Source organism: Schistocerca americana, chromosome 7 (genome assembly GCF_021461395.2).
Source record: "Schistocerca americana isolate TAMUIC-IGC-003095 chromosome 7, iqSchAmer2.1, whole genome shotgun sequence".
NCBI lineage: Eukaryota > Metazoa > Arthropoda > Insecta > Orthoptera > Acrididae > Schistocerca > Schistocerca americana.
The window spans coordinates 124159702-124231790 of NC_060125.1; the positions used below are offsets into that span (position 1 = coordinate 124159702).

General features: G+C 40.7%; 1 protein-coding gene across 1 annotated transcript; it reads right to left on the reverse strand.

The window, feature by feature from the left end:
* Positions 1-3998: 3998 nt before the first annotated feature.
* LOC124622778 (protein ANTAGONIST OF LIKE HETEROCHROMATIN PROTEIN 1-like) lies at positions 3999-29895 on the reverse strand. The gene is made up of 3 exons (XM_047148570.1): positions 29774-29895; positions 28287-28790; positions 3999-4056 (listed from the first exon to the last, which is right to left on the reverse strand). Exons 1-3 carry the CDS (start codon positions 29887-29889, stop codon positions 3999-4001), a joined length of 678 nt encoding a protein of 225 aa, XP_047004526.1. The 5' UTR covers positions 29890-29895.
* Positions 29896-72089: the final 42194 nt, after the last annotated feature.

Below are 72089 nucleotides of genomic sequence, written 5' to 3' on the forward strand. Positions count from 1 at the left end.
AGTAGGAGCTGTTCCAAGATTTTCTTGAAGCAAGATCTAAATTCATTCACATGTGAGCACACTCCTTTTAAGGCCTCACAAACACAATGAATGGTGTTCTTGGTGCAACGTCGTGCATTTTGGGTTACAGAACATAGACCTGAGTTCCAAAAATGCAAGCAACATCTAAGAAGCTTGATCTCTAACCACTAACCGTACTTGATATTTTACTTCATATGTTCACAACACAAAGATGTGCATTGTTGAGACTTTGTGTTGTGGTAATGTTTTCTTTTTTACTGAAGAAATCAAGTTAATAATTGCATGGGTTTCACTTGTTGTCCATTCAGTGGTCCCACTAAAACATTCAATAGATATCTGTCCCTTTTATCAATAGTTAAATGTCGAATAAAATATACTGGATATCCAGTTACTGTTCATGTGATTTGTGACAGTTTTTCTTCATACAGGGGCTGAATATACAGGGTGAATCGCCTAAAATTTGCACTATAAAATATTTCATAAATGGAAAGTGCTATTGACATGCAGTTTTCACAGAATGGATTGATGGTCAGGAGCTCGTTTTGTTAGCGAATAGAGAGTGTAATAATACCTAGAAAGTGTATTTTCTGTGCAAACATACACTTGTTTCAATGGAAAAATGTCTATTGCCATTAACAAACTAAAAGTACATAAATTAAAATGTCATTGGTGGGTTTTGTAGGATTATAGTGAGTTGTTTATGAAATATTGTATTTGGAATATTTCCATGTCAGTACTTGTTTGTGCCATTCTATCTGCCTAGTTGCTAGGAATGATGTTATGTTCACTTGCAGTGTACTTGTGTGTTCCTTGAGTGCATTGTGACTTGCTAGTCAATTAGTGTGGAACAGTCCAAGTCATACGTCGTGAGTGGATGATAGGATTTACGACTGCAGAAAAAGTTGGTATGCTCATGGTGTGTGGCAAGTATAAGAAGAATGCAGTTCGTTCTTGTATGCTGTATGTGGCAAGATTTCTCAATAGATCTCAACCATCTTGGTAATTATTTATCAACCTCTTCAGCCAGTTATGTGAAAGTGGTTGTGTAACACACAGACGGTGTAACAGAGGTAGGGAGGTGATGACAGAAGAGGGGGAAATTAATGTTTTTGCTGCTGTTGCAATTGATCCGCACGTTAGCACCCGCACAATCTCTTGAGGAAATGGCATGAGTCAGGCAAGTGTCCAATGCATTCTCCATTGACTATGGTTAAATCTCTCTCTCATCTCTCTCCATCAACAGCTGCATGCAAACGATCATGAGAATCGTGTTAACTTCTGTACATGAGCATTAAAGGCAGGATACTCCAGATGTATCGTGTATCTTGTTTAGAGATGAAGCAACATTTACCAATCATGGCCAGGTAAACTGCCAAAACATGCGCCATTGTTCTGTTGACTATCTCCCTTGGCTTAGTCAAGTGGAATGTCAGTGTCCTTGGAGTCTGTGGGGTAGTGGACCATCACCTCGTAGATCTGTGTTTCACAGGTGGAACACTGAAAGTGCACAAATATCGCAGCCTCCTAACACACCACCTCTCAAGGATGCTAGAAGACAGTCCTCTGCAGACTGGGAAGAACCTGTGGTACCAACATGATGGCTGTCCAGCCCACGGTGCATCAAGTACCACAGCATATCTTCACAAATTGTTTCCAAATTGTTGAATTGGATGCAGAGGACGTGTACCTTGGCTGGCCAGTTTCCTGGATTTGATGCTTGTAGATCTTTTTCTATGGGTAAAGATGAAAGACACTCTATAAGTGGGCATAGCAACTAAACCCAATGACATACATCAATGTATTAGTGCAGCTTGCTCAGACATCTCCCCTGAAATGCTAGCATGTGTGCAGCAGTCATTTCATACCAGACTGGAAGTGTGTATTTCCACTGGTGGCGGTCATTTTGAACATAAGCTGTGATGGTCAGTTATCTAGTTACTGGTCAGAATTCACATAACTAGTGTATGCACTTGAATTGTTCTTTAGTGTGTGCTAACACAGGTATTGTACAAGCGTCAGTGTGGGAACTTTTCAAAATATATGTTGTGAATGACTTGTACTAGAATCCTACAACAAATACTACTGACATTCTACTGTACCCTGCTTGTAGTTTTTTTTATATCAATAGACTTTTTTACATTTAAAAAGTGTGTGTTTACAAAAAAAAGTACTTTTCTCAGCATTATTACAGTCTGTTGATTGGCTACCAGTATGAGCCCCTGACTACCAATCCAGTCAACGAAAGCAGTAACACGATAGCACTTTCCATTTCTGCAATATTTGTGGGGCAAGTTTTAGGTGAGTCACACTGTATGTGTTTTTTCAAGTACTCTCATTGAGAACAGACTTTAGTGTTTACGTCTCCAGACATAATTTCATAATAGAATTGTAGAGCTTGGAAAGGGAAATACCACATATTATAAAAGCTGCCTCTGTATCAAAAATTAATTTCTACTACTTGAACTTGGAGATGCTAGTGTCTCGCCAGTAAACTTCTGTCTCACCCTAATGTTGTCATGCTGTAGTTAATTATTCTTCACATTCTTTGCAATTTCCATATATGGCTGAATATGACTTCATCGTTGCTTGTTATAAATTGCCAAAATTATGTAATTGGATAGATAAAAAATCTACTCACCAAGCGGCGGCAGAACACACATATAAAAGACTGTTGTAATTGGCAAGCTTTTGGAACCAGTGGCCCTTCCTTCAGGTAGAAGGGTGAAGGAAAAGGACTGGAGAGGTCTAGGAAAAGGGTAAGTCTCCTCTGACCTGGGGTCTGGCTGACTTTCCCAAAATCTATCCTTTTCCCCGTACTCCTTTTCCTAGATCTATCCTCCCAAAATCTACCCCTTTCCCTGTACCCCTTTTCCTAGACTTGTCCAGTCATTTTCCTTCACCCTTCTTCCTTCCCCTTCAACCCTTCAGCCTGAAGGAGGAGCCACTGGCTACCAAAGCATGCCAATTACAACAGTCTTTTACATGTGCATTCTGCCGGCACTTGGTGAGTAGATTTTTTTATCTATCCAATTAAACAATTTTTTTTATAAATTGTGATTGAGATGTTACAAACATGCACTTTACAACAGATTGATTCCCTTGAAGACTGTACTACTAAACTGTTAAACAGTGTCATTCATTTTCCCAGTGTCCATTTTGGATTTTGGTATCTTGTAGGCAAATTACAAAAATCATACAGACAGAAGAGCACTAAAAGTCACACAAGCTATATTCACTACTTCACTGCTGTGTTTAATGTACTGAGCCCCATATTGCTTCTGCTCAGGAGTGGTCACGAGACAGGCACTCTGCAAAATAATCAGCATAGCAACTATTTGTAGAACTGATGTACTTAAATAGTCTGCCTTGCCAGGTATGTTCATAATTTTTAAAACTGATTCATATTAATAATATATGTGGGCATTCATTCATTGTTGCTTCATAGAAGAAGAAGAAGAAGAAGAAGAAGAAGAGTTAGAATTCGTCCATTTTCTCTTGCATACCTTATTCAATCTTTTGCTTTCCCCCCACGCCCCCACAGATTTGTTCTTCATTATGATGTGACATTATAGTGTCTTGTATTACCAAATTCTATTTCTTTCTTCAGCATATGTGTAGAGTAAAAAATATTCCTGCAAAATATTCTTGAATACATTTTTCTCTTTCTGGAAATGAGCATGAGTTAGGAAGAGAGTGAAAAGGAGACGTCAGATAAGTTTCTAGCCTTATCTTTAGTAAGGTGCATAATTTGTAATATTTCAGTGAGAATTTATAAGAAGCAGTAACAAAATTGTGCTCAGCAGCATGTGAAAAGCATGCCAAGAATAAGGAAGTACAACATGGCAACTGTATCGTGAGGCAGGAGTTTATTGGTGAGGCACTTCAATCTCCAAGTTTGAAGAGTAGAAATAAATTTTTTATGACACAGAGGTGGTATTTGCAGCATGGTATTTCCCTTTCCAAGCTATACTGTTTCACTATGAAATTGTATTTGAAGAAGTGGGTTCGAAAGTCTCTTCTTGATGAGTCTTCAGCCTGTATATGAAGAAAAAAGTCACAAATCACCTGAATAGTACATGCAGATGCAGTGTATTTTATCCTAGACAATAGCATTGATGCACAGAACAGATATGTACTCAATGTTTTAGTGGGACCCCTGAGCAGAGGATGGGTGAAAACCACACAATTGTTACCATGATTTCTTGAGAAAACCATGTTACCATGATGCAAAGTTTCAACAATACATGTTTCGTGATGGGCTAAACAGGGGATCTAATAAGGCTGAAGTTTCCTGATAGGGATGTATGAACACTTCAGATGAACAGGCTAAAAAGGAGACCAAATCTCAATAGTGTGAAAAATTTATGCGAAGTTATAATCTAGAAGAAAGGTATTCAGCTGGAAAGCAACTCACAGTGGGTGAGGGAAAAGGGGGGGAGGGGGGCGGGCAAAGTTTGCACTTTACAGTATTCTTCCAAAAAAAGAAAAAAAAAGTAAATGATGTATGGAAATCTGTCAATGAAATGTTAGTGGTATTTGCTTACCATTAACAATGACCAAAAACTAATTATTCTGAATAAAATAATGCAAATTTTCAGAATAACTCCTCCTGAGGTCCAGTGGAATGTATCTGTTTTTTACTACTTTTCAAAAATGAAAATAATGCATCATCTTTTGAGTACATGCGTAGGAAGAGCAGCTATTTTAAGCTCAGCAGTTGATTTCAGAAACAGAGTAAACAAAATCTCTCATATGAGTTGAAGGTGCAGAAAAAGAAAAATTGCAGCAAAGCTTGCTTACACTGAAAAAAAGATGCAACAAAATCACGTTAGGTGCATTTATTTAATGTATTTTTTGCAAAGTGTCATTTACAGCCATTCAAGTAACAAAACATTTAATATGTAGCACTTAAAATTCCTAGATCTAATTATTTTTGGTCAATACCACACAATGTTGCCACTATGTAGGCTTCCCCACCATAATAACCAATGATATTCATCTCAGGTCTGCAGCTGGATCGTGAAGTCATCTTGACACGATATTTCAAACAATGGAAAAACCAGGATGGACTGTAACAATATTTTGAAAAGGATAATTGCTACTCACCATATAATGGAGATGCTGAGTTGCAGATAGGCACAACAAAAAGACTGTCACAAAATGAGCTTTTGGCCAATATGGTCTTTGTCAAAAATACACAAACACACACAAATCCAACTTACACACACGTGACCACAGTCTCTGGCAGCTGAAGCCACACTATGAGCAGCAGCAGCAGCATTGCATGGTGGGAGAGCAACTGAGTGTGGGGAAGGAGGAGGTTGGGATGGGGACGGGGAGGGATAGCAGGGTAGGAGTGAGGGAAGCTGATGTGCTGCTGGAGAGCATGAAAGGACGAGGTTGGGAGAGGGTAAGGCACCTAGGTGCAGTCAGGAGGTTAGACGGAGGGCAGAGGAGAGGTTGAGGGTAGCAGGAAAGGAGAGAAGTGAAAAGACTGGGTGCATTGGTAGAATAGAGGGCTGTGTAGTGCTGAAATGGAAACAGGGAAGGGGCTAGATGGGTGAGGACAATGACGAACAAAGGCCTTGTTGGCCAAAAGCTTATTTTGTGACAGTCTTTTTGTTGTGCATAACTGCAACTCAGAATCTCCGCTATATGGTGAGTAGCAACTATCCTTTTCATAAAAGTGACACAATATTTCTGTGGTCCACCTGGCTGTCATCTTCAGGTGATTACGCTGTTGCATGAACTTCATGGAACTGAATTTAAGTGCAGCAGCTCCTTTATGTACTGTGGGAGGCCAACAGCACATGCACAAGAAATCATTGTAACTGACCTTTAGCACAAATGAACAAAAGTGCTCCAGTTGTCAAACTGCCAAAATCAATTAATAAAAATTTATTCTGATGGTTGAACAAAGGACCATTGTTTCTTATTGACTGATAAAATAGGGTTACAGATATTACTTAAAGGGTAATCCTTGTCTTTATATAAAATTGTCAGATAGTCAAATTTCAATGGGGGATAGCAGAAATATTATCTTTGTTAGTCATTGTCCTCACCCATCCAGCCCTTTCCCTGTTCCCATTCCAGCACTACACAGCTGTCATTCCACCATTGTACCCAGTTGTTTACTCCTCCTTTTCCGCTACCTCTCCCCTCTGTTGTTTAGTTGGACTTCAGTTGCCAGATACTGCAGTGTGTGTGTGTGTGTGTGTGTGTGTGTGTGTGTGTGTGTGTGTGTGTGAGTGTGAGAGAGAGAGAGAGAGAGAGAGAGAGAGAGAGAGAGAGAGATTGTTAGTTTTGACGAAGGCCTTAATGGCCAAAAGCTATATTTGTGACAGCCTTTTCTTGTGCCTATCTGCGACTCAGCATCTCTGCTATATGGCGAGTAGCTACTTTCCTTTTCATAATATTGTTACATTCCACCCTGGATTTTCCATTGTTTGAACATGAACAACTGTTAACATGGAGTTTGTCCACACAAGAAAATAGTGCCACTATTGGACAGATGCACTGCAAGATTACCAATGCATCCTACCAATAGGAAGTTTTCACAGGATCTGGATTTGATCACAAGAATTTCTCACAGTGGCTATGAATGCTGAATGCCAACAAGGCAGTGGTCAGTGATGAGCGATGGCTGCACCTGGTGATGGCTGGGTGGCTTGAAGACTTATGGCAGGTAGTATCCAGCAAAGCCGTGGTCAGTAACAAATGGCGGCTGCACACAGCTGTGGCGTAGTAACTTGTGGAGCATACGGCAGAGAACTGGAATCCAATGAGGCTGTGGCTGGTGGTAATCGGTGATGGCACAAGGCAGGGGTGAGGCAGCTCGAGGAGCATGCTGATGGCAGAGTCCTATGAGACTGTGGTTGGCAGTGCTGTGGCTGCAGCCAATGACAGTTTGACAGCTTGAAGAGATGGCCAATGTCCAGGACTGTAGCTCAGCTGGCACAGGCCATCTATGCCTTGGATGGCTGGTTATATACATGAGATTATCTGATCAGTTTTCAGGTGGCATGTGATAAATGTAGGAAAATAATTCTGAGTTTTCTGTGCGTTGAAGTCGTTTAGTAAATTTTGTGCTTTAGTTTTCAGCTGATGTTTCTTATTGTTTCAAGTGAAATATTTCAGTAAAATTTTCATTCAGTGTTTTAACTTTGTTGAGTGTTCCAGTGGCTGTTTGAATTTTTGGTTTTAGATAATAATTTTGTGAAGTTTTGTTGGTATTGGTACTAGCTGTGTTGCAGTAGTATTAATATAAGTAGTTGCTTTCTTAGAAGACAGAGAATTTCGACACCACTATTGTTAATTCTATAAATAGTTCTACTGGTATAACAGAACTTCGGTAACGTAGACATACAGTTTTTTCGCAAACTGTAAAATTTTACCATGAGTGAGAAGTGTGTGCTCTGTCATGGTGTGAGATTTGTTCAAAGTATTTTAATTGGGGGGGGGGGGGGGGGGGAAATGCACTGGGGAAGCCAGTGGGCATTCTAGCGAATTCCTCTCCTGGGAATCCAGAATCTGTAGTAGAAATAAGTTGTTAGAGGAACAGGAGCATAAGATCTGTGCCCTTCAGGCGCAGTTACAACGCGCAAAGAAGGAACTAGATATGTTGAGGAGGGTGAAGGGTGGTTGGGAATGGGAAATGGCAGTTGGCAAGAAGGCAACTAGGAGGACGAGGTATTCAGACAGTTGTACTTCATGTATATGCAATAGATTTGACCAACTGTCAGAGTTGAATGGAGAGGAGCCTCTTGTAACTGTAGATGTGGGGAACATGCAGCAGTCCTCAGCAGTTAGGAGGCCTAGGTCAGTTGCAAAGTCTAACAGAAAGAAGAAGGTTCTGCTGCTAGGTAGTTCACATGGTAGAGGTGTGGGCTAGCAGTTGCAGGAAGTGTTGGGAAGTGAGTACCAGGTCACCAGCATAGCATAACCTAGTGCAGGGTTGGTTCAGGTGGCTGACAGCATAGGGGAGTTATGTAGGAATTTTATGGAGGAGGATCAGGTAGTGATAGTGGGTGGAGCAGGGAACAGTCTTGATAGGAGCAGTGAATATGATGTAAAGATAGCTACTCAAACTCGTGGCGCTAATGCGCATTTCATGCAACTTTTTCAGCGTCATGATCGGCCTCATCTTAATGCAGCTGTCAGGTGCATTAACATGGGGTTGGGGAGAGTTCTGACGGCAGAGGGCATGGGTCACATCTCAGTGGTGCCAGTAGATCGGGATTCACTAGGTATGGCCTGCACCTCAATAGGTATGGGAAGGGGAGGCTGGCAAAGTTTATAGGTGACAGTGTAATGGGTGGTGGGGGTGGGATTACTAATGGAAAAATTCCTGTAGCAGTTGGTGTTGGAGCTGCACCTTTTTTAGACTGAAGTCAGCTGATAAGTGTATCTGCTTAAAGGAAGTCCCTCTAACTAAGGGCTCACCTTCTGAGGATGTAATGTTTCCAATTATAGAAGGAATTAGCATATTTCATCAAAATATAAGAGGTATTAAAGTTACTGAACTGCTTATGTATGTTGACTCTGAAATTAATGGTATATCAGAACAACACTTAAATAATTTGACAATTCCGAGGCTTCCTTTACCAGGATACAGATTAGCTGGCTGTTTTTCAAGGGGGAGTGGCTCTGTACATAAAAAACATATTCCATTTGAGTCCATAGAGATATCACAGCACTGCAATGAAAAGATATTTGAATGTTGTGCAGGGCAATTGAATTTAGTAAAACTAAACTTCTAATTGTTGTTGTTTATAGGTCCCCTAACTCTAACTTCAGAGCATTTCTGCTCAAGCTAGAGAGGGTTCTTGGTTCACTTTGTAGGATGTACCAGAAATTAGTTATATGTTGCGACTTCAATATAAATTTTGTATATGATGATGCAAGTAAAAGGATGTTGGTAGATCTCATAAATTCATACGATTTGATACAGATGGTGTTTTTTCCAACTAGGGTGTAGGGGAACAGTAGCACAGCAATAGACAATATTTTCATTCATTCTTCGTTACTAAATGGGCATTCTGTTAGTAAAAGGGTGAATGACAAGTGCACAAATTTTAACACTAAAAGGCTTTAGTATTCAAACAAATGTCACATTTAATTACAAACTATGTAGGAAAGTTAATCCAACAGCAATAGAGAGTTTTTTTAAACCTTGTCAAGGAACGAGTGGCATGATGTTTATAGTGCTGATAACATAGATGATAAATATAATGCTTTCATTAACACATTTCTCATGCTCTTTGAGAGTTGCTTTCCATTACAAAGTTCTAAATGAGGTACTAGCAGTAATAGGCAGCCCAGATGGCTGACTAGTGGGATAAGGATATCTTGTAGAACAAAGTGGGAATTATATCAAAATGTTGGAAATAGTCACAATCAAGCTACAGTTGCCCATTACAAACAGTATAATTAAGGTGCTTAAAAGGTTACTAGGTCAGTTCACAGTAAAAATATTTCTGTTACTGATAAAATGTATGTACAATATTTAACAATCATTTTCTGAGCATTGTTGGTGAATTAAATAAAAATTTAGTTTCTACAGGGAATCACATAACTTTTTTGGCAAATGCCTTTCCAAGACTAATGTCTGAAATATCCATCTGGGATACAGACAAGAGAGAGATTAAGTCAATAATTAAATCACAGAAGACTAAGGACTCTCACGGCTATGATGGAGTGCCTAGCAGAATAATAAAGTACTGTGCTGCACATGTTAGCCCTGTATTTAGCCATATTTGTAATTTTTCCTTTAGGAATGGTCAGTTTTCTGAACGATTGAAGTACTCGGGAGTAAAGCTGCTTTATAAAAAGGGAGAAAGGGATATGCAATCAGTGCTTGCTAAAGTTATTGAAAAGGCTGTGTATGTAAGGATAATTGATAATTTTATATCATACGATTTGCTATCAAATGTACAGTCCGGCTTTAGAAGTCATTGAACAACTGAAAATGCTATATCCTCTTTTTTTCTGTGAGGTACTCGATGGGTTAAACAAAAGGTTTCGAGCTCTAGGCATATTTTTTGATGTAGCTAACGTGTTTGATTGTATTGATCACAAAATATTGCTCCAGAAGTTGGACCATTACGGAATACATTGAGTAGCTCACAATTGGTTCACCTCTTTAGCAACAGACAGCAAAAGGTTATTTGTTCACAATGTTGATAATGGTTGTGATGTGGGGTCTGAATGGGGCACGGTCACGTGGGGAAGGGGGGGGGGGGGTGCCCCAGGGATCAGTGTTGGGGCCATTCCTATTCATTATTTATATTAATGATATACCCTCTAGTATTACGGGTAACTCTAAAATATTTCTGTTTGCTGATGACACTAGCTTGGTAGTAAAGGATGTTGTGTGCAACATTGGCTCAGTTTCAATTAGAGCAGTTTGTGACCTAAGTTCATGGCTTGTAGAAAATAAACTAATGCTAAATCACAGTAAGACTCAGTTTTTACAGTTTCTAACAGACAATTCAACAAAACCTGACGGTTTAATTTCACAGAATGGGCATATGATTACTGAAACTGAACAGTTCAAATTTGTAGGTGTTCAGATAGATAGTGAGCTGTCATGTAAAGCCCACATTCAGGATCTTGTTCAGGGCCTTAATGCTGCCATTTTTACTATTTGAACAGTATCTGAAGTGAGTGATCATTCGACACGAAAATTAGTCTACTAAGCTTATTTTCATTCGCTTACGTCATATAGTATTATATTTTGGGGTAACTCTTCCCATTCTAAAAGGATGTATTTGCCTAAGAAACAGGTGGTTCAGGCAACATTCCATGTGGGAAAAATATATCTGAAAACAAAGATGATGTGACTTACCAAATGAAAGCACTGGCATGTCGATAGACACACAATCAAATACAAACATACACACAAAACTCAAGCTTTCGCAACCAACGGTTGCTTCGTCAGGAAAGAGGGAAGGAGAGGGAAAGACGAAAGGATGTGGGGTTTAAGGGAGAGGGTAAGGAGTCATTCCAATCCCGGGAGCGGAAAGACTTACCTTAGGGGGAAAAAAGGACAGGTATACACTCTCTCGCTCGCGCGCGCACACACACACACACACACACACACACACACACACACACACACACACACATCTGCACATACACAGACACATCTGCACATACACAGACACAAGCAGACATTTGTAAAGGCAAAGAGTTTGGGCAGAGATGTCAGTCGAGGCGGAAGTACAGAGGCAAAGATGTTGTTGAATGACAGGTGAGGTATGAGTGGCGGCAGCTTGAAATTAGCAGAGGTGGAGGCCTGGTGGGTAACGAGAAGAGAGGATATACTGAAGGGCAAGTTCCCATCTCCGGAGTTCTGACAGGTTGGTGTTAGTGGGAAGTATCCAGATAACCCGGACGGTGTAACACTGTGCCAAGATGTGCTGGCCGTGCACCAAGGCATGTTTAGCCACAGGGTGATCCTCATTACCAACAAACACTGTCTGCCTGTGTCCATTCATGCGAATGGACAGTTTGTTGCTGGTCATTCCCACATAGAAAGCTTCACAGTGTAGGAGGTCAGTTGGTAAATCACGTGGGAGCTTTCACACGTGGCTCTGCCTTTGATCGTGTACACCCTCCGGGTTACAGGACTGGAGTAGGTGGTGGTGGGAGGGTACATGGGACAGGTTTTACACCGGGGGCAGTTACCAGGGTAGGAGCCAGAGGGTAGGGAAGGTGGTTTGGGGATTTCATCCGGATGAACCAAGAGGTTACGAAGGTTAGGTGCACAGCGGAAAGACACTCTTTGTGGAGTGGGGAGGATTTCATGTAGGATGGATCTCATTTCAGGGCAGGATTTGAGGAAGTCGTATCCCTGCTGGAGAGCCACATTCAGAGTCTGATCCAGTCCCGGAAAGTATCCTGTCACAAGTGGGGCACTTTTGGGGTTCTTCTGTGGGAGGTTCCGGGTTTGAGGGGATGAGGAAGTGCCTCTGGTAATTTGCTTTTGTACCAGGTCGGGAGGGTAGTTGCGGGATGCGAAAGCTGTTTTCAGGTTGTTGGTGTAATGGCTCAGGGATTCCGGAATGGAGCAGATTCGTTTGCCACAAAGACATAGGCTGTAGGGAAGGGACCGTTTGATGTGGAATGGGTGGCAGCTGTCATAATGAAGGTACTGTTGCTTGGTTGGTGGGTTTGATTTGGACGGACGTGTGAAGCTGGCCATTGGACAGATGGAGGTCAACGTCAAGGAAAGTGGCATGGGATTTGGAGTAGAACCAGGTGAATCTGATGGAACCAAAGGAGTTGAGGTTGGAGAGGAAATTCTGGAGGTCTTCTTCACTGTGAGTCCAGATCATGAAGATGTCATCAATAAATCTGTACCAAACTTTGGGTTGGCAGGCCTGGGTAACCAAGAAGGCTTCCTCTAAGCGACCCATAAATAGGTTGGCGTGCAAGGGGGCCATCCTGGTACCGATGGCTTTTCCCTTTAATTGTTGGTATGTCTGGCCTTCGAAAATGAAGAAGTTGTGAGGCAGGATGAAGCTGGCTAAGGTAATGAGGAAAGAGGTTTTAGGTAGGGTGGCAGGTGATCGGCGTGAAAGGAAGTGCTCCATCGCAGCGAGGCCCTGGACGTGAGGAATATTTGTGTATAAGGAAGTGGCATCAATGGTTACAAGGATGGTTTCTGGGGGTAACAGATTGGGTAAGGATTCCAGGCATTCGAGAAAGTGGTTGGTGTCTTTGATGAAGGATGGGAGACTGGATGTAATGGGTTGAAGGTGTTGATCTACGTAGGTAGAGATACATTCTGTGGGGGCTTGGTAACCAGCTACAATGGGGTGGCCGGGATGATTGGGTTTGTTAATTTTAGGAAGAAGGTAGAAGGTAGGGGTGCAGGGTGTCGGTGGGGTCAGGAGGTTGATGGAGGCAGGTGAAAGGTTTTGTAGGGGGCCTAAGGTTCTGAGGATTCCTTGAAGCTCCGCCTGGACATCAAGAATGGGGTTACCGTGGCAAACTTTGTATGTAGTGTTGTCGGAATCAAAGGTCTGGGCAGTGGAGAACCCTCGTAACTTCCACAAAACACCATTGCATGATCAGAAGGTTGGGGTCCGGTGTGCAGTGTCTGCATGCTGTGTTATTGGTCCCATCTTCTTTCCTCAGAGCTGATTTTGGTGTGTTGCATTGCCAACATTTTGAAACCATTTGTGGCAGCATTACCAGAGGAGGAAAAGACCTACAGTTACTTCCAACGGGATGGAGCAACTGCCCATGCAGCTGGCCAAACCGTGGAGCACATTTACACAATCTTCATGCTTGACAGAGTTGTTAGCAGAGGTCAGTCTATCAATGTGAGATTACTTTGTGTGGAGAGCCCTGAAGTCTAATGTGTATCGCAGTAATCCTCTGAGTCTTCAAGAACTGCATTTTGGACGAGAGTGCAGTAATTCCAGCAGTCCAGCTTTGATCCGCCTTCACCAGCTTGCTGAACAGAGCCCAAAAGTGCGAAGAGATGAATGATCACTTTCAACACCTGCTATAGTTAAGTTAGTACTGTATTTCCTTTTCTGCTGGGTTTCTTTGTACCCTGGAAGTCTGTTCTCTGGACCACTTTTATTTACCCCAACCCGTATTTATTGTCAGTGACCACGGAGGCTTCTGCTTGTCCAGTGTTTATTACCGATGGTCAAGTTATGGTGAGAAGGATATCAGCAGTCGGATTGTATATTAATATCTCTGAGTTTCTAGGGTGTACTATGAGGGTTGGAATTTAAATAATGGCAACTATTTATTCACAACCAATACAAAAGAGTTACATGTTTGACCTGTTACTGTCCTTCAAAGTAGTCATCAGCGTTGTGTAGAACCCGTTGCCAGCAATGTGGAAGGTGTCTGTTAGCAGAGACTGTTCTCTTGATGGTGCGAATGGAGTGGTCTACTGCCTGTCGAATCTCTGGAACAGTTCTGAAGCGAATGTCACGAAGTGGTTTCTACACCTTCGGAAGCATATCAAAGTCACCATCACCTGTGACCAGCTTTGCGAAAGAAGTGGCAACACTTTCTGCGCAACCCACCCATCATTTTGCACGACAGTGCATGGTCGCAAACAGTGCAAGCTGTGGCTGCTCTGTTCGGTTGATGGGACTGGGAAGTACTGTACCATCCACCATACTCCCTGGCCTTAAGTCCTTGTGACTTTGATTTGATTATTTACGTTCCAACCCTAGTATATATGGATACAGTACTATATCTTAATATTATGTAATCTGTTTGAAACCTTCTGGCATCCACAGGACTCTTCTACATGCATAACCTTTTCACAATTTTTAAACCAAATCTTAACAACTATTAAATTGTCTTCAGTGCAAAATTCTACCAAGTGGGTTCCCCTTTCATATCTCTCTCCCAGTCCATGTTATTTTATTGTTCCTTCCCATTCTTTTCCTACTATTGAATTCCAGTCCTTCATCACAATTAAAGTTGTGCTTCTTTTAACTGTTCAAATAATTTTTATCTCATCGTGCATTCTTTCAATCTCTTCACCATTTGTTGAGCTAGTAGGTATATAAGTTTGTATTCATATGGTTGGTGTTGGCTTTGCATGTAACGTGGCATCAACCTGCTGTTCATAGCAGGTTACCTACATTCCTGTTTTCTTATTTATTATTATGACCACGCCTGCATTACTTTTATTTGATTTTGTGTTGACAATCCTATACTGACATGACCAGAAGTCCTATTCCTCCTGCTGTGCCTCTTCACCAATCTCTTTCCATGTCCCATTTCAAATTCTCTGACCTACCTACCCAGTTAAGGGATCCAAAATTCCACATTCTGACCCACAGAATGTAACTTGTGTTTCTTCTCGTGACATCCTCCTCCTTAGTATTCCATACCAGGGGGATCTGAATGGGGGACTATATTACCTGTGGAATATATTACCCAGGAGGATATTATCACCATTAAGCCATAAAGTAGAGCTGCACATCCTCAGGAAATATAACAGCTGTAGTTTCCCCTTTGCTTTCAGATTTCTACATTACCAACATAACAAGGCTATATTGACTGATGTACTGATGCTACAAGCTTGCCCCAGCCAACCATCCAGCTGGTGCTCCTGTAACTACTATAAAGGTTTTTGTCCCTCCACAGACACCCTTCCAATGTAGTTGCACTTATGGTATGGCTATCTGTATCATAGGGACACACAAGTCACTCCACCTTGGCAAGGTCTGTGGCTTCTGAGGGTAGTATCTTAATCAGGAAGCTTGTGAAAGAACTTGCTTTGTTCCTTCTCCAGATTTGAATCGTGATGATGTAACTTGACAAATCCTGTATCTCCTATTTGGAAACCTGGGTTGGAAGTGTCAAGGTTGCACTGCTTAACTCTTTTTGCTACATTTTAATTTAATCCATTGTTCACATAGCACCCTCATCCTATCTATGCCTCCAGGCATATAAACATTTTCTACAACTTTCTGTGTAAGATCTTAACTTGTGCAAGGCCTATACTTTAGTGAGGTAATATTCTGGTAATAAATGTGCCTATCATGTGTGTCTGTTAGCGTAGTCTGTAGGATCAAAGGAGACCACTCATTGAAAAGCAGGAGCACTTAGTTGTAATTAAGCTCATACTAAAGAAGGAAAACTGTCTCCACACGCACGCCTATCTATGCTCCTACATGATACGGGCTGGACTGACAGTTCCAATATTATTTTGCAGCAGGTGAACTGGTTGTGGTGGGGGTAGTGTCACATGCAGTGGGTAGAGGGAGAGGGAGATGAAAGGCAGGGAGAGGGATTAGGGGGTGGGTGGCTAGCGGCTTGGAGGGAGGTGGCCAGTTTGCCAGCTAGGAATGTCAGAGGGAGAGATGGGAAGTATATGGGCTGGCACAATTGTCATGGCTGGTTGGAAGCAGTACATGCTGAAGGCAAAGTAAGGACATAAATTGGGATGGGGTGATAGTACAGAAGAAGGGGAAGCTGTTGGATGGAGGATGCAGAGACCTGAGATTGAGGTCAGGATGATTATGGGAGCGAAGGATGTGTTGTAAGGATAACTCCCATTGTGTAATTCAGAGAAGCTGGTGATGGAGGGAAGGATCCAGATGGCTTGGGTTGGGAGGCAGTCATTGAAATTGAGCATGTTGTGCTCAGCTGCATTTTGTACCATTGTTCTGATATCAGTTAGGCAGTGGCTATTCAACCTGGTGGACAGCTAGTTGGTAGTCATCCCAATATAAAAGGCTGTGCAGTGTTTGCAGCAGAGTTGGCACATGACATGACTGCTTTCACAGGTGGCATTGCCTCTGATGTGGTAGGATAAGGATAAGGTTGTGACAGGGCTGGAATAGGAAGTGCTAGGTGAAGGGATTGGGCAGGTCTTGCAATCATGGTCTGTCACAGGGATATGATACCTTTGGCAAAAGGCTGCATAGGATACCCCTCATTTCAGGGCAGGATGGGAGAGAATCAAAGTGCTGGCAAAAGATATGGTTCAGTTGTTCCAATCTGGGGTGATATTGGGTGACGAAAGGGGTGCTCCGTTGTAGCTAACACTTGGGGATGGTGGGAGGATTGGGCCTGTGTGAAGATAAGCTATGGGAAATATATTTGTGGACTATGTTTGGGGGTATTGTCTGTCTGTGAAGGCCCTTGTGAGGCCTTCACCATACTGGGCAAATGGGTTCTTGTACATGAGTGGCCAGCTGTATGTTCATGACTACTTGAGCTATGAGAGAACAAAGTCCTTTGTGACAACACTGATATGCAAAACATTCTCAGTTTTCTTGCTGTGCCAATTCAAGATAAGTAACATTAAATCTCTAACAGTGCTTCACCAAAACATTCAGAGTATAAAAAGCAAAGTGCAACAGCTAGAAGTTGAGTTACAATCCTTAGACAGTCCAGTTATCTGCATCACAGAGCACTGGTGCAAAGTCAATGAAATTCAATACATAAATTTGCCCTCATATGTACTAGCTTGTTCTTATTGCAGAAACTCAATGAAAGGTGGAGGATCATGTATTTTTGTTAAGAGTGGTATTTCATTTAAAGTCAGGAATGATATTATCCTACTAAGTGTAGACAAGCATTTTGAAGTGTCAGCAGTAGAGATACCAGCTGTAGATATGCCCAAAAAACTAATTGTACTATGTGTATACCGTTCTCCCAGTGGTGATTTAGAAACATTGTTTTCAAAACTTATGCAAAGCCTAGAACAAGTGTCATCCCTGAAAAGTAATATACTCTTGTGTGGTGACTTAAACATTAACACAGCTAAGGCAGATGAAACCAGTAACACTTTTCTGAATATTCTGAATAGTTTTGGCATGTCCTCTTTAGTTAATTGTGCAACAAGAATAACCAAACACTCAACATCTACCATTGATCATGTAGCTACAGATATAGGTGGGGAAAACTGTGTCATAACTGTCAAAAATCTTGGACTGTCAGATCATTTATGCCAAATCATAAAAGTAAAAGCTTCTGTAGAAAAACCAGTAAACCTCCACATGTTTAAAAGAGTCTACTCAGATGCAGCAATACAAAAATTTTGCTTACAATTAAGACATGAAAGATGGGAAGAAGTATATTCAGAAAATAATGTGAATCAGAAATTCTCCAAATTCATGTCGGAGTTTAAGATAATATTCGAAGAAGCCTTCCCCAAAGCACTAAGTTCTACTGGAACATCCACCAAAAATAAGTGGATTACCACAGGAATTAGAAAATCTGCCCAAACTTTTAAATACCTAAACTCTATAAAAAACAACAACAGTGATCCAGATTTTCTTCATTACTACAGAAACTACAAAAAAATCTATAGGAAGGTGCTCAATGTTCCAAAAAAAAAAGGCCAATGATAGACTAATAAATCTAGCTAAAAATAAAAGTAAAGCTACATGGACTATAGTGAAACAAGAGACAGGAACAGCAACACAAAGGCAAATAAACACCCAAATCAGGAACAAAGAAAACCTAACAAGTACCCCAAAAGAACTAGCAAACTTTGTTAATTCTTACTTTAGTAGTATAGCTACAAAGTTACAGGAAAATTTTTCAAAATCTCATAATCCACGAACACGGGAATATACATCAAATTCAATGGTATTGCTACCCACTACTGAGGAAGAAGTATGTAATGTGGTAAGGAAATTAAAGAGCAAAAATTCAGCAGGTTTAGATGAAATTCCAATGTCTGTGCTGAAAAAATGCATAAATAGTATCAAAGCCCCCCTAACCAATATCATAAATGAATCTTTCAAAGCCGGTTGTTTCCCTGATTATCTGAAACATGCAAAAATTTTACCTCTACACAAAAAAGATGATGTAGAAAACATTGAGAACTACAGGCCAATTGCCCTACTGTCATCATTTTCCAAAATAATAGAGTCCATAATGAAGAACAGACTTATGAGCTATCTAAACAAATACAACCTTCTTTCAAATGACCAATTTGGTTTCAGACCAGGCAGAGATACAGAAATGGCAATAGCACATTTCACTAAAGTGGTTCTAGAAGCACTGGATGAAGGCAACTATGTATCTGGCATATTCCTTGACCTGTCAAAGGCCTTTGATACAGTTGACCACCAGAATCTATTACTTAAGTTAGAAGCACTAGGAGTAAGAGGGGTAATCAACAAATGGTTCCATTCATACCTTAAAAATAGAGTACAGTGGGTAGAGATCTCGCATGTCTCCAGTAGATCAAAGTTCATAGAAAAACACCTGTCAGATCCACAGCATATTAATATTGGGGTCCCTCAGGGAAGTGTGCTGGGTCCGGTGTTGTTCTTGATTTATATAAATGACTTTCCACAATATATCCGACATGGAGAGAAGATATTGTTTGCCGATGACAGCAATATTATAATCACCAGTGAGACATCAGCACAAATGTTGGAAAATTGTAATGAATCACTGAAAGATGTCTACAAATGGTCTACAGAGAATAAAGTGACCTTAAATATTAAGAAAACAAATAGCATACGCTTTAGAATAAACAGAAAAAACAGTCCCCTAAAGTTAAAGCTACATAACACCTCTGTAGACGAAGTGCCCACCACAAAATTCCTAGGGTTGCATATTGACAGCCAGCTTAGGTGGAGTGAACATGTTAAAAAACTCACAAAAAAGATATCTACAACGTGTTACGCACTTAGAGTTCTCTCCTCAGTATGCAGCGATGAATGTCTAAGAACTGTATATTTTAGCTATGTACATTCAGTCATAAGCTATGGGATAATTTTCTGGGGAAATAATGTACTCAACTTACAAACAGTTTTTAAAGTGCAGAAGAGAGCAGTGAGAATTATAACTAAAAGCAGTAAGTGGGCTCACTGCAGAGAACTATTCAAAATACTTGGTATTCTAACTGTTCCCTGTTTATTTATGTTCCACACTATAGTATATATAAAGAAAAATATAGTGAATTATAGTACAAACAGCATTTTACACAGCTATAGCACAAGAACAAGCCACTGCCTTCATCTAGATAGGAGAAACAAGCATAAGACCCAAAAAAGTTTCTTGTATCAGGGTGTAAAATTGTATAACAAGCTGCCACAGGAAATCAAAGAAATTAACAGCATGTACTGTTTCAGAAAAACTCTTAAACTATATTTTCAGGAACACTGTTTTTACACAGTAAGTGAATATTTAAATGTTTGAATGTAATTTAAGTGACATAATGACATTGTATTGTATATTCTGTAAATGTATAACAAGCTGCACAGGACATCAAAGAAATTAACAACATGTACTGTTACAGAAAACCCTTAAACTATATTTTCAGGAACACTGTTTCTAAACAATAAGTGAATATTTAATTGTTTGAATGTAATTTAAGTGATAAATGTCATTGTATTTGTATACTCTGTAAATGCATATAAAAGAGTCAATGTATCTGCAAAAATCACTGTATCCAAACTGACAACATCCATACATTGCAAAATGTCTACGGATGGCTAATCAAATAAATAAATAAATAAATAAATTATTGTCATTGTCAGGAGCAACTGATTGTCTTCACTGCTGCTGTGGTGGCCTTATATAGCCTGTGGGTGGCTTGCGGATGGCCGGGCCATGGTTGGCCGGCGATTACGTACTGCTGTCGCAGACGGTGTCAATGTCTGTGCTGGTGGTGCCACCACTTACATGGGTACATAAACGCTGCAAGGAATGTCTCTGCTGCTTCTCTGCATTGAGTGCTCGTTTCTGTGCACCACTCAGATAATAACTGTTATCATGGTTAAAGTTCTTCTCTCTCATTCTTATTTCAACAGCCTCCTTAATAACAGTATCCTAGTATGTGGAGTCATGATACAAACTTTTTGTTTCATCAGATAGTATTTTATGTTTGTTGGTGAGGCTGTGCTCTGCAATTGCTGGCTTCTCTAGTTCTCTGTTGGTGTCCTGCACAGAAATGGTATGAATGGTCAGACCTATGTTTCTACACTCAAAGGGGATATTACAAATTCCAGTGACCCTGAAGCCGAGACTATCCTTAATTTTCTTAGGATGATGAAAAATTGGTCTGATATCTCGTCTACCCAGGACTCCCTGTTTTACTGGATACAGCGCCACAAGAAGGAAGAGCTGTACGTGGAGGACATTGCATGACAGGTTCGTAAACAGGAGTTGCATGTCAAATATGCGCAGTTGCGGAGTAATTTGGCATTTCTGCAATGCTGTCAAGGTAAGGAGATTGTGTCTATGTCTGCTGTGGTTAAACACCATATCAGGTCTGTTGTAATGAAGAATATATTATGGAAGACCAGCCGAGTGATGGTCAAAGAATGGTTACGACACACAAGGTACGAACTGGATTTTAATGCACGCAGTTTATATAGTTGCCATCTTTTGCTACCTACAGTTCTCTCACCTTTTGACTGGGAGTCGGTTGATATGACGATGGCTGCTCATCAAAGAGCTCTTCTTAGCAATACATCAGCTAAACAGGTAAAGAAATTTGAGTGTCTTGGTGCTACACAGAGACCGGAGTCATCGTATGAAACAGCATGCACTGCCATCAACCTGTCGGACAAGAACCTGGACAAGGAGCCATCTCGGGCCTCATTAAAGGTTTGAATTTTGCTCCTGTACCACATACTACACGCATCATGGATCTTATCAGTGGAGGAGAACAGGTGGTGTGGCATCTTGCACAGGAAAATCCCAATGAAGTGAGACTTATTGCCAGTCGCTTTTTGGCCTCGGCTGCATCTCCCAGATCCAATATCAGTAGAGGGGGGGGGGGGGGGGGGGGGGAGAGAGAGAGAGAGAGAGAGAGAGAGAGAGAGAGAGAGAGAGAGAGAGAGAGGGGGGGGGGGGCTTCATTTACTTTGAAGGGATGTAGACCTTGTCGTATCACCAGCTGACAAAAGAAATGTAGCCATCATTCTTAATACTACCAAATATCATAGCAAAATTACGTCACTATTGGAGGACAGTATGTACAAATATATTAAATGGGACCCAACTTTGACATACAGCAGAAAAACTGTGGAGCTACTGAAGAATTCCAGTTTAGCAGGTGACGTTACAAAAAATTTCAGAGTTGAGCTCCTAGACCTCCCAGGTTGTATGGACTACTGAAGATCCACAAGGATAATGTTCCCTTCAGACCTATCGTCAGTGCAATTGGTTCTCCTACCTACAAAGTTGGTGACCCCTATAGCTGGCCGTTGTGAACATCACATCAAAAACTCCCAGATGTTCACTGAGAAAATCAGAAGATTAGAGTTGCTCCAAATAACATTTTAGTCAGTCTGGATGTGGTATCACTGTTCACAAATGTTCCTGTGGAGGACACTTTGAAAATGCTGGTGGATATTTTTCCTCTTGAAACTATAAAGTTGTTCAGGCATGTGATGACAACTACCTACTTCTTGTATAGTAGTAAATTTTATGAAATGACAGACGGTATGGGGATGGGCTCTCCATTGTCTCAATCATTGGCTAACTTTTTTGTGGAGAATTTTTAGGAACATGCATTAAATTTAGCTCCCCTCCACCCATTCTTATTTTATCGTTATGTTGACGATACATTTATGGCCTGGCCACATGGCGCAGAATCTCTCAAACAATTCTTGGAACACATGAAAGGCATGCATCTGAACATCCGGTTCTCTGTCGAGATGGAGAAGGACGAAGGTTGCCATTCTTAGATGTTTTAGTACAACGACAGGTAGATGGGCATCTTGGCCACTCTGTGTAATGCAAGCCAGCACATACCAATTTGTATGTAAATGTACAGAGTTTCCACCACCCTGTTCAGAAGAATGCTGTTTTGGACACATTAGTATATAGGGGGGAAACTATTTCTGACAAGGACCCTCAAAGTCCGAGATTAACCATCTGAAGTCCGTGTTCAGAAAGAATCACTATGGTGCATGAGATATAAAGGCAGCATTCTCCAAGGAAAGGAAACGTGAAAATGCTGCACATACAGGATGAACCACTGATTGCGGTTCATCCTTTTTGTGGCGCTACATCTAGTAAAATAGGAAGAGCCCTGGGTCTGCAGAAGATAAGACTGATTTTTCATCCTCCTAAGAAAATTAAGGAGATGATGCACCCTGTTACGGACAATCTTGGCCTCAGGGTCCCTGGAATTTATAATATCCCCTGTGAGTGTGAAAGGGCAGACCAGTTTTACCATTTCCGACTGCTATGCAGAACACTAATGGCATATTAAAAATAGAGAACTAGAGAAATCAGCAATTGTAGAGCACAGCTTCACTAACAAAACTGTTTAATGAAACAAAAATTTTGTCCCATGTCTCCACATACTGGGATTATATTATTAAGGAGGCTGTTGAAATAAGAATGAGTGAGAAGAGCTTTAACCTTGATAACGGATGTTATCTGAGCAGTGCATGGAAATGAGCACTCGATGCAGAGCAGCAGCAGAGACACTCCTTGCAGTGTTTGCATTCCCATGGAAGTGGTGACGCCACCAGCGCAGACATTAACACTGTCTGTGACAGCAGTACGTAATCACTGACCAATTACAAGCCAACCAATCAGAAGCCATCCAAGGGCTATATAAGGCCACCACGTCAGCAGTGAAGACAGTCAGTTGCTCTTGATGATGATGATGATGATGATGATGAAGATGGAGGTTATTGTTGAAAGCTCAAGATTTTATCCTGAATTGATGCGACAAAAAACTGAGAAAGTTTTACATACTCCTCGAGCTGGATTTGATTCTCAGTGGTATGCTTATGTTTGCCTCATATCCAAGGAGAGCCATGCTTGTAGGTGCATCAACAGATGAATATGCATTGTAGAAGCACATGCACTCCACCAAGTATTTGAGACTCCTACTTTGCTGCCGAATTGGCTGGTGTGTTTGGTACGCTTTGAGACAAAACTGAAACTGTAGAAAGATGTGCAAGTGCTGGGTTAATAAAAACATTTTTTGTCATAATACGTGAATTTACCACATCAGTAGGATACAGCATCACATACTTGGACCAACAGCCTGTGACCCCAAAAATTGAAAAACTCCTCCCCTATTTTTGATCAAGGTCCAACAGGCCATTTATCCCTTTACATATTATTGGGTACAGTTTGTGATGGGGAATTATTTCTGTCTTTTATCTGTTCATACAATTCTTAGGTTCACAACATTTTTTTAAATTTTCTGCTTAGATTTTGGAAATAGTAAAATTTTGTAGGATGACACATTCAGATGCAAAACTGACTGCTCTCTTTATATAAATATCATGAGAAATCAGTGATAGCAACAGTTGGTTTGCAAAACCATCAATTTTTTCTGTTTCATTCAGAAGGAAGGAAGGAAGGAAGATTGGATTTAACATCCCCCCATCATTGAGGTCAGTAGAGATGGAGCACAGGCTTGGATTGGGTCAAGGATGGGGAAGGAAATTGGCCATGCCTTTTCAAGGCATCATCCCAGCATTTACCTGGAGTGATTTAGGAAAATCATAGAAAATCTAAATCTGGATGGCTGAATGCAGATTTGAACAGTCACCCTCCCAAATGCGAATCCAGTGTGCTGGCCACTGTGCCACGTTGCTCAGTTGTTTTCATCCAGTTCTCCACAATATAAGATTATAGTTTTTACCTGAGGGATGTTGTTCCATTTTCCCATGCTATAATTATAGCCTGAGAGCCATCTTAATTGTTCTGATACACATTCTTCATTGACACGATAATTGTCTTATGTGGCATACAAACTGTACCTCATGCCTGAAAATCTTATTCTGAGTCATGCCTGTATATTAACTGACAACAGAAACAGAATAGCTGCCCTACAAGAAAACCTGCATGGTCTTGGTATACGCAAAGTAAAAACTCCAACTGATGCAACCATCCTCACGAAAGAAGTGAACTAGTACCTCATATTACCTACAGCCACAGCTGGATCACATATTAAACAGAGACTCATTGATTAAATCATGGGAGTAAACAACTATAGCCATGAAAAATGTTATTAACAGCATGTTATGTGCAATACTGTCAAAAAAGCCGTCACACATACCAGATCAGCATCTACTGGACACAATGACATCACAGTCCAAATCATGAACCATATTATTGACCTCCTATTGTCCACTACAACAGATATTTGCAACCACTCTTTAACCACAAGTGTTTTTTTCTGAGGCCTGGAAACAGGGTCTAGTTAAGCTACTGCCTAAAAATGACATTGCCACAGCACCCTCTGATTACCAACATATTTACATTCTTCCTGCATTATCCAAGGCATTAGAATATATTGTCCACAACTAGATAACCAACTACCCAACCACAACCAGTGTACTAGACAAATACAAATCAGGCTTCTGTAAACATTGCAACACAATATTTGCCTTAATAAAGGTAACTGAAGACCTAAAACTTGCCAAAGATGCGTAACATGTGACTATCATGTGCTTCTTACAGTTTAGTCTTTGACCCTGTCGACTTTGACATTTTATGTGTCAAACTTAGAAGCCTAAAATTCTCGCCAGTTGTAGTGCAATGGATTTGCTTATATTGGATGTCTTGCGAGCAATGCATTACGTCCACCAGTGTGTATTAAAATGATCTGAGAGTCTGGACTGGCAGTATGAGTAAATAATACTGACTATAAGCCAATAAAGTTAATGCTGACAGTATTTACTACTGCACGTGCTGCCACTAATATTGATAATAACAGCAGCAGCAGCAGTAGTAGTAGTAGTAGTAGTAGTAGTGATGACGATGATAGTGGCAGATAAAAAAAAAAAAAAAATTATCGGCCTACAACATTTCTGAAAAGGATAGAGTGCTACTCACCGTAACAATACCATGTCTAGTTGAAGACAAGTGCAATGAAAAGACTCTCATACACTTAGCTCTTGGCCAAAGCCTTCTTCAAAAAAGAAAGAAAAACACATATTCAGACAGGCAGGCACAGCTCGCACACCCATGGCCACTATCTCTGGTGACTTTAGGTTGACTGCAACTGTTGTCTTGAATGAAAGCAGCAATTGGGAATGGGGCAGGGAAGTGGCAGGGATAGCATAATAGGGATGAAGAGAAAAAACACTGTCTGGTGGACATGAATAACGTTGGGGTGACAGTACGGAAGAAGAGGAAACTGTTGGGTAGAGGTTGCAGGGATCTGAGATTCAGGCACGGGTGACTATGAGAACAAAGGATAAGTTGTATGGATAACTCCTATCTCTGAAGTTCAGAGAAGCTGGTGATCGAGGGGAAGATTCAGATGGTCCAGGTTGTGAAGCAGCCATTAAAATCAAGCGAGCTTTGTTCAAGTGCATATTGTGCTGTAGAGTGGTCCATTTTGCTCTTGGCCACAGTTTGGTGGTGGCCATTATAACATTATGTGATTGCCTTATCATTTTAAATCATTCACTAATCGAGCAGTCGCTCGGCAACAGCTACAGTTAGCAAATAATGTTGCGAGAATGCAAAAGGTGAACGACCTGTGACGTAACTTGTTTATTGTCGAAGCGCCGTCAGAGATGCAGTGAGGTATTGACTTTGAAAACCGCGGCGCGAAAAACGGACAGAAGAAGAACACTTTTACACATTTTTTTTTTTTTTTTTTTTTTTTTTTTTTTTTTTTTTTTTTTTTTTTTTTTTTTTAGGTACGAGATATTCTCGATGAACAGTTATTCATTCTTCTCTTGTCTCCTGTAACTTGTGTCGGACGCGCATGACTTGCCGCCGTATTATTATCGTTAAAAATAATATTGTTTTAGTGTAAAGTAAATGTGTAATACTAAAAGTGCCTAGCAGTAGATTTATTGTGCGACGTGTATGTGAAAACGTCAAAGGAATTGTTTTCATTACGAGAAGTGCCAGTCAGAACGGCATCCATGTTAAATCCTTCATTGCAGTGTCAGTTCGTCTATTAATTGCCATAAATTCAGATTTAAATGGAACTGGTGTATGGGCTATTTATTTAATATAGAATCTATGTCTCACTCCTTCATGAAGTTATTTAATTTTCTTTATGTTTCTGCCAAATAGAGAGTTCACAGTCACGAATTCTTTCGTCGAAATCGGACGGAAGTTGTATGTGGCGAAATATTTTCTCCGCGCCATATTCTATTGGTAAATGCATGATAAACTACGGTCCCTTAGGAAATTCATGTTGAGCTATCCAAAAATAATTATATTTTGAATAGGCATTTACTCTCTTCCGCAATGCAACTTCCGACTGATCAGACGATCCAACAAGAAACAGCCGCACACGGTCGGCGTTCGCAAATATGTTTCCACCGCTGATTATAGCTATATGTTACAGCACAAAAGTAAACATATTGTTATAATTAGCGGCTACGAACGGGGACATTTATAACTGTATGTTTATGTATACACATTACGTAAACATATCGTTATAATTGGCGCCCGAACAGGGACCCGAATTAAAAAAAAAAAAAAAACTTAAAGGAATAAAAATTTATGTAAGATAGGCATTGTGGAAATATTCATAAATAATTGTAGCTAATCTTGTGCTTTTTATTTGGTACATGACATCAAACGCCATCCAATAAAATTTACATTGAGCGAAAGAAACGAGATATTCAGAGAAAATTACGGAAGAGAGATTTTTTTTAACCGAATTTGTTCGAAAATCTAGTTGGAACGCCCAAGGCAGTCATCAGTAACGTAAGTTAAAATTTCGTTAGCCGTAGCCAAGCTTCCTTAATTTCAGCCGACATTAATCAATTTGTGACGATCTTTAGTAGTTGCAGTAAAATTTGCTTTGAATTCAGTAGACTGCATTTAGTAGATTGGTAATTTCTTCAAGTATTGTTTAAATTACATTGTTGTGTATTGCATATCAATTGTTTTTAAATGTCCGCTGCCTGTTCACGGAGCTGACCAGCCTTAGGCTAGGCGCGCACTGGCGATTTTCCGTCGCGCGATTTATTTGTCGCAAGAATGAAACACAGTGGCTCGAATAGGAGCGCGCGCACGTGCGACAAAAAAGTAGCGGCGATTTAAAAGACGCAACCGTCCCTATTTCACGCGCGACGCGATTGTCGCAGGTGTGGAATGATTCACAGGCACTGGAATGGGCCCGCGCGCACTAGCGACGCGATTTCTGTGAGTCGCTCTCGCTCTGTGTTGCATACACACAAGTTCAGTGCGCCAGCAGCATGTCTGATAACGGGAGTTGCGCTACGGATGACATTGTAGGTTGTGTTGTCGATTCAGAAAGACTAATTGCAGAAGTAGAAAAGCGACCAGCTCTCTACAACAAGAAATTAAAAGAATACAGTGATCGAAATTTGAAAGAGAAACTATGGGGAGAAGTATGCTGCAGCCTAATTCGGAACTGGACTGAACTGCCTGGACCAGAAAAGACTAACAAAGGTATTTCATGGTTCACTTATTTTATTCATTCATGTAGACATCACAGTTACAACAATTTAAATTTTTTCATATTGCCAAGATACTGATCCTTGTGGAGTCACAAAGTAGTTTGCAAAATAATCCCGTATCTGCATACCACACGAATCAGCTCTTATTCCTACAGGCTCACAGGCTTTCAGAAGGCATTCGTACGACTCGTCCTCAGTTCGTACACCGTCATTTCGTCTTACGAAATTATGCAGAATACAACATGCTTTTATGATTATGTCTGAAAAACCAACATCCACATCCATAGGTCGATGAAATATTCTCCATTTGTTAGCCAAAATCCCCAAAGTACATTCCACCATTCTACGAGCACGACAATGTCTATAATTAAAAACACGCTGTTTCATTGTCAGGTTTTTCCCGAGTACGGCCGCAGAACATGTCTAGACAGTGCAAATGCTTCATCTCCTACAAAATTAAAAGGTTGAGGCTCTCCTTCCTCGTCTTGTGGTAATTTTTGAGGATTTGGAATGTTTAACTGATTAGATTTCAGTTTTTGATAGAAGTTGGATTTCTTGAACACATTAGAATCCCCATTGGCTCCGTACGAGCCCACGTCTATCACAGTGAAACAATAGTCAGCGTCCACTACGGCCAAAAGTATTGTCGAAAAATAATTTTTGTAATTATAAAACTCTGAGCCACTGTCAGCAGGCTTCTTCAGTCTCACATGTTTCCCATCCACAGCACCAATGCAATTTGGAAAGTCAGTTCTGTCTAAAAACTGTTTGGCAATAATCTTCCAATCATCTTCAGTTTTTTCTGCCATATGAATAGGCTTTAGACATTGCCACAACTGCTCGCATGTATCCTTCACAATTTCTCTGATTGTAGTGGCCCCCAGTAGATATTCGTAGTGTAATGAGCGAAAGCTATTTCCAGTCGCAAGGTATCTGGAAGAAATAATATTCAGTAACAGCATTAATATTTACTCATAGAAGTATTAAGGTAAATACTTACAATAAATTATATACAGTGATAATTTCATTTATGACAGGTAAAGAAATTCAAAGGAAGTGGAAAAATCTGAAGGACTGCTTCGCGAGAGAACTGGCATCACAGAAAAAATCGTCGTCTGGCGAGGCTGCAAGAAAACGGAGGAAATATCTATACTTCGATGCAATGTTATTTCTGCTCCCTCAGATGGAAGACAGACCGACCACCAGCAACATCGAAATCATGCCCAGTAGCACAGGAAACAAGGAAGTAGTTTCTCCCCCCAGTTTGTCTTCACAAAACAGCAACGATACTGCACAGAGCAAAAAAGTACGACATCCTACGAAAAGAGGGGCCAAGAAGGTTACGTCCTACGAGGAATCTCTATTAAATATATTACAAGACAGACAAAAAGAAGAAGTTAACGAGGATAAGAATTTTGCATTAATGCTTGTCCCCATGCTGGCGAAGTTAAACGAAGAACAGAAACATTACGCGAAAATAGAAATACTGAATGTGATGAGGAATGCCAGATATTATCAGCTTTCACCGATTTTTCCACAGCATCCGAACATGTGCTATAACACAACTCAAGCGACTTATAACACCACTCAAGCAACTTACTCTCCAGCATCTTCATTCGTTCAACCGTATTCTTCAAATGTCCTAAATGAAACGGAACCTCCACAAAATTTGTTCGTGTGCCCCTCTCCAGACAACCGCAACAAGACCACAGAAACCTCTATGCGCAACATGGTTTTGCAGTTCTCTAATGAAACAAGATCGCCAGTTTCGACTTGCAGTAGTGATTTTCTTGATGTATCTGATCAGTAATGTAAAATGGCAACAACAATTGTTGAATGAAACGATTCTCTTGATGTATCTAATCAATAATGTAAAAGGGCAATAAAAACTGTTGAATGAAATAATGTGTGCTCACCTCAAAGTCACTGATAAGCGCTCCTCAGGTGGTATACACTTCCTCCATGTCGTATCTTGTTTTGTTATATTCGGTCCTACTGTCTGAAGCAGTGTATCAAAACTATTCTTACTCATTCGATAGTATTGAAAGAATTTATTTTGGTGATTTTGTAACTCTTCGTGTAATTTGTAAAACTGCCCTTTCACCAGTCTTTGACTTACAATCGGATGTACCCAGTAACGACATTTGCGCTGTTTTCTCGCTCTTTTTCGTAGTAAAAGCGCCACCAAACAAGCTGTTTCGATGAAATCCATGCTGGTACTGAGAGTAGTTGCGATTTTCCTGCCGCTGTGTGCGCACCACAATGTACTTCCGCGACAGCGATTGTTCAGTCGCGCCGACTGAAAAATCGCCTGTGCGCGCCTAGCCTTAGTTTTCATTTATTTTGACCAGTGTGTAGCCATACTTTCTTTACGGTCCAGAATAGTCTCTTGTTCTCGTGACGTACAACTCCCGACATTCCGAACTTGGACGTAGCAGTGACAACCGACTCGCAACCGATAAATTACATCTCTGTCGACAGCTGACGGCCGTAGCTCAAACGAACTTCATTGACTTACTGTTTATAAATAAGTGAGCTATGGCAGACGATAAAATGTCATCACTAGATTCAAATGAACAGAATGAAATGAGTGAAGTGTCGCGTCGCTTACGGTCCCGCACGATAATTAGTAGGGCTGAGACACCAATTGAAACAATTGTAGAAAGTGAAGTGGGAAATCTTACGGACTTTGGTGCCTCACACCATAATGTTACTGGTACTGAACTAGACAATGCCAGCATAGTTTCTGCCACTAGTAGTCGTAGCCATATACCGGTTACAAGGGAGGCAGGTGAAAGCAATTCAGGGGTAGTGACAGACGATGTATTCAAACAGCTACTGAGTCAAATAAGTCAAATGATGCAGGACGGAAATCGCCAAATGTTAGCCTCGCTTGAAGATAAACTGTCTACAGTAAGCGAAGAAATAAAAACTGTTAGAGAAAACGTAGCCAAAGAAGTAGCAAAGCAAGTCAAGGATGCTGTTTCTCAAATGCAAAGTGGAATAATTATCGAACTGAATGACACTTTAGCTACCATGCAAAGCGAGACAGCTGACATCCGAAACGCAACCAAGAATCTTGATTCCACCGTAACCACGGTTAATCACAGATTAGACAGAGTAACTACGCAGGTAGAAAAATTAACCGAGGGAATGTCAAACTTGACTCTGGAAACGGAAACGAAAGTAAAGGAGAGGCTAGATAGTCATGAGAGAGAATTTAGAGAAAAGTATGAGAACTGGATTGCTGGAAAGGACAAATTTGTCGAAGATAAAATTAACAAAGACCTAGTAGAGACTGTGAAAGCAACCACTCTTGGTATCTTGTCAGCTCCTGGAAGCTCCGGTGATACCGTAATGTCTGAACTCGGTAGCATTAGGCGTACCCTTCAGCAAGAATTACCAAATTGGAAGCAAGAGGTAACGGAACAGCTAGATAATCTGAAGGCACAAGTGAATAGTAGTTCCCGAATACAGAGACCGAATTTTCCCAACTCTTTAGCCTCAGAGGAAGAAGATGAATTATTTCGTCAATTCCGAATACCTGTTGTATCTAATGAACACACTTCGCCACCACATATTCCAGTTAGTCACCGAAACCAAGATTCTGACTCAGTAGTAAAAATGATGAAGGAAGAAAGCATGATAAAGCATCGAGTTTTTCAAACCTTTAACCCGGAAAAACGAAATATCCACCCAATTGTTTTTCTTCGTGGATTCTACGGCATTTTCCAAATTCGTGGACTGATAGACAGCGTATCCAATTTGTTACCGGATATATAGGTGGCGTATCGGCAATATGGGGAACAGAAATGGTTGATAAGTGTCGAACATATGAGGAGTTTGAGCACTGTTTCCTCAGCAAATTTTGGAGCGAAGGTGTTCAGAAGCGCCTTCGTAAAGAAGTCTATAATGCAGAACAATGTGACCCCAGAAATAGTAGCCTGAGAAAGTACTTCGAAAAATATCTTGGCAAAATTAGGTATTGGGATAACCCTATCAATAGTAAAGATGTAATTATGATTCTCAAGTCTAAATTACCCATTTCGATTCGTGAAAAGCTGATAGCCATACCAGATGATGATCCAGATACCTTTCTGTCGATATTAGATTCCCTAGACCTGATCTATGAGGATATGAGAGCTAACAAACCGCGGAATACTCCGCACAATTCTTGGCCACAACATTACGACAGTAACGGCTATGAAAAGCCAGGGAACGATTCAAAAAATAGTAACGATTGGCAAAACGGAAATAAAGGCAGTGGGTATCCGCACAAAAGGAATAGACATAATCAACACAACCGATTCAATCCCGTGTATAACACGTCTGGTAACCAGTACGGCAATCAATCGTACAAGCAGAAGTTTGGAAACGGTTTCAGTCAAAAAGGTTGGCAACAGCAGAGCGGATCGCAATGGAATGCAACGTACTCGCGCAGCCAACACTCAGATTACGGGCAGCAACAAACAGCTGATAACGCCCACTCATACCAATACAACTCCGCGCCTAGTAAAAATCAAGCGCAGGGAATGTACAGAAACACACAGTTTAACGGCAAACCACAGTGTGAAGGTGGATTTCACAGTAACAATTCCCGAAATCATAATAGTAATAAAAATCATCAGACCCCGCGAAGGCATTACAATCCCCCTGTATTTTTCGCAAACGCGGAAGACAGTAACACGTATTGGACACCAGAACAAACGCAGCAACATTTTGACACGAGGTTTGTGCATAACAGTAATTTTGTTCCTCAGTGTTCTCACAATGTCAGATTGGTCGAACTTTCTAATGATGAAGGCCAATCAAAACCACACAAGCAGGAAAACTAAGTTCAGCATCTGAAAGCTCCTTAAGTGATGCTGTGAGACAGAATGGGGGCGACCACTTCGACGGAGAGACTAACCATGACGTACTTGTACTGAGATACAATGACGGGATTGACATGAGACAAGAATTATTACAAGAGAAAGAGACGACTGACGGTGATGAACCGATAGATGACCAAGTGCAAGCTATGACAAAACTTCCTATAGCCGGAATTTTGACGACTGTAATCCTAGATACCGGTGCCAATATTAATGCTATGTCCTTATGTTTCTATAAGCAAATTAGTACATTAATTAAAATTCCAACATTACCCGTCCAAGGATGTTCAAGGTCAATTCAATTCCTAAGTGTAACAACACAAGTGCTAGTTTAGACGCCAGAATAAGACAAGCTCTAACAACGTTGACCACCCAAGCCAATTTACGCAAGAAGGCGTATGACAAACATATTAATAAGGTGTTAACTTATAAAGTAGGCGAAAAGGTCTTGCTAAAAACACACTTTAAACCATCGTTGCTCTTACACAAAAATGGAAAATGGCAAAGTCTTTTTGAGGGACCTTACGAGATCCTTCGTATACCGCATACAGGTTGTTATCTGATTTCTGATCCCGCAAATGGAAATATAAAAGGGTTATACCATCACTCTGATCTTAAAAAATATCATGCTACAGAATAAATCAAAGGAAAGCTTTATGATGACAAGAGAAGGTTAGCCGCTAGTGACTAAGTGACAACTGATTTGACTTCGTTAAAAAAATGCTTAGAATATATTACACGACAGTGAGTCTATCTTGCTATACAGCAGACAATTTAAAATATGTTATCTTGAGCCATAATTTAAGTACAGACAAGCTGATAAATGAAAAAAATTTCTTGTTTAACAAAGAAAGTGATCAACTCCAAGAACTCTAGTTTTAAGATTTAGTTTTAAGGAGATAATATTTAAGAGAGAAAAATGAAATATAAAGCGAAGGATGTGCCTAACAAGCCGGCTTCTGCGATATGAAATGCTAAAGAAGTGAAAATAAAACATAGTATGTAAGAATTTTTTTTTTTTTTTTAAGTTCAAGGAGCAATGATCCAGAAACGAAATTTATTTTCGTCAAGGACAAGGATCGCTTGACAATTATTGGTTCCTGATCCCACTAAAAAGGAAAACAAGTAACTAGTTTCTAAGTCAGCTATGTCTAGATTAAGTTCCAATGTACATAGAAATCTGGAACAGGTTCATCTGTGCATTAAAATAACGTAATGTTTACGAAGCATGTGAGTTACTTGTAAGTACCAACATGACCACGAAAGCGCTATCCTTCAGCTAGATAAACAAAGTAGCATTCATTGTAATTGCAATACGCAGGACAGATACATTCAAAGCCATAAGTGAAATAAATACCAAGTATAAGAGCGTAAGTGGCAAGGACAAAGCAATGATGACTTAAGGTCATATATAGAGATCAATGCAGTGTAGCGCAAGCAGGCGTAAAGGCGAGAATAAAATGACAATGAAACAGCCGGCAAAACAACGCAACTAGTTCTTAATTGGAGCGCGTACGCAGACGTACGGCGCAAAGGGAAATTAATTTCTAAGTCATAAGGAACAAGGAGTTGTTTGCTAGATTTGTTCTTCTATGTATTATTATACCTATGTCTTTCTTCTGAATTTGTTTAAATACCCTAACCCGCCTAAACCCGTCCCGTAGACTTGACGTCACAGATTGAGAAATGCGGTTGACGTGGAAGGCTGGTTTGGCATACGATTTTCAAAAGGAAACGCGTGAACGAAATCGGGAAAAGCTAGTTTCGAAATGTCTTTATTTTTCCTTTTAAAGTCAATCCGAGACGGAAACCGAGATCGCGATAAGGAATTTGAATATTTTCTTGAATGGTGTTCTGTTCTCATGTGTGAGGGCGATCAAATGTGACTGATTGATCCTCACATCTAGTAAAAAGAGAATTTTTGTTGAAATGACAGTGATAGCTTTAATGAATTTAATAAATAGAAAGAACGGTGGAAATGAATTAAAATAATAATAATTGCTAACAGATCGGAGAAACTAATGTATTGTGACTGTGAACTAAAAGCATAATTAGTCTTAGAGAAAGATGATGAACAATGTAAAGCGAAATCTTAAAGATAGTTACCAACAAAGTAACAGAAATTGAAATGGACATGATAATCGAAGCTCTCAATTAGCAAGCTTCAAAGTGAGACAAACTATTTGATTATAAACTGTAAAAAAATTGTGTACATAGTAGTGTATAAGTGAAGGCTTAAAATGGTGTGGAAGTCTGCCACAGACACGATGAAGATAAAAAGTGTTAAACGTGCAGATAGGCCGACGGACAGTGATAGTCCGGTTGTGTAACCGAAGGCGGTGATGTGATTACGTGCAGTGCATCGGAAACCAAATATGTTAGCTGCTTTGCAAAGTGCGAGCGCTAGCCTACCTTAAAATCTTCAAAATCGGCTGGACAATGTGGAGACAGGGATGGTTTCGATGGAGTCTCTGTCCCTGGTAATCCTCGTCCCTCCGCACCAGCTCAGCAAACCACAACACCATCGACGCAACGTGTTCACTGAACCGTGCGCGGAAAAGCTGAAGTACCGCGTGGAGGCTGGTGAGCGCCTCGAGTAGCGATTCAGCTCTAACAATCAGCCTGTGTCAACGTCCATCGACGCAACAAACGCGTTAAATTTAAAGTGATGTACTTGCACAGCACTCCCGCTGCAGTTCGACGAAACGGACTTTCCATGAAAGCCGCTCCCAAAATAAAAGACTCTTATATGAGTTCACAACATATCACATACTATGCTAATGTTATAGCCCGTGGATGAAATGCGAACAGCCAAACCACACGCGAATAGTGACAAAGTCAAATTCCTATGAATCCCAAGTCCTAAAATTAGATTTAAGCTTAGTTCTTAGACTAATGGGTATTTATATTTTTTGTTACATGTAACGTGTGTACGTAACGTGCGAGTGAGACTCGCCCGCCAGAGCTGATGAAAAGTTTTCTACTCGGAGACCGCAAAGTAGCGATCCAACTTCTCAAGGAAGCTTCACCTGGAGAAGAATCAAATTTTAACTTTCCTGTCAATACACAAACAATGAAAGCGTAAAAATTATAACAACTAGTGAGCAATGGAAAATGGACACGTGTGAGAAATTTCATGTGTGAGAAGTATATGTGTATAAAAATGGACACGTGTGAGAAATTCCATGTGTGAGAATTATGTGTGTATAAAAAGATGAATCCTATGTGTTTTCTTTCAGGAGCAAAGAGCCTATGAGCTCTGGACAATAACTTGAGGCCACAAAGATGGTCGGTATGAACTCTGTAAAAAAAAAAAGGACTGTAATGAGTATAATGTATAATGTCCATTGTAAACTTGTCTATGAATGAGAGATCACCATATTTGTGTAATACTAATAATCAAATGACAGGAATACTGTGTTTGATCAATGTAAATCTGTAAAGTACTCAATCCCATAATGTTAACGGCGACATGTGAATCTTGGTAATCTCCTTGATTTCCAAGATTCCCATGGAAGGCAATGTAACATTATGTGATTGCCTTATCATTTTAAATCATTCACTAATCGAGCAGTCGCTCGGCAACAGCTACAGGTAGCAAATAATGTTGCGAGAATGCAAAAGGTGAACGACCTGTGACGTAACTTGTTTATTGTCGAAGCGCCGTCAGAGATGCAGTGAGGTATTGACTTTGAAAACCGCGGCGCGAAAAACGGACAGAAGAAGAACACTTTTACACATTTTTTTTTTTTTTTTGTTTTTTTTTTGTTTTTTTGAGGTACGAGATATTCTCGATGAACAGTTATTCATTCTTCTCTTGTCTCCTGTAACTTGTGTCGGACGCGCATGACTTGCCGCCGTATTATTATCGTTAAAAATAATATTGTTTTAGTGTAAAGTAAATGTGTAATACTAAAAGTGCCTAGCAGTAGATTTATTGTGCGACGTGTATGTGAAAACGTCAAAGGAATTGTTTTCATTACGAGAAGTGCCAGTCAGAACGGCATCCATGTTAAATCCTTCATTGCAGTGTCAGTTCGTCTATTAATTGCCATAAATTCAGATTTAAATGGAACTGGTGTATGGACTATTTATTTAATATAGAATCTATGTCTCACTCCTTCATGAAGTTATTTAATTTTCTTTATGTTTCTGCCAAATAGAGAGTTCACAGTCACGAATTCTTTCGTCGAAATCGGACGGAAGTTGTATGCGGCGAAATATTTTCTCCGCGCCATATTCTATTGGTAAATGCATGATAAACTACGGTCCCTTAGGAAATTCATGTTGAGCTATCCAAAAATAATTATATTTTGAATAGGCATTTACTCTCTTCCGCAATGCAACTTCCGACTGATCAGACGATCCAACAAGAAACAGCCGCACACGGTCGGCGTTCGCAAATATGTTTCCACCGCTGATTATAGCTATATGTTACAGCACAAAAGTAAACATATTGTTATAATTAGCGGCTACGAACGGGGACATTTATAACTGTATGTTTATGTATACACATTACGTAAACATATCGTTATACCATTTATCCTGATAAACAGCTGGTTGGTAGTCATACCAATATATAAGCTGTGCAATGATTGCAGCAGAGCTGATATATGACATGACTGCATTCGTAGGTAGCCCGGCCTACAATTGGGCAGGACAAGACTGTGTCGGGACTGGAATAGGAAGTGCTGGGCGGGTGGCTTGGGCAGGTCTTATACATGGGTCTTCCACAGTTACATTATCCCTGTGGCAAGGGGCAGAGATTGGAAGTGGCATAGGGGTGTACTAGGATGTTGTGGAGGTTAGCTGGGTGATGGAACACCATCTTAGGAGGGGTGGGAGGAATCTTCGATGGGATGTCCCTCATTTCAGGGCATGATGGTAATCAAAGTCCTGATGAAGGATGTGTTTCAGTTCTTCTTGTCCAGGTTGGTTCTGGATGATGACTGTGGCACTCGTTTTTGACTTATTCTTAGGGGTGGTAGGAGGATTGGGAGTATGTTGGGATGTGGCATGAGAAACCCATTTGCTGACTAGGTCTGGCGGATAGTGCCTGTCTGTGAAGGTTGTTGAGATGACCCACCTAGAGGAAACTTCCTAGCCTCCCAACACCCCAAACCCATTGTCTGGTTCTGGTTCATTTATGATATTTTCATGATCTGGTCTCAGGGCCAAGGGATCCTATTCTCATTGCTTCACAGCCCCAGTACTTTCTCTCCCATCTGCTTCACTTATTCTCCTCAACCCAACATGCCATCTTCTTGGGTGTGACCATGTCCTCTCTGATGGCTCCATTGACACCTCTGTCCGCATTAAACTCACCAACCACCAAGAGTATCTGTATTTCAAGAGCTGTCATTCATTCCACATAAAAAAATTACATTATCTTAATGTTATGTACAGCACAATGAATTAGGTTTGACAAAAGATGCAGAAAAAAAAGCATTAATAGTATTACCTTATTTTCTCCTTTTGTACTTCACATTTGACCTAGCTGACTTTAAAACTGCACTGTCTAACTATTACGGAATGGAACTCTCCACAAGACATGTTCATGTTTAAAGTAATTGGCAGTTGACTTTTAATCGGAGCTACTGAACACCTGTTTTTATTGTCTGACCCCTTACTGGACATTAAGTTAAAAATGTGTTCAAGACATGCATTTGATCCAGGAACACTCATTATAAAAGAAACAAGTTCTCTGATTCTATTAGTTTCTGTTGTTCTTTATGACTAATAATGACAACTACTTGTTTGAGGCATCTATTGTACCCTCCAAAATACTGACAGGAATGTTCCTAACAAGACAAAACCCTTCTTGTAGGTAGAAATGCTAAAAACTTCTATTCAGTTTGATTCTTTCTGAAGAAGATACAGCTTCTATGGCATTTTTAACTCCGATTCTGAAAAACTGTTGTTCTTTCCTTTGTTCCAGTTTTCTCTTCAGTAAGCATATTTTGTCATAACTTCAACCACAGAAATAGTGTATTTTTCTAAGATCTTCATACACTGAATATATTTTTCCTGCGTGGAATGTTTTCCTCTATTATATTGAAATCAAATATGCATTTATATATTTAAAAACAAAGATGATGTGACTTACCAAATGAAAGTGCTGGCAGGTCGACAGACACACAAACAAACACAAACATACACACAAAATTCAAGCTTTCGCAACAAACTGTTGCCTCATCAGGAAAGAGGGAAGGAGAGGGAAAGATGAAAGGATGTGGGTTTTAAGGGAGAGGGTAAGGAGTCATTCCAATCCCGGGAGCGGAAAGACTTACCTTAGGGGGAAAAAAGGACAGGTATACACTCGCACACACACACATATCCATCCGCACATACACAGACACAAGCAAACATTTTCAAATATGTATTTAAATATATTTAGAGAAAAAAACAGACACACACTTATTTTTATGGGACAACAGTACATAATACAAGATGTCTTATACAATACAGGATAGGTGGCAGTCCTACACAGAGGCCTTCACAGACAGGCAGTGTCCTCCAACCTTGTCCACAAACAATTTCCCATGCTATATCTCCATATACCCCCAATCCTCCCACCATTACCAAGAATCAGCTACCATCATCCAAAACCACCTTGGACTGAAACAACTGGACCACATCCTTTGTCAGAGCTTTGGTTATCTATCATGATGTCCTGAAATGAGGGACATCCTTCTCAGTTTTCCTTCCCAACCCTCCTGAGACGGAGTTCTGTTGCCCACCCAATCTGTACAATACCCTAGTTTATCCCTATGTCTCTCCCAGTCTGAATCCCTTGTTACAGGGATCATGTCCAGGTGCAAGACCTGCCCATTCACCCACCCAGCACTTCCTATTTCAGTACCACCACAGCTGTGTCATACTCCATCAGAGGTCAGGCCACTTATGAAAGTAGCCATGTCATATACCAGCTCTGCTGCAATCATTGCACAGCTTTTTGTATTGGTATGACTATCAACCAAGTGTCTGCCAAGATGAGCAGCCACTGCCAAGCTGTGGTCCAGAGCGAGGTGGAACACCCTGTGGCACAACATGTAGCCAAACATAACATGCTCAATTTCAGTGGCTGCTTCGCAAACAGAGTGGTGTACAAATTTGCAGTCAGGCTACATGGGATAACCACGAGTGTGCTCCTGCTGTCACAGCTGGCCGCCTCCTAACCAACACACAGCCATCACTGAAACCGAGGCAGAACCAGCTTTCATCAGAAAACACAACAGACCTCCACTCTGCCCTCCAGTGAGCTCTCACTTGACACCATTGAAGTCACAAATGGCAGTGGAAAGCATGCTACAGGGCAACTGTCTCAGAGATGTCCTTGAAGTAACTGATTTGTAACAGTTCATTGCGTCACTGTGGTGCCAACTCCTCAAATTGATGCTCCAGATGCAGTACGATGTGTCAAAACTATATGCCAAACACAATGGTTTTCCTCTCAATAGTGCCACATGGCCATCTGGATCCCCACCTTCTTGCAACCATAATTTCTCATGACCACCACTGCCAGCAACCGTGTGCATTGGTTACACTCCTGCCAAGTCTTCCTGCATTATCTCAGAAGAAACAATGAGCTTCTCATAGCCCTATTAATGACCTCGTCGTTCAGACTCATTGAGGTGTTGATAATGGCATCTTTGTCTCTTTAAAGGCATTCCTGGCTAGCATCAACTCATCGCTCCAATCTCAAACTTAACTAATGCACCTGACCATTACAGTGTGTATTTAAAGCAAACCTGATTTGTATCCTCATAGTGGTGTTAGTAACGCTACTCTCAAGCTACTGGTGGAAAATTGTAATACACATCATCTTTCAGATGTAGAAACACTCTACTAACTTTCATTCATGTCACACAACTCCTTTGTGTGTTGAAATTTTTTCCAGCAGTGTATATAAGCTACAGACTTATACGACTATGCATCAGCCACGTTATGCAAACTTTGCAGCACACATGGCACAACAGTATGATGCTTGCCCAGCTGCTTTTTACCCACCCCAGCAGTTTTCCACAGACTCCTTTGAAACAAATCACTCAACTCTCCCCACCATCCCACCCACCCTCCCACCCACAATGTTGGCGGATAGGACTACACATAACATACCTTTTGGCCCACTCCAGAAATCTAAAACCAAGCTGATAATTTGTCAGTTCTGAGAATTTGAAAAAAACTTCTTACTTCATTAATACATACAATACTTCAGTTGTCATACAATTCAGAAAAACTTCAATGATATCAGATTCTATTATTCTGATTGACATGTATGTATCTATCACAGATAACTTGTTACAGTTCTGATAAAATGATCCATTTTTTCACTACAAAGAAGTTTGTTTTGCACCAACATGAGTCACAGCAATCCTCTCTATCAATGTTATATGCTTCCTCATGTTGGTGTCCACCAACGGAAAGAATGGTTACATTATTGCACACAGTTCATCAAATAAAGTTAATGGCATGTAGTAGAGAAGGAAAAAATTCTCAGTATCTGCTCAAAGTGTCCTGTGAAGCAATCAAAGCTCGTAAGCTTAATCGAGAACTAGTTTTTGGGTGGCAGCACAATTCTTTTTAGGTTCTACGTGACAACTGCAGTGGACGAGAGATTGGCTCCAGCCCTGAGAGCCGAAGACAGAGGAGCAGGAAGCGTCTCACTGCATCCAGGTGCACAGCCTCCTGTCTGAAGCAGGCCATAGTGATGGGAACAACCGAATGAAAACGATCAATTCAGTCAGTTGTTGGAAAACAATTGCCTTATTCAGTTGTAGCTTTACTTATTGGTTAAATTATTTATTCATTTTCTTGAATGAAACAAGACTATGGGAGCAACCAAATGGAAACTGTTGGTCATAGTTTTATGTATTGGTAGAATTATTATTCCTTCATTTCTTTTGCGTGAAACCAGTCTCTGGGAGAAACCGAACGAAAACGGTACGCAAAATACCACCAGACTGTGATGACTGACTGAGTTATTCATTCTTTCTTTTCAAGTGAAAGCAGTCTTCAGTTTTTCCGTAGGCTGAAGAATTCATTCATTCTATTGAAACCTCTGTTTATTGGTTTAGTTGAGTTATCCTGTTATAATTCTGACTGAAACCAGTCTTTAGTACTTTCATTAGATGAAGTAAAGCAGTGGTTCACAATACAAATTGAGGTACCCATAACACCTAGATGTACATCTACATCGATGCTCTGCAGATCACACTCAAGTGCCTGGCAGAGGGTTCATCGAACCACCTTCACAATAATTCTCTATTATTTCACTCTCGAAAGGTGCACGGAAAAAACGAACACCTATATCTTTCTATGTGAGCTCCAGTTTCCCTTATTTTATTATGATGACTGTTTCTCCCTACGTATGCTGGCATCAAGAAAATATTTTTGCCTTCAGAGGAGAAAATTGGTGATTGAAATTTCATGAGAAGATCCCACTGAACAAGAAATATTTTTGTTTTAATTATGTCCACCCCAAATCCTGTATCATGTCAGTGATACTATCTCCTCTATTTCTCGATAATACAAAACATGCTGCTGCTCTTTGAACTTTCTTGATGTACTCCATTAAACCTATTTGGTAAAGATATCACACTGCGCAGCAGTACTCCAAAAGGGGATGGACTACCATAGTGTAGGCAATCTCTTTAGTAGATCTGTTGCGTCTTCTAAATGTTCTGCCAACAAAACACAGTCTTTTGTTTGCCTTCCTCACAACATTCTCTGTGTGTTCTTTCCAATTTAATTTTTTCGCAATTGTAATTCCTAGGTATTTAGTTGAATTTATGGCCTTTAGATTTGACACATTTATTGAGTAACTGAAGTTTAACGGATTCCTTTTAGCACACTTATGGATGACATCAGACTTTTCATTATTTAGGGTCAACTGCCAGTTTTTGCACCATAAAGATATCTTTTCTATATTGTTTTGCAATTTGTTTTGATCTTTACTAGACGATAATGACAGCACCATCTGCAAACAACTTAAGATGGCTGCTCAGGTTGTCTGTGACACTACCTTGGGGAACACAAGAAATCACTTCTGTTTTACTAAATGACTTTCCATCAGTTACTACGGACTATGATCTCTTTGACAGGGAATTACAAATCCAGTTGCATAACTGGGACGATATTCCATAAGCACTCAATTATATTAAAAACCCCCGGTGAGGTACCGTGTCAAAAGCCTTCTAGAAATTTAGAAATACGGAATCAATTTGAAATCCCTCATCAATATCATTCAGCACTTCGTGTTTCACAAGAAGGATGTTTTCTAAATCCATGTTGGCTGTGTGTCAATAGAATTAATTCATTTTAAGTTTAGAGGCAACATCCGTTGCAGATCATGGGCACTTACAGTGTTATTGCCAACACACACACAACGGTTGTCTTTAAACAAACTGGAATTTCTGACATGTCTTCCACTGATATCATATAGAAACATACTGAACCATTAATTACAGCGTGGCACCATGTCACTTCACACAGTTCTAACTACATTTTCACACAATTCTGTAAAACTTTTATTAACATCTTCTGCAAGCCACTCTTCCTTTCTCTTACAAGGATCTTTCTCTTGTTTTCGTCTTCTGTCATCTGGATCATTCTAGAGTGAGAGTTAGGTGGTTTGCTTAAATAGTGCATTAGATTGGCAAATACTTTTGGCATTCTGCAGTCTCTTAATTTTGGTCAAGCTTTTGGGTCTTCCTTCTCATTTCCTTGCATATCTTTAAATGTATCAAAGTTTATTATGGGAGAGTGGGGGAGGGGCCCATGGGAAATAATATTTAATTGAAAAGATGCCGAACAAAGGTCTTAATTTTGTCATGTGCTATCAAGAACTTCCAAGCATTCAAACAAGCAGTTAAGAATTACTAAATTCATCTGAAATAGTTATTTGCTCCCTGCTGGAGACAGCTGCTGGCACTTGTAAGACCTAGTGTCATGTGTTGTGACGTACACACCACAGCCTGTCTTTTGCGTGGGCCTCGGCAGTGGGTAAAATAACGCATATCAATATGTCTTTAATTGTGAGAACTTGTCTCATTTGAGAGGTGTTGCCATCTGATGCTTAGTTGTATAAATAAGCATGCGGAATGTAGGAACTGTTACTTGCCAGTTGTCGGTGCAAGAAAGAAAAGTGTGTTTTACCTTTGTTTCTTCTAATTTTTGACCTCTAGCTTCTAAGAGGCAAGCCATTTAGTGTTACATTAAAACACAAATTTTAATGAAATACCTATCTATGCACATTAATGGCTCACAATTATACAAGTATTATTTTTCTTAAGCAAAGTGTGAGTGTTTAGAGTAAGTCAAAATAACATAGTTCATCATTTTTATATGAATGGGTGCCTCCATTCAGATGCTGAGGACATACCCCCATAAAACAGTGAGCTTGTTGGACAGCCATCAATGCTGTTCATGAAGGGGCTGTTATTAAACAGAGCATCAACCTGCACAATATACCAGAGACAAAGATCTGTGCATCATATGAGGTGAATTCAACAAAGATGGCGAGGAATCGCACCTGTGTATTTCTTGTGCTTCTTCTTGTGGGTGGGATGGTCCTGAAAGCTACAACTGTTACTTGTGTCTGAAGAAGCATTAGTTGTTTTACAGATATGCAAGAGACACTTATAACTGAGTTTTCTACATTTTTGTCGCTATTTTATAAGAAAACTATTATTATTATTTTGTATCTATTCCACACTCAGTCTGATACTTTTCCTACTTTCTTTTTGTAAACTATGCTTTTCAATGTTCTGTTCAATACATATATTTTGTATTATAAAATACGTTGAATTAAATTCCATTCCTTGTGCCAATTTACCCCAATTACTGCACCATTGGACCAGATGTGTCAGATAAAATGACGCAATGCAGTGATATCATAATTATTAATTTTTTCTATGACATATAGCTGTGTATTTATGGTTTTAAGATAAGTTACAATAACACATGCCGCTAATGCTGTTCAAAAATTGAAGGCACTAGGTATTACAGAATAAAGGTTATCGCCAAAAGCTGTTAGGTACACCAAATTTCACCACTTTCCTCTACACCCACTTCTTGGAAATGCTTAGCACAGGCCACAGATCTCTTGGAAGTTAACCAGTCTTTTCTTGGAAGTTAACCAGTCTTTTCTTGGAATTGCTTCTAACCATTCACAATGTATATCTGTATCTGTTAGATATATACTAGATTAGTAATTAGTTATACACTGGATTAGTAATTGATTGAGCATCCTGGGACATAATACTTGTCTGGCAATTGAAAAATATCATCAAATTAATGGTAATACACATTTTCTGAAGCTGAAGATAACAAATTACTCTTCTAAATAGACTTCATGGGTTTGCTGCTGGATCACATTGTGCAAATTCCACAATAATTCCTCAGAGCAACTGTCTGACATCTTCAGGTGGTTCAATCTTGCTGCTGGCTAGGTATGACTAACGGTATCCGCACATTGATGCCCCATTTCTAGAACGCACACTAAGAATATGCAGGTGCAGTGACTTGCAGTTAGATGGTGCCATATTCAAACTCCTGCTGAAAATCCCAGAGTGGTTCTCCTGCACATGCGCTGTATGCTGCATTTGCCAACAGTGTGGCCAGACGTTACTCACCAACAGCTGAACTAGACCAATGTTATGATGGGCCTGTTATCAAAGAATCTCGATTTTCGTGTCGTGATTTAATAGCAGCCAGTGCAGGGTTCCAGGCTGTGCTCAGTTGAAATCTCATATCCTTTCTGATGAGATTATTGGCTGTATGGATATGTATTGCTTTCTTAATGACGCAATATCAGAAAGATGTTGCCGGGGATAAACTGTTTGCAAATGCAGCATTCAGTGCACATGCATGAGAGCCACTCTGCAATTTTTGGCAGGAATTTCAATATGGTACCATCTAACTCCAAATCATTGCAGCTGCGCATTCTTAGCACTTGTTCTAGAAACGGGCGTCGATGTGCGGATATTGTCAGTCGTACCTAGCCACCAGTAAGATGGAACCACCTGAAGATGTCGGACAGTTGATCTGAGGCAATATTGTGGAATTTGCACAATGTGATCCGGAGGCAACACACACGCTCTCCCTCCATCCGTCCATCCGTCTGTCTGTCTGCCCGTCCCCCTCCCTTTCTATAAAAACCAGTCACAAAATTCATCTTTATAAACAGACCAGTGATATTTCGACATCTAGAGGACAAGGGTACAATAACAGAAGTAGCGGATCACACAGCGAACAAACTCAAACATTCACAATGTGCACAGAACTGCATCAGTTCAGTAGGCCGTCTTCACAGTGTTGCCACTTTTCATGACTCCAGCTTGTGTAAAGTCGACAGTGCTGCTATCCTGGACCTGGCAGCAGTGGGACACTGACATGGAGTGTGTGGGATGCAGGCACAGTCTCTCTCGGAGACTTAGTTTTTAATTAATGGATATCATCCACGTCTTTTCAATAAAATGGAATGCAAACAGCTGCAAAAATTTGCCAATTTTTTTTTCTTTGCATAACGCTAGCAGAACTTCTATGCTTGCTGAGCTCTATACTCTCAACTAAGCTTTATTAGTTATATGTTCATTGCACATGGAACAATTTAATGCACAGCAATCTATTTGTCAGTTTAAATGGTGAGAAGAAGAATTAGTCTTTCAGTGCATAATTAAATGGATATGTATATTGCTTATTTAAACTTTAGTGTACCCAATGAGATGTCTTTGCTTACAGCTGGAGGGGTGGGAATACCCTCTGGGGTGGCGGTGGTGTGGCTGTGGCATGTTTGTTGCTGTTAGAAGTAGTTTGCCTCATAACAAAATCGAAATAGGTATTCCTACGAGTTAGTAATGGTAGAAGTCATTCTTGGAAACCAGAATAAAATAATAATTGGACACTTTAAACGAACTCTTAATTCAGATGATACAATTACTGAAAGGTTCAAAGAAAACTTGAGTCTAATTTCAAACATGTACACGACACATACAGTTATAGTTCGTGGTGACTTCAATTTACCCTCAATATGTTGGTGAAAATACATGTTTGAATCCAGAAGTAATATAAAACATCGCCCAAAATTGTGCTAAATGCATTCTCAGATAATTATTTTGCACCCACTCGAATAGTAAGCAGTTGTGAAAACACACCTGACCTCTTAGCAACAAATACTCCTGAGCTAATTATGACCATCAAAACGGATACAGGGATTAGTGAACACAGGGTTGTCATAGCAAGACTGAATACAGTAACTCCCAAATCCTCCAAAAACAAATGAAAAGTATACCTATTCAAAAAGAGCAGATAAAAATTTGCTTGACGCCTTCCTGGGAGACAATCTCCACTCCTTACAAATTAACAATGTAAGTGTAGACCAGATGTGGCTTCAATTCACAGAAATAGTACCAACAGCAATCGAGAGATTTATACCAAATAAATTAACAAATGATGGTGCTGATCCTCCTTGGTACACAAAACAGGTCAGAACACTGTTTCTGAAACAACGAAACAAACATGCCAAATTTAAACAGACGGAAAATCCACAAGATTGGCTATCTTTTACAGAAGCTCAAAATTTAGCACGGACTTCAATGCGAGATGCTTATAGTAGTTTCCACAACGAAACTTTGTTTCGAAACCTGGCAGAAAATCCAATGAAATTCTGGTCATTGGTGAAGTATGCTGGCAGCAAGACACAATCAATGCCTTCTCTGTGTGATAGCAGCAGAGACACTATCAAGGACAGTGCTGCCAAAGCAGAGTTACTAAACACAGCCTTCTGAAATGCCTTCACAAAAGAAGGCAAAGTAAATATTCCAGAATTCGAATCAAGAACAGCTGCCAACATGAGTAACGTAGAAGTAGATGTCCTCGGAGTAGTGAATCAACTTGTTGTTGTTGTTGTTGTTGTGGTCTTCAGTTCTGAGACTGGTTTGATGCAGCTCGCTATGCTACTCTATCCTGTGCAAGCTTCTTCATCTCCCAGAACCTACTTCAGCCTACATCCTTCTGAATCTGCTTAGTGTATTCATCTCTTGGTCTCCCTCTACGATTTTTACCCTCCATGCTGCCCTCCAATATTAAACTGGTGATCCCTCGATGTCTCAGAACATGTCCTACCAACCAATCCCTTCTTCTAGTCAAGTTGTGCCACAAGCTCCTCTTCTCCCCAATTCTATTCAATACCTCCTCATTAGTTATGTGATCTACCCATCTAATCTTCAGCATTCTTCTGTAGCACCACATTTCGAAAGCTTCTATTCTCTTCTTGTCCAAACTATTTATCGTCCATGTTTCACTTCCATACATGGCTACACTCCATACAAATACTTTCAGAAACGACTTCCTGACACTTAAATCTATACTCAATATTAACAAATTTTTCTTCTTCAGAAACGCTTTCCTTGCCATTGCCAGTCTACATTTTATATCCCCTCTACTTTGACCATCATCAGTTATTTTGCTCCCCAAATAGCAAAACTCCTTTACTACTTGAAGTGTCTCATTTCCTAATCTAATTCCCTCCGCATCACCCGACTTAATTCGACTACATTCCATTATCCTTGTTTTGCTTTTGTTGATGTTCATCTTACACCCTCCTTTCAAGACACTGTCCATTCCATTCAACTGCTCTTCCAAATCCTTTGCTGTCTCTGACAGAATTACAATGTCATCGGCGAACCTCAAAGTTTTTATTTCTTCTCCGTGGATTTTAATACCTACTCCGAACTTTTCTTTTGTTTCCTTCACTGCTTGCTCACTATACAGATTGAATAGCATCGGGGAGAGGCTACAACCCTGTCTCACTCCCTTCCCAACCACTGCTTCCCTTTCATGTCCCTCGGCTCTTATAACTGCTATCTGCTTTCAGTACAAATTGTAAATAGCCTTTTGCTCTCTGTATTTTACGCCTGTCACCTTCAGAATTTGAAAGAGAGTATTCCAATCAACATTGTCAAAAGCTTTCTCTAAGTCTACAAATGCTAGAAACGTAGGTTTTCTTTCCTTAATCTTTCTTCTAAGATAAGTCGTAGGGTCAGTATTGCCTCACGTGTTCCAACATTTCTACGGAATCCAAACTGATGTTCCCCGAGGTCGGCTTATACCAGTTTTTCCATTCGTCTGTAAAGAATTTGCATTAGTATTTTGCAGCTGTGACTTATTAAACTGATATGAAACTTCCTGGCAGATTAAAACTGTGTGCCCGACCGAGACTCAAACTCAGGACCTTTGCCTTTCGCAGGCAAGTGCTCTACCATCTGAGCTACCGAAGCACGACTCACGCCTGGTCCTCACAGCTTTACTTCTTCTTAAACTGATAGTTCAGTAATTTTCACATCTGTAAACACCTGCTTTCTTTGGGATTGGGATTATTATATTCTTCTTGAAGTCTGAGGGTATTTCGCCTGTCTCATACAACTAGCTCACTAGATGGTAGAATTTTGTCAGGACTGGCTCTCCCAAGGCTGTCAGTAGTTCTAATGGAATGTTGTCTACTCCGAGGGCCTTGTTTCGACTCAGGTCTTTCAGTGCTCTGTCAAACTCTTCACGCAGTATTGTATCTCCCATTTCATCTTCATCTACATCCTCTTCCATTTCCATAATATTGTCCTCAAGTACATCACCCTTGTACAGACACTCTATATACTCCTTCCACCTTTCTGCTTTTCCTTCTTTGCTTAGAACTGGGTTTCCATCTGAGCTCTTGATATTCATACAAGGGGTTCTCTTTTCTCCAAAGGTGTCTTTAATTTTCCTGTAGGCAGTATCTATCTTACCCCTAGTGAGATAAGCCTCTACATCCATACATTTGTCCTCTAGCCATCCCTGCTTAGCCATTTTGCACTACCTGTCGATCTCATTTTTGAGACGTTTGTATTCCTTTTTGCCTGCTTCATTTACTGCATTTTTATATTTTCTCCTTTCATCAATTAAATTCAATATTTCTTCTGTTACCCAAGGGTTTCTACTAGCCCTCGTCTATTTACCTATTTGATCCTATGCTGCCTTCACCTCTTCTTCCCTCAACGCTACCCATTCTTCTTCTACTGTATTTCTTTCCCCCATTCCTGTCAATTGTTCCCTTATGCTCTCCCCGAAACTCTGTACAACTTCTGGTTCTTTCAGTTTATCCAGGTCCCATCTCCTTAAATTCCAACTTTTTGCAGTTTCTTCAGTTTTAATCTACAGTTCATAACCAATAGATTGTGGTGAGAGTTCACATCTGCCCCTGGAAATGTCTTACAATTTAATACCTGGTTCCTAAATCTCTGTCTTACCATTATACAATCTATCTGATACCTTTTAGTATCTCCAGGGTTTTTCCATGTATACAACCTCCTTTCATGATTCATAAACCAAGTGTTAGCTATGATTAAGTTATGCTCTGCGCAAAATTCTACCAGGCGGCTTCCTCTTTCATTTCTTAGCCCCAATCCATATTCACCTACTGTTTCCTTCTCTCCATTTTCCTACTGATGAATTCCAGTCACCCATGAGTATTAAATTTTCGTCTCCCTTCACTATCTGAATAATTTGTTTGATTTCATCATACATTTCATCAATTTCTTCATCATCTGCAGAGCTAGTTGGCATATAAACTTGTACTACTGTAGTAGGTGTGGGCTTTGTGTCTATCTTGGCCACAATAATGCGTTCACTATGCTGTTTGTAGTAGCTTACTTGTACTCCTATTTTTTTATTCATTATTAAACCTAGTCCTGCATTACCCTTATTTGATTTTGTATTTATAACCCTGTATTCATTTGACCAAAAGTCTTGTTCCTCCTGCTACCGAAATTCACTAATTCCCACTATATCTAACTTTAACCTATCCATTTCCCTTTTTAAATTTTCTAACCTACCTACACGATTAAGGGTTCTGACATTCTACGCTCCGATCCTTAGAACGCCAGTTTTCTTTCTCCTGATAACAACATCCTCTTGAGTAGTCCCCGCCCGGAGATCTGAATGGGGGACTATTTTACCTCCAGAATATTTTACCCGAGAGGACACCATCATCATTTAATCATACAGTAATGCTGCATGCCCTCGGGAAAAATTACGGCTGTAGTTTCCCCTTGCTTTCAGCCGTTCGCAGTACCAGAACAGCAAGGCCATTTTTGTTAGTATTACAAGGCCAGATCAGTCAATCATCCAGACTGTTGCCCCTGCAACTACTGAAAAGGCTGCTGCCCCTCTTCAGGAACCACACGTTCGTCTGGCCTCCCAACAGATACCCCCCATTGTGGTTGTACGGCTATCTGTATCGTTGAGGCACGCAAGCCTCCCCACCAACGCCAAGGGCCATGGTTCATGGAGGGGAGTGAAAGTTTGGTATAAAGAAAGCATAATGTGAAACTGTGCTATGTGAAATTTTTCCTATCCAGTGTTTCAAAGGAGTTCCTTAAAAGGAAGCTGGCACATTATCCTTGCATTATTTAGTTTGTGAGCCTTTGTTTTGTGTAATTGCAAATGGGATTACAGACACCAGATAATCTGTCAAAATAGCTCATTGAAAGTATGCTGATTTTTAGTATCAAAATAGAAATGTTACTGCTTCCTACAGTAAACACTGATGTAAATTTAATTGAAATCCTTATGATTAAGTGACTGTGTAATGACATTACAAACCACTTGATGCATGTTAAATTTAATACATAATAGCAAGTTACTGTCATCTTTTACAATTATTGGCATGGAAAACTTGTTTTTGAATGTGTAAGTATATACAATCATGCTGTCCTATACAGCTATACAATATTTCATTTCTGCACTACGTCTACATCTATACTCTGCAAACCACTGTGAGGTGCACGGCAGAGGGCACATCCCATTGTAACAGTTATTAGGATTTCTTCCTGTTCCATTCATGCTGCTCTTCTCTGTATATGTTCAATATCCCCTGCTACTCCTATATGGTATGGGTCTCACACACTTGAGCAATATTCTAGAACCATTGCATGAGTGATTTGTAAGCAGTCTCTTTTGCAGTCTGATTGCACTGCCACTGTGTTCTGCAGATAAAGTGGAATCTACCACTTGCTTCACCCATGACTGAACCTAAGTAATCATTCCATTTCATACCCCTACACCCAGATATTTGCATGAGTTGCACAATTCCAACAGTGGCTCAGTGACATTATAGTTTTTTCATTTTGTGAAGTGCAAAATTGTACATTTCTGAACATTCAGAGCAAGCTGAAATATTATCAAGATCTGACTGAATATTTATTCAGCTTCTCTCAGGTAGTACTTCATTGCAGATAACTGCATCATCTGCAAAAAGCCTAATTTTTCTATTAATATTGTCTGCAAGGTCATTAATATACAACGTGAACAGCAGGCATCGCAACACCCTTCCCTGGGGCACACCCGAAGTTACTTCTACATCTGATAATGACTCTCCATCCAAGATATGCTGTGTCCTCCCTACCAAAAAGTCCTCAATCCAATCACAAATTTTGCTTGACACCCAATATGATCGTACTTTCAACTATAAGTGTAGGTGTGGTTCTGAGTCAAATGCTTTTTGAAATCAAGGAACACTGGATCTGCTTGGCTGCCTTGATCCAAAGCTTTTAGTATGTCATGTGAGAAAAGTGTACATTGAGTTCCACATGATTAATGCTTTCAAAATCCATGCTGATTGGCACTGAGGAGGTCATTGTCTTCAAGATACCTCATTATGTTTGAGTTGAGAATATGTTCTAAGATTCTACAACAGATCGGTGCAAAGGACACGGGACAGTAATTTTGTGGATCACTTCTACTACCCTTCTTGTAAACAGTTGTGACCTGTGCATTTTTCCAAGAACTGGGCTAAGTTATTTATTCAAGGGATCTATGATATATCTTCGTTAGAACAGGGGCTAACTCAGCTGCAATTTTGGTATAGAATCTGACAGGGATTCCATTGGGGAAATTCTCCTGGGTTTTCCTTTGTCGAGGAGCATTTTAAAATGGAGTTAAGCATTTCTGCTTTTGTTTTGCTACCTCCAGTTTCAGTTCCTGTCCCATTCACTAGGAACCGGGCATTAACTTTGGTGCCAATAACAGCCTTTACATATGATCAGATTTTTTTTTTAGATTTTGTGAAATGCTATTTGATAATAATCTGCTACAGTAGTCATTGGAGGCATCACACATTGCTTTCTTGACAGCCAAATGCGTTTCATTTAGCATCTCTTTCTCTATAGCCCTATGCTTCATTTAACACCTTTATGCGGTCGGTAATCTCAGTTTCTTTACAGTGACTGTATACCATGGAGGCTCCCTTCCATTATAAACTGTTCCACTAGGTACATATCTATCCAGTCAATTGTCAACTATTCTTTTAAACTTGAGCCAGAGTTCCTCTACATGCTCCTGACCTATGCTGAAAATTTTACACTCCTCATTGAGATACGATACTACTAATCTTTTATCTAGTTTACTGAACATATATATCTTTCCGCTTGTTTTAGCTTCCTTTGTACTTTGGTAATTATTGTTGCCACCACTGTATCATGGCCACTGGTACCAGTTTCGATGTTGTGTCCTCAAAAATGTCAGGTCTATTTGTCGCCATTAGATTGAATATATTTCCATCATGAGTGGGGTTCCTAACTATATGTTATAGGTAGTTTTTCAGAGAAGACATTTAGTAGAGCTTCACAGGATGTCTTATGATGCCCACCATTAACAAACCTATAATTTTCCCAATTAATTGTTGGATGATTGAACTCTCCCCCAATGTTTACTGTATGAGTGGGGAAATTACATACAAGTGAACTGAGGTTTTCTCTAAAGTTTTTGGTTACATGTGGAAATTAGACCAGGTGGGTGATAGAAGGATCCAATTATCTTTTTATGCCCACTCCTGATACTGAGTCTTGCCCAAACAATCTCACATGCAGCTTCAATTTCTGTGTCAGTGAATTTACATTTCTAGTCTACTGTAAGAAATACACCACCTTCATTTCCCATTTGCATATCCCTTTGAAATACACTTAAATTTTCCACCAAAATAATTTCAGTTTTCAACCAGCTTTCTGTACCTAGTATTGTTTGAGTTTCACTGCTTTTCATGAACACTTCAAACTCTGGCATTTTGTTGTGAATGCTTCAGCAGTTTACCATTAGAATTTTAATACTCTCAACTGTGGAAGGCATTTCTTTCTATCTTACACTGATACTTCTGGGTTCCCTACAGCTATTGTTGTCTTGATTGGATAGTGTGCCACCTGATTTAAAAAACCTTACGTGCATCCCACACACAGTCAGCTACCTGAGCAGCAGCCTCTGATGAGTAGTACACACCCGACGTATTTAGGATGACCATACAGTTCATGTTTTCCTGCCTAGTGCAGGTCCTGGCAGCACTGCGCTCACACAGCCTCTGCACCACCTGCTTCCTACAGCCGCTGCCCTGGCCCTGACAACAGCAGGAGGAGATTATGGTGGCAGTAATATGCACCCGTCCAACATCGACCATTGCACACTATGGTAAAAGGTGGAAAAGTATATAAGCAAAATAGCTCAAACCCATAGACTGAGTGAAAACATTCATATACTATGTGATCAGAAGCATCTGGACACCCCCAAAATCATACAGTTTTCATATTAGGTGCATTGTGCTACCACCTACTGCCAGGTACTCCATATCAGCGAACTCAATAGTCATTAGACATTGTGAGAGAGCAGAATGCGATGCTCCGTGGAATCACAGACTTCGAACGTGGTCAGGTGATTGGGTGTCACTTGTGTCATATGTCTTTACATGAGATTTCCACACTTCTAAACATCCCTAGGTTCACTGTTTCCACTGTGATAGTGAAATGGAGGCCGACCTCGTCTGTTGCCTGACAGAGACTGCCGACAGTTGAAGAGGGTCGTAATGTGAAATAGGCAGACATCTATCCAGATCATCACACAGGAATTCCAAGCTTCATCAGAATCCACTGCAAGTACTATGACAGTCAGGCAGGAGGTGAGAAACTTGGATTTCAGGGTTGAGCAACTGTAAATGACAAACAACACCTTGTGTGGTGTAAGGAGCTTAAACATTGGACGATTGAACAGTGGAAAAACATTGTGTGTAGTGATGAATTATGGTACACAGTGTGACGATCTGATGGCAGAGTGTGGGTATGCCAAATGCCCAGTGAATGTCATCTGCCAGCGTTTGTAGTGTCAACAGTAAAATTTGGAGGCGGTGGTTTAAAGGTGTGGTCATGTTTTTCATGGAGGGGGCTTGCACCCCTTGTTGTTTTGCATGGCACTATCACAGAACAGCCTTACATTGATTTTTAAGCACCTTCTTACTTCCCACTGTTGAAGAGCAATTCAGCGATGGCAATTGCATCTTTCAACACGATCTAGCACCTGTTCATAATGCACAGCCTGTGGCAGAGTGGTTACACAACAATAACATCCCTGTAATGGTCTGGCCTACACAGAGTTCTTACCTGAATCCTCTAGAACACCTTTGGGATGTTTTGGATTGCCATCTTCGTGCCAGGCCTCACTGACCAGCATTGATACCTCTCCTCAGTGCAGCACTCCATAAAGAATGGGCTGCCATTCCCCATGAAACCTTCCAGCACCTGATTGAATGTATGCCTGTGAGAGTGGGAGACGTCATCAAGGCTAAGGGTGGCTCAACACGATATTGAATTCCAGCATTACTGATGGAGGGCGCCACAAACTTGTAAGTCATTTGCAGCCAGGTGTCCGGACAGGGTTGTCAATATCACATTCTAGCCAAACATTTACATACTAAATCGTCTTTCTGTTTAATAATTAACTACTAAATAACATAAAAAGCTAACTTCAAGACAAAATCTATAGGTAGTTTATTATCCCGTAAAGTCACATTTCGTGGCAGTTTACCACAAAAAATCATACTAAAAGCGCATTTTGGGGAGATCTTTAATGAAATTGTATGCTTTTAGTTTTTGGTGTTTTCAAGTCTCAATTTCAGATGTTTAATGTTTTGTGCAATCAAACTGCGGTGTTTATGAGTTCTTGTGATGAAACAGTGATGTTTCGGTAATGTTAGGACTAGTATTTATTTTATTTTATTTTATTTTATTTATTTATTTATTTAGTGCCTGTATTATCACATTCATGATATTGTACTTGTCAAAGTAGAGAACAGTATAAAATATTCCATATCTGCATCATGTACAAAATCTTATCATTGGTATCAATACATCTTTATAACAAAAACATTATTCTGCTTAATTAGATTGCAAAATTATATACATACATGCAGATAGAATAAAAGTGAAACCCCTTGGTTGATTTTACTAAAACTATTAAATACCAATACTTAGTTAACTAGGCATAGCAACATACGGCACAAAAGCTACGTGAATAATTAGATACATACATGGGTGAAAGAAGTTTGGTTTTATCTAGGAATGGTTGATAATTATGAAGCAGACCTACAGATTTGAACAAAATTCCAGGTATTCATTAATGCTGTAGAAGCTGTTGTTTATTAGTACATTTTTTAGTTATTTCTTTAATGTATTGATGTTTGGTATTTCGTTTGATGGTATCTGGTAATGCACTGTAGAGATTTTTTGGTTTGTAAACAGCACTGTCCTGATATATTGATTTTCTGTCCATATCCCTATGATAGTCATCCCTGTTCCTTGTTTGATAATTGTGGATTTCACTTTTCAAAGCTGAAACTTAGTTGTTTTTAATGAAGCAGATTTTTTCAAATATAAATACTGATGGTAAGGTCATGACTTCTTAATTCCTGAAAGATACCTCTATATGGTGCTCTGTTAGCAACATCACTTATTAATCTTACAGGGTTCTTTTGGGGCTTAAAAGACTGCTTTGCAAAAGAGGTATTTCCCCATAACACTGTACCATACTTCAGTAGACTATGCATGTATGCATAATAAGCACTTACCACTGTTTCGGTATTGCAGCAATCTTTAAGCACTCTTAATATGTAACAATACTTGCTTAATTTTTTCTTAAGCATTTCTACATGTTTTTTCCATCTTAGATGCTCATCCACCCATAATCTTAAAAATATTATGTGATTCTTTTGCTGAATTTGGCTATTCGATAATGTGAATTTTACATTGGTCCTATTCTTGTTCCTTCTTGAAGTTCGTCCATACAGTTTTCTTGTCATTGACAACTAGACAGTTATCTTTAAACCATTTTTCTGCCACTTCTGCTGTTTTGTCGATTTTTTGCTGCATCCCAGAATCATTCTTCCCTTTTGTAATGAAGCTGGTATCATCAGCAAATAATATGATATCAGCTGTCGAAAAGTGTTGTGGTAGGTCATTAAGAAAAGTCAAGAATAACAATTGTCCTAATTCTGAGCCCTGGGGCCCCCATAATTAACTCTTTTTATTCAGAATGGTATAAATTTCCATCCTGAGAAATTTGTACTTTTTGTTTCCTATCAGTTAAATATGACTTGAACCACTCATAGGAAATACCACTGTGCCAGTTTCCTCGACCATTGCTCCATGGTTACACCACGACTGCCTTCTGCCCGCCCTTGTAATGGGGCCAGCTGTTCCACCTGCAGTGGTTACCAGGTTAGCCCCCTCATGGATGCACCAAGACCACCTTCCGCCCACTGCTGCAATGGCACCGGCCATTACACCTGCGCCATGTTCACATTGTCAGGCATGTAGCTGGGACACACCATGCTGACTTTTGCACCTGCACACTCCACACCGTGTGGTACATGCGGCCGCCCCCCCCCCCCCTCCCCCACAAAGACCTCAGGCGACGCACCATCCACTACTACTGCACTCCCGGTGTCAGGGTCTTCCTGCTCTGCTGCATTACCTGGCAGGTTTCCTATGCTGCCTGCTTTCCAATAAGATAACCCAAAGACTTGTTTCACATTAGTGGATCACCTACTGGACAACCACAGTATTTCAGATGACAATGCACATTTTGTCTGCCTGGTGACTCACCTCCACGCTTATCTGGACCTCATCAGTGATCTGCTTCTCTCACCATCCACCTCGTACAAGTATTTGACGGCAAAAGCACTGCTCATTGAGTGCCTTTCTCACCCCCCGGCAGAGCCTATCCACCACATTATTCACGACGAGCACCCTGACAACCGCTTACGCATGGCTATCATTCGTCACTGATACCGCCTGTCACAGATGACTCCTCCATCACCATCAGTTGGCACCTTCAGTTCAATGCTCTGCTGGCAGAGGCCAGCTTGCTCACCTAGGCACCTCAGCTGACAGTCAGGTTGGTTGAGTTGTTTCGGGGAGAAGACCAGACAGCGAGGTCATTGGTCTCATCGGATTAGGGAAGGACGGGGAAGGAAGTCGGCCGTGCCCTTTCAAAGGAACCATCCCAGCATTTGCCTTGAGCGATTGAGGGAAATCACGGAAAACCTAAATCAGGATGACTGGATGTGGGATGACAGCCAGGAGCTGCCACCTAGCGCCCTACAGGAGGTACTGCCTGTGGCCTCCCGACAGCAACCGACCTCACCCAAGCAGCTCCCAGCCCCGACGCAGCCATCTACGGCCCCCTCCCTCTCCACACTGCCTCGCCTCTCAACCTACCCACTGTGCTGGTACCATGCTACTTATGGGGACAGCGTATACAACTGTTGCATGCCTTGCGCCTACCAAAACGATTCTGGTGGGCACGTTTATGTGCCACGTCCTGCCACGTTCCTCCACAGGGCCTACTGTCTAATACCGCTCCACTCACTTCAGCGGCATGACGCCTCTATGCCACTGACTTGTCATCTGGCAATTGCTTTCGTGTAGACACTGACACCGACACCGACGTCAGCGTTAACCTGGCCAAGCACGCAGCCAACATACTTTCACCTGCTGACCTCATTTTGATCACTGCAAATCATTCTCCTATTATGGTCCTTGGCTCCGTCAAGATGTCGCTTCGCCTATCACCAGTCCACACCTTCCCTTGGACTTTCCACATCGCCGACGTGGATGAACCTGTGATCGGGTTCGATTTCCTACACCCATCACGAACTTTCACCGGACTTACAGGCTGCTGTGCTCTGCCACGCATTTGGTTCTACTGTTCTGTGCTCAAACGAGTTCAGCACAACTTTGCTCTCGCCTCCTTGGCTACGCTTTCCACATGTGCATCTCTGCTCGAGCACATTACTACATGGCTCTCTGATTCGTCGGATGTGCACACAAATCGACGAACTCTACACTCAGAATGATGTGTTACACAACCACATTGCCTCTGCTTCCGCTGAATTGTCACACAAACAGTGTACGATACGTTGCCTATCTGCAGAACCACAACAAGGTGATCCAGCACACGTCTCTAATGCGTCTTCTCACCAATCTGCTCCTGTCTCGAGCATTCCTCTGCCTGCTGTCGTTTTCTCACTGCTGCAGACGAATATACAAGCGCGACTTCATGCTCTACTCCTGTACTGCGTCTTCCAACGCCACCCCAGTTCTCAAGGTCAGTGAACCGACGTTGCCTGCGGAACCTTTCCTGACCCCTCTTACCAACCTGCCTTCACAAGTATCAGCCATCAGTAATGACACTTGTCACAGGATTTGCACCACAGACCTGTACGTTATAAGGCCAGGTGCCTTAATGCTTCCAAACTTCTGTGCACCAAGGAAATCGTTCAAGATCTGTTGGCTTCGGGTGTGCTCCGCCCCTCCAATAGCAACTGGTCTTCACCTATTCACCTTGTTCCTAAAAAGGACGCCACCTTACGCATGTGTGGGGAATACAGGTCCCTTAATGATCACACCACTATCGATAACTTCCTCATGTCTCATATCCAGGATTTCACACAATTACTACATGGTTCTAAGTTATTCTCTGTTTTAGGTTATTCCAAGGCGTACCATCAACTTCCTATGCATCCTCCGGAAATTTTGAAGACGGTCATCATCACACCCTTTGGCCCATTTGAATACTGTTACATGCCTTACGGATTGAAAAATACCTGTCCAGATGTAGCAACAGTTCATTGATTCCATTTTGCTGCCCCGCCATTTGCTTATGATGACTTAGATGATATACCGATCTTTTCCTCCTCTTCTGCGGAACATCAGGTTCACCTTGATGGTGTTCATTCGGCCCTCACTGCCAACGGCATGGTGATCAATCATGATAAACCTCAATTCTGTTCCACATCTGTTACATTCCTATGCCAAACTGTCTCTGCCAATGGCCTCCGACCACCGAGTTCTCATGTCGAAACCATACTTGATCTCCCTCTTCCTGAAGATAACGCTCAGCTTCGTCGTTTTCTGGCTATGGCAAACTTTTACCACCTCCGTATTCCTCAGGCTGCCTCCATGTAATTGGCCCTCACTGACACCCTCTCCGGCAAAAACAACACAGCGAAACGGAAGTTGGGACTGGACCAAGCCCATGCTCGACGCATTTGTTAAGATTAAAGCTGCCATTGCCAAAGCCATTACACTCGCCCACCCTGACCCTGAGGCCCGTGTTTCAATCATGCGTGATGCCAGTGAATCAGATGTGGGCGCTGTTTTACAACAGCACACCGTTGACTCAACCCAACCGCTCTGCTTCTTTTCCAGGAAACTGACTAAGAGCCAGTGTTAGTGGTCGGCTCTCAAACGTGAGCTTCTCGCTGTATACGAGGCAATTAAACACTTCCATAGTGATCTTGAGGGACGACCTTTCACGACCTACTCAGATCACAAGCCTCTTATGAATGCTATTTGTAATCCGGTTCAAATGGTTCAAATGGCTCTGAGCACTATGGGACTTAACATCTATGGTCATCAGTCCCCTAGAACTTAGAACTACTTAAACCTAACTTACCTAAGGACATCACACAACACCCAGTCATCACGAGGCAGAGAAAATCCCTGACCCCGCCGGGAATTCGTAATCCGGCTAAGGACCTTCTGACGTGTGGTATATCTGTGGCATGGAGAATTTTGTGGCAGACTACCTATCCCATATCTGCGTGCTAACCGTACCGGTCAACTTGGAAGAGTTCGCCTGACTTCAGGCTGAAGACAACGATATACAGCGATTAATTTCGGACAACGAGTCATCGCTCTCTGTCCAACCCCATATCCTACACGAGTCAATGACCCTGGTTCTTTGCGACATCTCTACGGGCACTCCCCACTCCCTGGTCCTTACCACTCTTCAGCACGGGGTCTTTACTGCTCTGCACAGCATGGCCCACCCAGGAGCACAGGCCACGACGGGGCTAGTTACTGAGCACTTTGTCTGGCCCGGCGTGAAGCACGACTGCTGCACTTGGACCTGTGCGTGTGTACCTTGCCAGTGCAGCAAGGTTGGCAGGCATGCTCAACCTCCATTAGACAAGCGTCTCTGTGACATCTCTGGCGCAGGGTGCCCTATCTTTGACTCTGATCTCTTTTAACATCTTTGTTCTGTGTCTCTCTCGACACGCAACTTGTGTACTGCCATGTTTCGTTCTTCTTGCTTTGTAGTCTAATAAATGCATTTACGATATTTAAAGTGTGTTATTACCGATCAGCATTACGTGATAACCACAGGTTGTTTCCGAACTCAAGGTATGCTGCTGATAACCGCAAGACTGTGAAACACTCTAAACTCATGTATAATACATTCGTAAAGAGAAACTTGCTAATAACGCTCGTTACCCGGAGTCAGCACGCAAGGAAACTAAAGAAATGGGACGTATTTCGCGCAAGGGGTGTATTACGCTCGCTTTTTCCTCTGTCATTCGTGAAACTTTCGTTAGATAGTGATACATATGTTATCGTACGCTAGTGCACTCCGGCAAGACATTTGCAAACTTATTCCAGCAGCGGATAGAAAAGTCAATGGCGGAAAACCTGTCTGAAACACTGTCGAAACAATAATACTAAGCGTCAAGCTTAATAGAGACATACAGAGACAGGGATTCGATAGTGAAGTTTCAGCAACTCTGATTATTTTCTTTTGATGCGAGCAGTTTAACGTGAAAACTGTGTGCAAGTTGGTACGGCATCCTTAGGCTGAAGCACCAGAGCCTTCGGGAGGCCCATAAGAGCTGAACTTCGAGGAAACCGCCTCAGAACCTTTAATTATGAGCTGCACAGACTGTGCTCATCCAGTGCCCTCCCTAACAGAAACTTCAGTACACACCTTTAGCCCATTTTCCACTTCTTAAATCATCATATATCTCCAAAAAAACCTAATTCCATCAGATTTAGAGAAAGCTCCAGTTCACTAGTACAAATGTTCCCCACTCAAGGCGTCATCATCCAGGGATATGTTAATCATCCAACAATCGAATGCGATAGTTAACAGTCTTTAAGTGGTGGGCGTGACAAGACATCCTGTGAAACATTACTAAATGCCTTCTCTGAGAACTACCTAGAACTGGTAGTTTGGTAGCCAGTCATGATGGAAATGTATTAGACCTAATGGCAACAAACAGACCTAAGTTCTTTCAGTATTTTCACGATGTAACTGGGATCAATGACCACGAGGCAGTTGTGGCATCAGTGATTACTAAAGAAAAAAGGTCAACCCAAACAAGTAGAAAGTTTTACATGTTCAGTAAGCTAGGTAACGAGCCAGTCATATCATTTCTCAAAGAGGAAAAGAAACATTTATCTCTAGGCAGAAGCAGGCAGGAGTGTTGTGACCCAAGTACAAAAAAATTGTTGACCATGCACTGAACTGTTTATGTACTCAGTAGTTCATGATGGGAAGGACCCACCATTCTATACAGCAACTATAAAGAAACTTCTTAAGAAACGGTGACTACTGCATAATAGGTGAAAACAAAGCTGAGAGCTATAAACAAAAAGACTCTGAGTGAAACGAGTTTGGCTGTTAAGACTATATTGTGTGATATCTTCAGTGATTACACTGGCAGAATCTTATTGAAATATCTCTCAGAGAACCCGAAGAAATTCTACTCGTATTTATAACCTGTCGGTGTCACCAAAGTTGGTGTCTAGACACGTGTACCAGAGGAACTGAAATTATGGTAGCAAGCAAATGCAAAAACGCATAACTCGATTTTCAAATATTCCTTCACTAACGAACACACAAGAATACTGACCGAGTTTATTTCTCACAACGCCAGAAAGACGAGCGATAACCGATCTCCACGTCAGTGTCGTTGACACCTTGAACAAGGTTCCAGGGCCAGATGGAATCCCTGTCAGATTCTATACAGAATTTTCAGCTGAGATAGCTCCACTATAACCACAATATATCGTGGATCCCTCGAAAAATGGCTGTGCCAATGATTGGAAAAAAAGTACAGGTCATAGCCGATTACAAGAATGGAACCAGAAGTGATAGAGAAATCTTTTGTTCAAAGTATTGATTGATGTCTATATGTTGTAGGAAGCCCCGACGTATTCTGAGCTCAAACATAATGGGGTATCTCAAAAAGAATGGCCACTTCCATATCTACCGGCTCTGATTTCGAAAACATCGATCAGACGTAACTCAACTTGCACTTCTCACATGACACCCTGAAAGTCATGGATCAAGGCAATCAATGGATGCCGTGTTTCTTGACTTCCGAAAAGCATTTTAGTCGGTACCGGACCAACGATAATTAACAAAAATTTAATTGTGTGGAGTCTAAAAACAAAATTTGTGCCTGGACTGACAGGTTCTTGGATGCACCGTGATCAACAGAAGTAGAAGTAGTAACTTCAGGAATATCCTAGGGAAGAGTACTGGGATCCTCGTTGTTCATACTGTGTATCTACATCGACATACATCGCAATCCACCGTACGGTGCGTGGCGGAGGGTGCCGTGTACCATTACAAGTCATTTTCTTTCCTGTTCCACTCGACAAGTAGAGCGAGGGAAAACCCCTCCGTAAAAGCCTTAATTTCTTATACCTTATCTTCGTGGTCCTTAAGCGAAATGTATATTGGCGGAAGTAGAATCATTTTGCAGTCAGCTTCGAATGCTGGTGCTTTAAATTTTCTCAGTAGCGTTCCGCGAAAAGAACGTCGACTTCTGTCCAGGGATTTCCATCTGAATTCCTGAAGCATCTCCGTAACACATGCGTGTTGTTCGAACCTACCGGTAACAAATCTAGCAGACTGCCTCTGAATTGCTTCGATGCCTTCCTTTAATCCGACCTGTTGCGGATCCCAAACACTCGAGCAGTACTCAGAAGTATTTCGCACTAATGTCCTATATGTGGTCTCCTTTATGGATGAACCACACTTTCCCAAAAATTCTCCAACTAAACGGAAGTCGACCATTCCCCCTCCCTGCCACATTTCTCACATGCTGATTCCATTTCATACCGCTCTGCAACGTTACGCCCAGATATTTAGACGACGTGACTGTGACAAGCAGGTCACTAATAATGTTGAATAATGTTGTATGCGAACCTTACGAGGTTATTTTTCCTATTCATCTGCATTAACTTACATTTTACTACATTGAGAGCTAGCTGCCATTCATCACACCAATAACAAATTTCGTCTATGTCATCTTGCATCCTCCAACAGTCGCTCAACGACGACACATTTCCGTGCGCCACAGCATCTTCAGCAACGCTCGCGGACTGCTACCCACCCTGTCAGATCATTTATGAATATAAAAAATAGTCGCGGTCCTATCACACTTCTCTGGGGCACTCCTGACGAAACCCTTGTTTCTGATGAACACTCGCCGTCGAGGACAACATACTGGGCTCTGTTACTTAAGAAGTATTCGAGCCACTCACATATCTGGAATCATATTCGATGTGATAATACCTTCCTTAACAGTCTGCAATAGGGCACCGTGTCAAATGCTTTCCGGAAATCTATAAATACGAAATATGCCTGCTGCCCTTCATCCATAGTTCACAGCATATCAAGTGAGAAAAGGATAATCTCAGTTTTGTCACTGTGGAATATGAGTTTAAATGTGGGAATCATCACCTTCAGAGAGGTATTTGGAAACACTCCACAATGCTGTAAACTCTTCCAGCTGCCATGTGTTGCGATGTCGTCCACATTTTTGTCAATAGGAAACATCAACTCTGTTTTTTATTTCAACTGTCCTGTATGTTGTGGGAGCAGCTTACTTCACACCATGCCAAGTCCAGCATCCTGTGAGAGCCATGGATCAAATCATGTTAATATCGGTTTACCACCAAACGCAGACCTCAAAGTCATGGTAGAAGAACAAAATATATGGTAGTGTTCAAAGCTATAGCCATACACCGCTTGGAGGCGTTACATCAAAAATAAAAAACCAAGGTATCTAACTGCTTATGAAAGAACAGCACAGGAACCCTCTCTTGTGATTGATAGTCTGTAGGGTATGGCCTTACTACAGTACAGGTCTGTGGAAGTGACTTTAATCATGGTCACCTACTCCAGTGGACCAATACGTGTATATTTAATGGGATCACCACATATGCTCGATGTCAACATGCAGACATTATGTGTCTTTGATATATCAGAAGAGAGGGTCTTGGAGAATCTTATTGAGTTCTCAACCAGGGGATGTTAATGAAGTTTTTATAGTCCATAGATTTACTCAGTTGAGTGCTATGAAAATAATGGTAAGGGGGAGGGGGGCCGGCAGGGGGAGCGAGAGAGAGAGAGAGAGAAATTCTGTCGTATTTCTAAGGTAGTAAACATAAGAATACGATAAAGGAGGCTAGGACATGTACAGGGAGCATTTATGGATAAATGTAAATGTCGTGTGACTAGGGCTTCCTGCCGGGTAGACCGTTCGCCGGGTGCAAGTCTTTCGATTTGACGCCACTTTGGCGACTTGCGCGCCGCTGGGTATGAAATGATAATGATTAGGACAACACAAAACCCAGTCCCTGAGCGGAGAAAATCTCCGACACAACCGGGAATCGAACCCGGGCCCTAAGGACTGACATTCTGTCGCACTGACCATTTTTTTCCCTTTTGTTCGTTATTGATCGTTGTGTTTGGTCGTTGCGGACGTCGCAAGACATTCCGTTCAAGTTCGGTGGTTGATCCTTCCACTCAGTTTTTTATTACAGAGGCCAACCGGCTCTCTGACCGAACACGCTGAGCTACCGTGCCGGCATCCATTCGCTACTGGGGGCGGACATTTATAGATAGTCATTCGGTGCAGTCTGCGTATATTCTGCATTATTGTGAATTTCCTCCTGTACGTTTCCTAATTTTCTCATTATGATAGCTCTCTACCTAGTCAGCGACAGGTGGAGAACTAGGCAGCCTTCTAACTAATGGAACAATGCTGTCAGAACGTAATGGGATTTCGAGAGAATTGGCAGGGTTCTCTGACTTGGCGGGAAACATCTATTACTTCTCAAAACGAGGTGGATGCAAATGCTGTGTATCAAAGACTGGAAGATTCGTGAGATTATGGCAGGTAAGCAATACTCTGGCGAAAGGGCAGCTGAGAAATGAGCTCTAAACCGCTTCTTCTAAGTTTTATGGTCAAATATGTTACAGCCTCTCACATATGTCCCGCGAAGTGACTGCAATAAGAAAATTTGGGACTAATCCGAAGATTTTCACTGAGAGACAATCAACATCAGGAGTTCCATCTTTTATTCTCTCGATAAATAATAGACAACATCCTTCTATGAGCGTTGTGTACATATAAATGGATGGCTGGATTAACAGGTAGACTAAATTTACATTTACTTCTAGGTACTTACTTCATAAGCCATCATATGGTGTGTGGCAGAGGGTACTACGTACTACTGCTAGTCATTTCTTTTCCTATTCCATTGGCAAGCAGAGCAAGGTAAAAAGACTGCCTATATGCCTCCATATGAGCGCCAATTTTACGCATCTTATCTTCATGGTCCTTATGCGAAATGTATGATGGCGGCAGTAGAAGGCTTCTGCAGTTGGCTTCAAATGTCGTTTCTCTAAATTTTCTAAATGGTGTTCCTCAAAAAGAACATCGGCTTCCCTCCAGGGAGTGTAATCCGACTGCAGGATAAGATTACTCACCATACAATGTGACTCTCATGATCAATTTATTACTCAATCAATATACCAATGACGTGCCGCTAGGCACATGGAAGCCAGGGAGAGAGTACCACTGATATGATTCCTAGGTTGGAGCAGTAATCAGGCGTTTTTTTTTCGATGTGACGAGATCTTTTAATATCATTTCAATCTCCCTCCTACACAAGGAGGGATGAACATCACAATAAAATCAGCTATTTTACCGAATTTATAAAGTGATATGTATTATAAACCTGATATTTTCAACTACCTGAGGAGACATCGTAGGTGACAAAGCATTTCGTTACTTTAAGAGAGTTCGAAGACGAGGAGGCATATTGTGACAGAGGTAGTGCATGCTCTCAGCACTTCTTCATGAGCCAGAAATGAGTTTAATATTCTAGTCCTATGACGCAGGACACAGTAGATCTTAAGCTGGCAACAACACATTTTCTTTTACCTGATGAGAGAATACTAAGAGGAAGCACAACCTAGGCCTTACTATTGTACAGCACTTTCACAAGAAGTAACAATACTTTAGTGATGTGAAGACACTTGTATGCTCCAATTTCTTCTGTCTTCAAATTTAAATGGCTCTAAGCACTATGGGACTTAACATCTGAGGTCATCAGTCCCCTGGATTTTTTAAACTGGGGAGAATACACACTGAACTTCATTCTAATCCTCCCACAAGCACTGAAGATACACACATTTTTTGATGTGCTGCATGTTGAAGTATTATGCAGTGTTTATTGTCATTTCAGTTAGTTTTTTTTTAACATGGAAGAGACATGTGTGTTTTTCGGTGTGTTGTGATTGAATTATTGTGCAGGGGAAAACCCATGACATCATCAGTGTAATGCCACATCTACACCAGAGGGTGGAGGTGGGGGTGGGGAGTGTGGTGGGAGGAGGGACAGAGGTTTGACAACAATGTAGCTGGGGCAGGAGACAGTTTACTCCATTACTGATGGAATTTTAAAATCTCTTCTTGCTTACTTCTTTCCTTCTGAGTTCTGATGGTGGTATGGTTGCTTGTTTAGGTTGCTGTTTAGCAATGAACTGGTGGGTGATTTGCTGTGCTGCGATCAGTACACTGTTGAATAAGTTTTTAAATCCTACCATCGTAGCATGCTGTTGTCAAAAATATCTGGAATACTACTGTCACATCGCTCACGAACGGTGCTCTGCCTTGTCTGTAATTTTTCTTACGTCTAGGCTCTATACATTCAGTTAACTGATGTTCATGTCCAATTCAGATTGAGCTTTGACCTGGGCAGTGGCATTCCTAGGATAACTTCGACGTTGCATCCCCTCTCCACGTCCACGCCGACATCACACCACATTTTTAATTTTTTGTTAAATTCTCAATGACGCTTAGTCCATTCATTGAGATCAACTAATATTATTCTGAAGTAAAAGGTATATGTTTCAGCAATTTTGTTTTGTATGATACAGTTAAAAATACGTAAGAGTACACAGTCCAAAGTCTCTGTTTTCAACAATATCGCCAGTCATTTTCATTGCCAATCAGTGCGAAGCTGTACCAAAAAAATAACAATCAGACACAAAATAAACTATTTACACTTTGTTTCTGTTGTATCTTTTGACATAAAGAGAGTGATGTCATGTAGTAGCCGAAAACAAGAAAGAATCGTGTCTATACAAAGAAGAGGTACAATTACAGTGCATAAAAACTAAACTATAGCATCTGGTACGTAATGTTTATGAATGAGGCAACGATATGAATAATATCTCTTTCCCAAAAAGCCAGGCCAGCAAATTATGCCTCAAAACCCACCTTCTTGAGAGAACATGCCTTAATTTTATGATTACCCCCATATTCAGATGTTTACATTTAAATACACATTGTAAACATTGTTTCGTCCCATACAACGTTTGGCAATAGCTGCCTTAAGAACTTCTGCAGCGACTTGCTCTCTCTCTCTCTCTCTCTCTCTAATTTCTTCCGCAGGCCGGACTGAAACCAGTCGCGTGGGCCACCGGTAGCTCCCCTTTGGTCTACACTGTCTCGTCCGAATCTCGTTTGATTACCTGTCACATGCTAGTGATGGGAACAACCGAACTAAAACTATCGATTCATTCGGTTGTTGGAAACAATCGACTCATTCGGTTACAGTTCTATGAGTCGGTTGAATTATTCATTCATTCTTTTGAGTGAAACCAGTCTGTGAGAGCAACTGAAAGAAAACATTCGACTCCGTTGTAGCTTTGCATATTAACAGAATTATTCAGTCTTTCTTTTCAAGTGAAAATGTTTAGTAGTTTTCCTGTCGGTTTCTTTCTCTGACTGAGCTGGCCAGTCATTCTTCTGAGTGAAACCCGCCTGCAGTACTTTCATTAGTTGAACTAAACAATGCTACATTATAGCTCAAGATGCTGCCTCTATCCCCGAGGGGCAAGTGAAGAAACATCTCAGGGGATATGCTAAAGTTAAAACAAGCATTGTACATATTCATTTAATTATGCACTGGCTAGAGAAATTTGTCTTCTCAACGTTTAAAACTGATTCATATATTGTTGTTGATTAAGTTATTCCAAGCGCCATTAACGCTTAACTAATTAAGCTGGGGTATCGCTGCGGTAGGCCTTCCATCATTAAATTGATGACCCCAGACAAAAACTTCGAAAACCCCGACATCTGGGTCAAATCGGATTATTTTTCCGGACGCACACAGACTAGACGATAAGCTGACGGCCACGATCCCAGATCACAGGATTTTTATGTGATCTGGGACACAATGTAACGCCGGTTTCAGGGACATGAGAGGGGGAATGTTTCCTCGCCTGCTTTTCAGTGCTGACAACGCCAGCGTGCGCGTGCATTATACAGACCAACAGCCGCAAATTACACACGAGAGTAACAAGGATTTGTGCGAGTGCAGTATACCGACCTTCATGTTCAAACGTTGTATTCATTTCCAGTAAGGAATATGAACGTAAATGAAACCAGTTTTAATACAGCTCAGTGAGTAAAAGGCAAATGACAAATATTCTGTTGTCGACGATCGCCGATTATTGGCGGTTTCTCATTGTCTCCATCAATAATTATGGATGGTACAGGGTGTTCCATAATGATCTTTACAACTTTCACCATATATATTTCAGAAAAGGGAAGAGGCAGAAATGTGCAGTTTGTGACAAGTACATAAACACCTGAAGCTCTAGTAGGCCCTTAACAGGACTCATTGTGTTAAGTGGGCAAATTTTCTGGACCAATATTCGGGCCACATTAAAAAATTTTGATATTGCAAAAAAAAAAAAAAAAAAAAAAAATCTTAGTTAAATGTAGAAAATTCAGACTATCACTTTAACTTGTTACAAAAAGTACATTAATTTATATTTTATTACTACTTTCTAAGATCGAGTCGAATAGACAGACTGTATTTATCAGTGCTGTAAACTGGTGTACTGAATTACTTTTGAGAAAAATTGGTGATTGTCACGAAAAAAATGTGAGGTGGGGGAAGGGGGGGGGGGGGGTGTGACGGATTGTCGCCTTAAATGTGTGCGCCATCTGTAGCACACAGAATATCTAAGTGATATTTCACTTCCATGTCCTTTCCATGTCCTGGCGTGACCTCGTTAATGTTTGCTGTTGCTCTGAAGGGAGCTCACATTTTATTGCAGGTCCCACCCAAAGAAGAAAATGTAAAGAGTGTAGCTCAATATGCGGTTTCGCCACACTCGTCTAGGTGAATGCTGAGCAGGTCAACATTTCAGACTCATTTACATGATACAAAAACGCTTACAACACGAAAAACGTATCTACATATTAACAGTAACACGCAGACACATTTCAACACACGTTAAGACTATCTTCCCAGGTAACCTTGGGTTCCGCCGTCAGGATTATTGTGTTTCGATTGTTGTAAGAAGCTGCAAAATTTGAAATTTACAAATCTCTTTTGTTCATTTGTACCGCTTAAATGGAAACAAATAATACTGCAAGTGGTTCTGATGTACCAGAAGCCTGATGAAAACAAAGTAGCCTCAACTGTTGCATGAGTACATGTATATATGAACCAAAGTAATATTTATGAATGGGAGAAATCATATGACTGAGTAAGATACGACCCTCACGATAAATTTAATACTATAGGAATTACCAACAAGGGTAATTCACATTTATGAAACTGTATTAAGCAAAGAGATTCAGAGGAAATTAACGAATGATGACAAATATTTTTTGCGAAAAAATACTTCCCATAAGTGGCGGTATATGTTTGAAATGCAACTGTTCGTCACCAATACAAAAAATTGTACCATATGTGACTTACGTTCACGTCACCTCAGCCTTTGCCGAAAAAGACTTATTCATATTGGGTTCTAACGGGCGGGAAAAGAGAGATAGCTCTTCAGTAGATTTAAATTAAAAATAATTATTTAATTGAAAAACTTTTAAATTTTACCATTTTTGAGAAACGAACTGGAATCTATCATATAAATTCTCCTAGTCCCATACAGATTCATAACGCCATGCAGATAGTCTTGAAAATTTGTGCTTGTGAATTTTTAATAGCTATGACAATACTTGTAAAATTTAAAACTAAAAACGTGGGGCACATGCGGTAGATAATGGATGCACGAATAGTTGACCTAAGCCACTAAAAATTTTATTGCACTTCAAATGATATAAACTGTTCTGTGATTTCTCTCAACTACAATAACTATCCTCATTACTGTTATCTGTTGCAAGCGCCCCACGTTTTTCGTTTTCAATTTTACGAGTATTGTCATAGCCATTAAAAATTAAAAAACACAAATTTTCAGGACTATCTGCATGGTTTTACGGATCTGTATGGTGCTAGGAGAGATAATTTGTTTCTACTCTATTTTAAAAAGTGTCACATTAAAAAACTTTTTATTTGAGTACTTATCTTCTGATTTTTATTCGTGAGTGCATAAATTTTTCAATTGATTTCAAATATTCGGATGAGATTACAACAGACACGTGTTAAATTTCACGTTTATTACAGTTTCTCTTCAGTTAGGTCAACCAATACATTGCTCCCTCCTACGTGTACCTTGCAAAAAGGCCGCGAATATAAAAATTAGAGAAATCGAGCTCACAGGGCAGCTTAGCAGCAATCGTTCTTACCCGTGAAACCTTCGAGACTGGCTCAGGAAAACAGGGGAATAGCAGTGGTACACCAAGCACTCTCTGCCACACACCAGAAAAGAAAGTGAGTTAATATTGCATTGTAATTCAGTTTTGAGCTAAGTTGAAAGTTTCAAGTCTTCACTTTATCGGGGAGTTAGTCTAAAAACAGTTGCTAAATTTGTACCAAACAGACAGACAGACTGAAAACCAAGGTGCTCCCCGACACACACCAGATTCGAAAGCGAATTAATATTAGTCTCATCTAGTTCTCAGCTGCTTTGAACGTTTGAAGTGTCTACCTTATCGGGAAACCAGTTTAAA

Excerpts from the sequence above, each read along its gene's own strand:
- LOC124622778 (XM_047148570.1), bottom strand. The coding sequence starts at position 29,889 with ATGAGTAAGAATAGTTTTGATACACTGCTTCAGACAGTAGGACCGAAT. Across the intron at positions 28,791-29,773 it reads CGCTTATCAGTGACTTTGAG|ATACCTTGCGACTGGAAATA; the intron begins GTGAGCACACAT and ends TATTTCTTCCAG. Across the intron at positions 4,057-28,286 it reads GGAGATGAAGCATTTGCACT|GCTGAAGACTCATCAAGAAG; the intron begins GTCTAGACATGT and ends CTTCATATACAG.